Source organism: Capsicum annuum, chromosome 8 (genome assembly GCF_002878395.1).
Source record: "Capsicum annuum cultivar UCD-10X-F1 chromosome 8, UCD10Xv1.1, whole genome shotgun sequence".
In the NCBI taxonomy this organism is placed as follows: domain Eukaryota; kingdom Viridiplantae; phylum Streptophyta; class Magnoliopsida; order Solanales; family Solanaceae; genus Capsicum; species Capsicum annuum.
This window is the reverse complement of record NC_061118.1, coordinates 26,963,861-27,035,949: the sequence shown is the minus strand read 5'-3', so window position 1 is coordinate 27,035,949 and position 72,089 is coordinate 26,963,861. Positions and strand designations below refer to the sequence as shown.

The following is a 72,089-nucleotide window of genomic DNA, read 5'->3' as shown; positions in this document are numbered from 1 at the left end:
AACGTATTACCATTTGGATATAAAAATGCACCAGGTAGATATCAACATTTTATGGATAATTATTTTAAACAATTATCTAATTGTATAGTATACATAGATGATATATTATTATATACAAAAACCAAAGAAGAACATTTAAAATTATTGGAACAGTTTACAGATATAATAGAAAAATCGGGAATAAGTCTAAGCGAAAAGAAAGCTGAAATTATGAAAAACCAGATAGAATTTTTAGGAATACAAATAGATAAAAGTGGAGTAAAAATACAACAACATATAGTACAAAAAATAATAAATTCGAAAGAAGAATTAGATACAAAAAAGAAATTACAATCATTTTTAGGATTAATAAACCAAGTAAGAGAATATATTCCAAAATTAGCAGAAACTTTAAAACCACTACAGAAAAAATTAAAAAAGGATATAGAATATAACTACAATGAAGAAGATAAAAAACAAGTTAAAAAAATAAAATTACTTTGTAAAGAATTACCAAAATTACAATTTTCAGATGAAAATAGAAAATTTATATACATAGTAGAAGCAGATGCTAGTGAATATAGTTATAGAGGAGTACTTAAATATCGATATGAAGCAGAAAAAATAGAACACCATTGTAGATACTACTCAGGTACGTTCAATGAGACAGAAATAAAATGTAGGAAAGAATTATGTTCATTATATAAATGTTTGTTAGCATTTGAGCCATATATTGTGTATAACAAATTTATTGTACGAACAGATAATACACAGGTACGCTGGTGGTTAACAAAGAAAATACAAAATTCAGTTACAACAAAAGAGATTCGGAGACTAGTCTTGAATATATTAAATTTCACATTTACAATTGAAGTGATCAGTACTAACAAAAATATTATTGCAAATCACATATCAAGACAAAGCTACACAGACTGAAATAATAGAAGAAGATACTCTAGAAAAAATACTTAGCACCCTAACTACACTTTCAATGAAAGTGGACAGTATGGGTAATGAGATAGAAAAGCTAAAAACTAATGAAGATAAACTGAAGTCTATAGATACAAATCAGCTAACTCAGCAGTGTGCAGAGCTATGTCGATCGGAAGACATTAAAGTTCCAGAGCTAGAAGGAGACGTTGGGACACTCCATAAAACCCATAACATTTATCAATCTACTTCTGCAGGTACAAGCAAAGGAGTTAGTCGACCAAGATACCAGAACATGAATATGAATAAAATATTTGAAAAACCATTTACACCAAAAACACAAAAAGACCACTTGTTCATACCCCCACAAGTTACCACATACTGAGATAGTCTAAACTAAGATAAAAAAGTTTACAACTACATAGCCCAGAAATACATAGAAAATATCTACAGAGTACAAACTTTTCTAAACCTTAACCCTAGAGCTACAAACATCAAAGAACCAAACACCAACTATATAACCCAAAAATTACAAGGATATAACAAACTAATTGCACTACCCAAAACTAACCCAAGCCTAGTAAAAACCTGTTTTGACTATGGACTATTAAACACCATATACACCCAAGACGGAGAAGAATTAACAGCTATGGAAGAATTACACAAGATATTCACCACCTACAAAAGGATAACGAAAGAAAATCTATTTTACATAAAGTGTTATACTGCACCAGCAGAGATATTATATGACGAAATAAAACCAGTTATACAAGTTGTAAAAATAGGACTAACCAGAGATATGATCATACCAGAAGATATTACACAGCAACCGGAGATACCCAGAATTGAGATACCCGATTTCTACGCAAATAAACGACTTATTGGACTAGCTACGACTATCCAAGAACTAGCAAATAATTATACTAATAGAAACCCAATATGGAGCTATTATTCGAGAGATCATCAAATGATTTACTCAAATTCAAAAGAGCTATGACAAGCAGATATGGAAGATGTCAGACAATGGATAATGACAATACTCAACCCAGAAAAATAATCTACCGCAAGAGCAATTAAAAAAGGATTTATTTCAGATGGACTACTGACAAGATATTGTAAAATAATCGGACACAAATATCCAGATCACCAATGTTCAAGATGTAATGGAGAAGATAACATTATTCCAGAAGTACATCTAGAATAAAAATCAAGAAGACAAAATGCCAGCTGAAAAGATAAGATAAGAAGTAATAATAGAGATATAGCAGATACGACAACATCAATGGAGACAAGATATTGAATTCATTGTATAGATTTTTAGTCTTTATGAATTGTAATTATTGCCTATGTAGACTTTTCTAGACTTAACTTTTCTAGACTTGTAGAAATTTTTAAGGCTATGAAGACTTTAGACTTTTTAGGGTACTAGCCTAGGTACTAGCTTTTTTGACTTATAGGTTAGCATTTAAAAAACGTGTAAAGATGCTTGTAAAGTTTTTTCGTTCTATAAATAAAGGAAACTGAAGGCATTGCAAGGCAAGCCTTCATGTGTTGAAGCAATACTCTCTTCAATTCAAATATTTTGCTCAGTTAATTAAAAAACAGACATATTTCAATGGAAAAAGTTATGGAGGAACAAACTTCAGAAATATCGAAACTACCCGAACAGGTATATTTATTTATGATTATGAATAGCTAAATTCATAATTACCAACAATCATGATATGATAAAATAAATTCATATTAGTTACTTTATAGTAGAATTATTCGAAGAATAATATGTTAAGAAGTTTATTACCAAAGTGGAAACGGAGAAAAATCCCTAAGAACTATGTCATCCTAAAGGTGAAACCAATGAGGCAAGAAGCCGTGGCGGGGAGTAACCAGAGTAGAGGCGCTGTTTAAGGAAAAAAGTATCCAAATTACCATGCTAATAGTGACCGAAGAACATGTTATTTAAGAATAATCTAGTATATGGTAATCTAAGATGACCATATTTTGTTATGTACATGGTTGAAGGGAATATTTTGAAAAAAAGCAATTTTATGAAAATGAATAATTATTTATCTGATGTGATGGTAGATAAATTTAAAATACTTATTTTGTATGCACTTAAAGATATAAAAGTAGCAGATATAAGAAAAGTCATATTAGAAAAAGCATTTGGTGAATATTGCATGACTAGAGTAAATTATATACCATACCTACCTAACTACTCTTACAAATACCTATCATGATAAATTACATAAAATTTTTAGAAAATAAAATTTTTAGAAAAAGATATGAAAAACATACAATTACTAGAAAAACAGATAAAAATAAATATAGACAAATACATGAAAAATAAAGATATAAAATATATAGAATTTCTTAATAAAAATATGCAAGAAGTACTAAGACTAAAACAAACAACTACAAAATATTATAATAAAATCAATTTTAAAAGATAGATCATCTAGATTATCTTAAAGTTTTAATCTTATATATACTTAAAGATATAGAAATTATAGACATTATGAAAATAATATTAGTAAAAGTAATAGACTATGAAATTGAAACCATAGATTGGATAGAACAGTTATACCAAGAAATTTACCCAGAAGGATATTATTCAGATTAAGAGATGTTAGAATATATTAGAAAAATTAGAGAAAATCAAGATAACCTAAATAAAGAAATTAATTATAGAAACCGAATTAGAAAAATAATGGAAAATCTAAAAGAAAAGTTAATATGGATAGAAGAAACCTTAGAAAATTTAGAAAAAAGTACATGTGATAGTTTATATAATTTAAAAAACTCACTACGAGAAGAACAACGCAAGATAATAAATAACATAGAAAATCTAGAATTAGATATACATTACAGTACAGTTAGGATAAATTATTATACAGAAATTTGTAACTCTGCAATTACTACAGGATAAAATAATAAACCAAACAAATTAATGAATACATCTTACGAAAAGAATAAATCATTAAAAAATATTGAAACAAAATTTAAGAAATATCCACGCACAAAGAAAAATAGATTCATTATATATTAACTAAATCTATTTCATAAATTAGTTATCTGTCTATATCCGCACCCCTCTACAAATCTGCTCCTCTCATGATTAATACGAATTATTACATTTGGCTTAAGTATAAGGGGATGAGAATACTAACATAAGCATCAAGTTTAGAATATGAACATCCTTTGATGTACATCATTTTATATCTGTCTCTTTATCTCGAAAACTTGTAAACTTTTTCTCCCTGATATTATTCATTTATTTCTTTGATAAATTATTCATAAGCTCTGAAAGTTCTCTCTTCGTTTGAGAAGAAGGGGGTTAAGCTTATAGTACTCCCAAAATAGAATGACTATGGTTTGTTGGCTAGTCATTTTTTTAATGTCATTTTGGAGTGTTCTTTTGGTTTCACGTTTAGTACAAAAAGCGTCTTAAATCTGGAAAATGAAGCAAGGACAGAGGAAAATTTTGTTGAACTCCCTCTTATTCCATTTATTTAATTTTATTCTATCTTCATGTGCTTGATTAAAATCAAAACAAGTGTAATAAATTAGTATATACTCGAGAATTTTATTTTGTTTTCGTATTAATAGTTTTCTAATTATGGGCATGGCAAAAGTTTTCTGTGTACCTTGTTTTATAATTGCTTTTCTTTTAACTTGCTATGTACATCATTCTTGCTTAACATTAGCAAAGCAAGATAACCAATTATTTCTTATGAACTTTAAAGGGCATCCATTTCTCATATTGCTTACAGGCTTTGCATTTTCCAGTGAATATTTAAACTCAAATCTCTTTTTATTTTTTTCCCTGCCTACGTCCAAATGCTATACTTCTTGTTTTGAACAAATGCATGAATATCAAGTTCGTTTGTCTCTCTTTGTTAAATCATGCTTATTATTAGATGATATTATGGGCACTATAGATTCTTTTTTATTCTCTTTTCTCATATGATTCGTGATGACTTGGACTCCTTCCATTCTGTTCCCATTATTTTGTTGGGCTACGAAAGCCCGACATATATCATATTCTATTGAGTCAGCCTAACTCATTTTTCACGATCGACAGAAAAGAAAGAGAAATGGGTTCAAAAAGTATTTTCATAGCATTTGAAGATTCAAGTAAAAAAAAAAAATAACAAGTACTAATTTTGGGCGAAGGCCTGAAATCCTTTCTTATTCTTAGCTTTTATATTATATACTTTGTATTTCTAACATTTGTTTTAATTAAATATTTTACTAATTTAGATGAATCTGGTTATTTCATTTAAGAAGATTTGTTTATTATTTCATATATCTTCTTGGCTAAGTCACATAATTATACATTTAAATATACTAACTAAATTGATTAAATCAGTTTCGGTTCTGTCTAAAAATACCATTTTAGCTTAGTTGGGATTTCAAATTAATTTTATCATTTTTTTGGGTAGTCAAGATTGCTACTATATATAGTAAAATAGTACAGGGAGGTGCCTGAGGGCATTATTACAAACACAGTCGTTAAGAGGTACTAGGTGTAGAACTGACTACAGCAGAACACGTAGTGTGGCAAAAACATGGGGAATTGGGTCTATTAACACTAAACTGCTCCCTATCTGTGTCTTGTAGTTTCAGTACAAAAGGAGGAGTTGTGAACCAAAAAATTATGTCACTTCCCATGATTGATGCACCAAAATTTCCTAAACTATTTGCTAACATGTTGGACTCCCTATACATGTGGTAGATAGGTGGATCATGGAGTAGCTTCAGGAGGAACCTGCAATTGTCAATTATATATGAGTAGACTGGTAGTGGGTTGAATAGAATATCTATTATTTCTACTGAATCCACTATAATGCATAGAGAAAAATAATCATGTTGGTATGCAAGCTGGAGCCCTCGGAGTAGCGCTACAAGTTCTTGCATAACCATGGACGTGTCAGTAATACAACCTTCAAAACCTATTAACCAATCACCCAAGTTAGTTCTAAGGACCCCTTCATGCCTGCCAAATCAGACGTATTGGGTGTTACAGCATCAGTATTGAGGTAGATAGTACCTGGGTGGGTAATGGGTAGCCTTAGAGGAGCAGAGATGGATGTGGGATACAGGAGTCGAGACAGTAGAATGTAGAGCATGATAAAATTCACGGCTAATCGTTAGAAATACATGCAACAATGGTTGAGAGTTGGTGTTCTCGAATGTATTTTTATTTTGAGTTAACCAGAGATGCCAGAGTAAGAAGGGAAAGAAAATTATTTGCGGTACGGCAGAGACATGGACAGGATTATGGTGCCAATGAAGTAAACGTTGAAGCCAGGTATTCGGTACTGAAAGGGTAGAGCCTAGAATAGAGGGAATATGTTATAGTAGCTGGAGTTGGCACCAAAGAGGTTTGGCGGTGAAATAATGAAAGAAGATGTGGTCGATAGATTCGGGTAATGCATGGCAAGTAGAGCTGGGGGGGATTGGATGGCTCCAATATGATGAAGGTACGCAGAGGTAGGCAGGCGTTGATAAGATATTTCCAAATCCAGGTATAGAAGTATGAGGTTGAGGGAAACTGGGTAAGTGCATTATAGCAAGATTTGACAGTGAATCTACTTGTGGAGGTTAAACTCCAAATGATCTAATCATAGCCCTTATTGCTGATGGGAACCTATGATATGTAATAAGAGTAAATTAAACGTCGAATCTGGGGAGGTAGAGCGAAGAAAAATAACATTTGTCCATTTAGGTAGTCTTTAACGGTTCGCTTTTCATCATTAGGATTAAAGGTCTTGAAATCATATTTCGGAAGATGACTTTATGTATGATCTAGGGGTCCATCCAGAATCTGATGTTGAACCCAGTGTGGGTATGCCAAACAAAACCTTTCTGGCAGGTATTCTACCCCTTAAGGAGCGATTTCCAAGTTGTAGATGACTTTGTTGGTCCTAGAAAACTAGAAGAGGGGGATAGAGAGAGAATAAGGAAGAAGAAAAAAGTGAATTCGGATTTTGGAACAGTCGCCAAGAAGTAGAAGCTAGTAGATAATTGTTTTTTTGGGTGAAGACGTTGAATGCCTAAGCCTCCCCTAGCCTTGACTTGGGTGACTTGGTCCCGACTTAGAAGGTGAAGATTTTTGTGTTATGGGGTAGATACCCATAAGAACTAGCATTCACAGAGCTCAAAAGTGTTAATGATGCTGGCGGGAATGTTTATGAATTGCATCATATGATTCGATATTGCAATAGAGTGGTGCGGATAAGAGTGAGCCACTCTACCAGGGTCAGTTGGTTATCTTTCCAATCTGTAAGGCGTAGCCGAACAGAGTCCACAAAGAACTAAAAGTTTCTTATTTTAAGGTGACCCTGCATTTTAATAGGAAAACTGAAGTATTTTCCCAAGTTAGTGCCCTCCTAGATGTTGAAGTAATTAAAAACAAAGGCTTTATCAGTTGGTGAGGCTGAAGCTGATAAAAATATTTAAGATTTAAGATAATTTATGGACTGGCCTGAAATCGAAATGAAAAGGTTAAGGCGATCACAAATAACTTGGCAGCTAGAAGGGGTAATTTTGCTAGTAAGGATAATGTCAGTAGCAAAAAAAAAGGTGAGATATAGGAGGACGGCAAGCTCTAAATTTGATTGGGTTCCATAATTGATGGCTAACATCAAGATGTATACTCCAGGAGAGTATTTCTATACAGAGGATAAAAAGATAAGGCGGCAGTGGGTCCCCTTGTCTATTACCTCTTGTAGGGGTAAAGAATTATAATTCAGAGTCATTTAGGAGAATAGCTATTTTGGTTGTAGTAACGCAAGACATAATAAGACTGATGAGGTTGTCCGGGAAGTGGAAGAAGTATAATGTAAAATGGATAAACCCTCATTCAAGCTTATCAAAATCTTTTTCTAGATCAATTTTAATGAGCATACTGGAGCATCTGGGGCAAGATTTATGAATATGGTGAAAAATTTCTTGCACAATTATGGCATTATCTAAAGCTCGACGATTGGAATAGGTCGATGAGTTGATTTAAGAGAGATTTAGTAATGCCTCGGGAGTACACCCTAAACACCACACGATACTTATGATCACAAGTGACCATAAGCTAACCTATAAGATGGTACCTGTTGTGAGCTCTGAATAAGAATAACAAAATACACATGTGTGGAATAATTGAATTCACCATAAGGTTTTAAATAATAAAATATTTTTGAATCATAAGTCTGAAAATAACTAGAAGAAAATAACTATCTGAAAACTGATAAAAGTAATGAAAAATTGACTTATTGTCTGAAGTATCCGAAAGCCTCTAAAACTGACTGAATATGAGTTGATGTGACATGCCCTAACTAACTCCAACTGACTACAGAACTGAAAACACTAAAATAAACATAATCGATCCTTGAAATATAAGGACTCACCGTTGCTGTCTCTGATGCATTGGAATGTCAAAGTGTGGTTGGGAACTTGAGCGTTTGAACCTATGATATGAGACATCATAGCACAAGAAACGAGTATGCAGTTATTTCTTTAAATGTACTGGTATGCTAGATGAGGTAGGATAGTTATGCATGGGTTATGTTCATGAGTAATAACTGACTGAATGAGTAGCAAAAGGTAAATGAATAACTTATATACATGCGTGAATGCTGTAAAATTTGAGAATGCATGACCAAGAATGTAACATGATTCTAAAATAGTCTGTAAACTGAAATACTAAAATCTGATAACTCAATAACTGATAAACTGTATACTATGGTCGAGTAAAACTGAATTGAGTTCTAGACTGAATACTGAAACTGAAACTGTGGGAGGTATTATCTAATCTATATGCCCCAAATCTTAGCTGGTAGGGGTCCAACCTGTGACCCTAGTTGAAAGAAAACTAGTACCGTGACTCGGGTACTAACAATGGGTGTTTCAATCCTAAACTAGCAGGAAGACACCTTGTCAACCCTAAACTAACAAGAAGACATCTCAAACCTACGCTGGCTACGTAGTTCTGTAACTCAGGGATTGCTACTAAGGGTCAAACCCTATACTAACAAGATTGACCCCATCCCTAGATTCGCTCGATGCTGAATTATACTCCCAACTGAACTAACACTGATTATGGGACTGATCTAAGTTTAACTAAAGAAGAAATTGACTCACACGATAACTGACTGAACTGATAATCCTCATATGTGTCTAAAACCATTCTAAAAATACTAAGACTATGTAAACAACTAAATTTTGGGTATTCATAACCCTCAGGACTCGATAACAATAATGACAGGGACACATGAAAGCTTTGAAACCATAGGAGGAAATCATTGTTCACAATTTTTCACTTAAGCATTTCATCAAACACATAGGGTGTCAAGACTTTAACATGGGGATGCTTTTAAACATAATAAAATAGTACGACGCATGACCCAATCGTAAAATGGTGGTTTTATTCTGAATTTGCATGAACATGATATGGAAACCACAATATTTAAAACATACTACAATGCATTCCACGTTAAAACAATTGAAATCATAACTTGAAACCAAATTATGAAGGTATAGATAAAACATACTTCAACTTTCAAACGTGTAAGGAATCTTTCTATCAAACTTTTGGAAACGTAATACATGATCGAAATTCATAAGAATTTCATGGAGGTAATTCATTGTAAACTTGTAATTTTATTGTAAACATGTAATAAGCAGTCATCGTTCAAAACCCAATCATTTAGGTATTTCATCAAACACATGGGGTTTAGGAGTTAAAGCATGGGAATAGTTCAACATGAGATAATAACATAATTTCACTACTAAAATTCATGGGTTAAGGGTATGACATACAAAAAATCACCCTTTGAATGTGTTATGAATAAATTCCATTAAAAACAATTTGTAAGCATGATATAGTGTCAAAATTCATGGATTAATTCTTAATAACATGTAAAGATCAAAACTTTAAACTTGAAAATGGATTCTTGGACTCCATGGGTGAAAAAGACATATGGATGAACATCTAACATACCTTAACGATGGAGAAATTGCAGAAAGATTGAACCTTTGAGCTTGATTGTGCAAACCCTAGTTGTTTTTCTCCTCTTATGTTTTAGATGAAAAACTGATGATGTTAATAGGGTTAAAACATATTTAAGATCTATAAATATCATGTATTTATGTTTAGGGATGTTTAAGAGGTGTCAAATGACTTAGTTTCCCTCAGAATAACTCAAAAACAAAATGTCTAGGTTGTTGTGCCATGGGGTTTGCATCGCACAAGCTATGGAAAACTTTAAGGCTTAAGTCGCACACCCTATGGAAAACTTTAAGGTTTGCATTGTACACCTTATGGCAAACCCTTTCCAGTGAACGTTTGCGATTGTTAGGCGACGCACACCCCTTTGCAAAGCCATAACTTTTCTCTCAATTGTCTGATTAAGGTAAAATTGGTATTGTTGGAAATCCAATTTGATTATGTAAAATTTGATGGGTTTTAATATGCCAAATTCCACATATACATAAAGTTATACTCATTCAAGATGACCCTTGTGAAATCGAACACCAAAAATTGGTTGAATCAAGGGCTCTTAGCTCACTTTGCTCTAAGTAACACTTACCAATATCTTTCCCACCTCATAATCTTTATTCACACTAGGTTAATGATCATGAAACATGGATCCAAGTATGAATCACGGGACTAGATTTTACACTCGTAGGAATGAAGGTCTAATTTCTGGCTTAAAAGCATACGAGGTATTACAATATCTCCCTCTTGGGAACATTTGTCCTCGAATGAGGTTGGTTATGCTGAGAATACCAAAGAATCTGAGATAATATACTGAACATGCATGAATGGGAACACAATAACATAATTAGGTCTGAAACATGATACATGAAATGAATATTATGAACTAAACTGATTTTCTTGGATACATGCCATGACATAAGAATGGCTATAAGCATAAGATTTGAACGGGAGAGTTAAATTATGAGTACCCATTACTTTAAGCTGGATCTTGCTATGTGAAGAAAAGATGGAAGGTTTAGGACATGAAAGCTCGGGGGATTATAGTGCATTTCCCCCTTGGAATATTATGTCACTCGAAAGATACTGATGTGAATGAAATACTTAGGAGAGACTGAGATGATGCACGAGAAACTTATGAACATGACTAAATATTTGGAATGTAAAACTGAGGTCTGAGCAATAGAGATTCAATGACATGAATTCATCAAAGAGTTTTGAGCTGAGGACTTGCATGCCATGAATCTAAATTTTGCTGATCATTAAGAGTGTAGCATGAGTATTGTAACTGAACATACTGTAAAGCATGAGTACATGAGTCATGAGTTGTATGACCTGAATTTGGAGTTCATAAATTTATGGAACATGATCCATACTGCTGAGTAAACTGGAACTCCTTATACTAGTAACTGAGAGAATACATGATTTTTGATAGGATGCACGAATATGAGCTATGATCATAGAGATGACATGTAAGGAATGATTAGATATCATAATAACTGAAGCATAAAGACTGAAATAAGAATAGATCAAGCATCTTCCGCCCTACATCTTTTTGACACATACTAGTATCGCTAGGATATGAGAGCCTGACTTGGTTACTCATTCAACCATCTCTCCTTTATCTTAAAGCCATCATTCTAAGTCAGTGGTAATAGATACTAAGAAGGGATCTACTAGAGTTTCGGGATTGAGATCGAATTTAACCACTATTTAGGGGGTTATAAAAAGGAATTGAAGCTTTGGGGTCTACCAGAACATACATAAAACTAGGAAAGTCTTATAACATACCCGAAACAGCATTAGGGGAACTTTCTTGATCGTGCCAGGACTGGAGTGCATAAAGTCTATCTTGACGTTGACCACTGATGGCACTGGAAGTGGTACCCTATTGAGTTGGGCGACCTACTGGAGCTGAGGAATAACTGTGCTGACTCCGTGGACCAACCTTAGGACATTATCTAACTCTATGGCCTGTCCCTGCACATCCAAAACAAAAATCACACCCAGCTCTACACACACCTTTATGATTCCTACCACATTCACCACAAAATGGATAGGTACGACCCTATTCCCTTTACCATGGTTCTTGGATCCTAGTGCCCCATCTCGACTGTCATTCCAAAACTTTGGTACTAGAGCACTAGCTGAAGATGAAGTTGGGGCTAAAAACTTCTGATAGATCAGAGAATGGTTACCACCCTCTAATCCTGGCTAAGAAAAACTAAAACTACCTGTCCTAGCCCTCTTACTCTCTCTCTCTTTCTCCTTAGCCTTCTCTTTCTCGATCTGCTGAGCATGGACCATAAGCCTAGACAAGTCTATCTCCTTAATCAACATAGCATTTCTACACTCCTAGACTACGCTATCAGCTACACCAAAAACAAACTTACTCATTCTAAACCTGTTATCAGACACTACATTAAGAGCACACCTCTCCAACTGAGTGAACTTAAGAGAATACTCCTTCACACTCATACTGCCCTATTTCAAATTAATAAACTCTAGCACCTTGGCTTCCCTCAACTCTAAAGGAAAGAACCTATCTAAAAAGGTTGTGGCAAACTTCTCCTACTCTATAGGCCCTACATCTGTGCCTCTATCCTCCTTCCACTACTTATACCAGGTTTGAGCTATATCCTACAACTGAAAAGTAGCTAACTCCACACTCTCACTAGAAGAGACACCCATAATATCAGTCACCTTCTGAATCATGTAAAGAAACTCCTGCAGATCCTCATCAGACTTGGATCCTAAAAATAAAAGAGGATTTATCCGAGTGAAATCCCAAATTCTAGCTGCAGTGATGTTACCAACTGGATTGGTTGGGATAGCAGTTTGCTGGTTGTTCTGATTTGCTACTGAATATGCTAAAGTGGTAAATACAGCTCTGAACTCGGCATGGAAAACATGCTCATTCAAGGGATCTTCCTAAATAGGAAGAGGTATGGGTTGGTTTCTATTTCTTCTTTCGTTAGTTTTTCTGGGAGACATATTTTGTAAATGGAAGAAGATTGAATAAGAAAGAGAGTTTAAATTGAGATCATTATCCTTCGCATAAAATTAACACTGAAAGAAGGGATACTTTTCCTAAAACATTTTATCACCTCTTGTCCATAAGTATGGTTAGCTTCACACCCATACACAAGATTCTAGTCAACGTAACTTTCAGACTCCCTAGGACACTTTAAAACCATAGGCTATGATACCAAGTTTATAATGCCTCGAAGTACACACTAGAAGACATACGGTACTTACGATCACGAGTGACCACAAGCAAACCCATGAGTTGATACTTGTTGTGAGCCCTAAATAATAATAACAAAATACATATATGTGGAATAACTGAATTTTCCATAAGGTTTTAAATACTAAAACATTTATAAATCATAAGTCTGAAAACAACTAGTAGAAAACAACTATCTGAAAACTGATAAAAGTAATGACAAACTGACTTACTATCTGAAGTGTTCAAAAGTCTCTAAAACTAACTTAATAAGAGTTGATGGGACAGGCTTCAAATAACTCCAACTGACTACTGAACTAAAAACACTGAAATAAACATAATCGCTCCTCGAAATATGAGGACTCACAACTGCTGTTGCTGCTGATGCACTGGAATATCTAAGTGCGGTCGAGAACCTGAGCATCCAAACCTATGATATGAGACATCATAGTGAAAAAAATGAGTATGCGGTTAGTACTTTGAATGTACTTGTTTGCTAGATGAGGTTAGGTGGTTATGCATAGGTTATGTGCATGAGTAATAACTTACTAAATGAGTATCATGAGGTAACTGAATAACTGATACCCATATGTGAATGTTGTAAAATCTGAGAATGCATCACCAAGCATTTAACATAATTCTGAAATAGTCTATAAACTGAAATCTGATAACTGATAAACTATATGCTATGGTCGAGCAAAACTAAACTAAGTTATGGATTGAATACTGAAATTGAAACTGTAGGAGGTATCATCTAACTGACATGCCCTAAATCTGAGCTGATAGGGGTCTTACCTGTGACCCCAATTAGAAGGGTGCTAGTCCCATGCCATGGATACTAACAATGGTTCTGTCAACCCTTAAGCTAGCAAGAAGACCCTTGTCAACCCTAAACTAATAGGAAGACTCCTGAGATACGTGCCAACCCTAAACTAGAAAGAAGACATCTCAAACCTATGTTGGCGATGTAGTTCTGTAACTGAGAGATTTCTACTAAGAGTCAAACCCTATACTAACAGGAATACCCCTATCCCTGGGTTTGATCAGTGCTGAATTCTACTCCCAACTAAACTGACACTGATTACAGGACTGAACTAAGTTTAATTAAAGAAGGAACTGACTCAGATTACTGAACTGGTCTAAGTTTGATTGACACAATAACTGACTGAAATGATAAAACTCATACGTGTCAGAACCCATTTTGAAAATACCGAGACTAACTAAACATCTAAATTTTGGGTATTCATAACCCCTAGTACTCGATAACAATAATGAAAGGGATACATGAAAGCTTTGAAACCATGAGAGGAAATCATTGTTTACAATTTTTCACTTAAGCATTTCATCAAACACATAGGGATCAAGACTTTAACATGGGGGTGTTTTTAAACTTGATAAGATAGCACGATCACCTGACCAAATCATAAACTGAGGGTTTTATTCTCAATTCACATGAACATGATATGGAAACCACAATATTTAAAATATACTATAATGCAATCCACATGAAAATAATTGAAATCATAACTTGGACCCAAATTACCAAGGTATAGATAAATATACTTCAACTTTCAAACGTGTAAGGGATTTTTTTTATCAAACTCTTGAAAATGTATTACATGATCAAAATTCATAAGAGTTTCATGGAGGTAATTCATTATAAGCATGTAATTTTATTGTAAACATGTAATAAGTAGTCATTGTTCAAACCCAATTATTTAGGTATTTCATCAAACACATGGGGTTCAAGAGTTAGAGCATGGGAATAGTTCAACATGAGATAATAACATAATTTCACTTCTAAAATTCATGGGTTAAGGATATGACATGGAAAAATCACCCTTCGAACGTGTTATGGACAAATTCTATTGAAAATAATTTGTAAGCATGATATAGTGTCGAGATTCATGGAAGTTCATAGATATAATTCTTCATAACATGCAAGGATCAAAACTTTAAACTTGGAAATAGATTCTTGGACTCCATCGGTGAAAAAGACCCATGGATGAACATCTAACATACCTTAATGATGGAGAAATTATGGAAAGATTGAACCTTTGAACTTGATTGTGCAAACCCTAGTTGTTTTTCTCCTCTTGTATTTTAGATGATAAATTAATGATATTATTAGGGTTAAAATGTGTTTAGGATCTATAAATTTTGTGTAGTTATGTTTAGGAATGTGTAAAAGGGGTCATATGACTTAGCTACCCTTGGAATAACTCAAAAACAAAATGTCAAGGTCGTTGTGCCATGGGGTTTGCATCGCACAAGCTTGGCAAACTTTAAGCTTTGCATTGCACACCCTATGACAACCTTTAAGATTTGCGTTGCACACCCTATGGAAAACCCTTTCCATTTAACGTTTATAATTGTTAGGAGACTCATACCCCTTTGTAAAGCCATACTTTTCGCTCGGGTGTCAGATTAAGGAAAAATTGGTATTGTTGGAAAGATAATTCAATTATGTACAATTTGACGGGTTTTAATCTGTGAAATTCCATATATACATAAAGTTATACTCATTCAAAGATGACCCTTGTGAAATCGAACACCCAAAATTGGCCGAATTTAGGACTCTTAGATCATTTTTCTCTAAGTGACACTTATGAATATCTTTCCCACCTTATAATCTTTCTTTACACTAGGTTAATGATCATGAAACATGGATCTAAGTATGAATCACAGGAAAAGACTTTACACTCGTAGGAACGAAGGTCTGATTTCAAGGTTAGAAACATACGGGGTATTACAGGTTTAATACAGTTGACAATACATTTTGATACTAGTTTATAAATCATGTTGCACAGGCTGATAGATCAAAAATGGGATGGGGATAAAGGACTTTGGATTTTGTGGATACGACATAGGAAGGTGTCATTGATATCCTAAGGTATAAACCTATTGAAAAATCATGAATCATAAAAGTTAATGATCGAATTCTTTGTGATATAACAGAAGCGTTGAAAGAACATAGGGTGTATCCCATCGAGGCCAGGAGCTTTAGTCAGAAAGTAAAATTGAAGGGCAACATAAATCTTATGTTCAATTAGAGGGGCGTCCATTCGAATGCTTTCCTCATCTGAGACAAAGTTGTAATTTCTTTAGGATAGGATGTAGAGGTCATAAGTTGGCCAGTGGTATAGAGGTTGATGAAGTGGGAATAGATCATGGTTTCAATTTGATGATGGTCAGTTATTCAGTCACCATATTCTTCATTAAGGCTAGTGATGCGGTTACGACGAGGTCATTTAATAGTGGAAAATAGAAGAAGCGAGTATTAGAATCTCCCTCATGTAACCATTGAATCCTAGATTTTAAACGCCAAAATTCTTCTTCCAAATAAAGTACTTGATTAAATTCTACAATAAGATCAATTTTGAGTTTTTGCAGAAAAGTACTGGTAGGATAATACATGGAAGATTAGAGTCCTGCGATACAAGAAAGCAAGTGCTTTATTTTGGTGAAAAATATTTCCAAAAGTAACCCTATTCCAGACTGTTAAGGCATTGGTTAAGTCAAGATTGCACGTGCAATCGGCACAGAGTTATTCCAAAATTGTTGGATTAGTACCGTAAAATCAAGGTAAGTTTCCAAATGGTTTCAAAGCAAAAAATAGAGTTATGGGGATGATAAGGTCTTTTGTTGAAAGATAGGAAAAGGGGACAATGGTAAAAAAAGGTACGAGGGAGATATTGTACTTTGGCTTTGGGGTAAAGTGTAAGCCAATCAGAGTTTGCCACTAGTCGGTCAAGGAATTCCAGGATAAGTGACCATTTTTTATGTTTGTTGGTCCAAGTAAAACGACTACCATGAAAACTAAGGTCAATGAGGTTGCACATATTGAAATAGTTAAGCATGCGGGAAGAACGAGCGTGATTTATAGGTTAGCCTCCAAAATTTTTAGAGGAGTGGGTGATGTCATTAAAGTCCCCATGACCAACCAAGGGCCCATCCAAGTGTCAGATATTTTAACAAGGTTATCCCAGAGTATTTGACGAGAATTAAAGAAATTTTAGCATAAATAGCTAAAAACATAAAGGTAGGGGAGAAAGGTGATACCTGAACTACGCAGTGGACCTTTTGATGTGTGATAAAAATTTTAGTAACAATAATAGTAGAGTCATACCAAAGAAGTACTATGCCTCCGGATAGACCCTCAGCTGGGGCCTCGATGAAGGCATTGAAATCAAAGTTCAAGCAAAGGTTGCTATGATTAGTAATATGAGTTTTGATAAGTACTACTATAGTGGGTCTGTAGTAGTTGAGCATATTGCGGAAGTTATGATGAAAGTCCAAAGATTGAGCCCCGCGATAATTCCAGATAACGAAACTCATAGATCTTTCAAAGTGAATGGGAGAGTCAGTTATTTTTATCCCTTCGTTACTGGCGTTTGACACAGCGTCGGAGTGATTAAAACTATAAATTTTCCCTCTTGAGGATTGGATGTAGGATGCAAATCGATGCAACATTATTTCTATTCAGGTGGTGTATTAAAAAGAAGTTTTTTTAATTTCTCTTTGAGCATGGAGATCTAGCATTCGCCCAGCCAAATTGGGGTTATCTGCATCTCTCTTATTTGTTCCATGATTATTGAGATTTCCTGAGGTATAAGATATTCTTGGTCTTAAGGATAGAGATGGATTGGGAAAGGAAGATATGGTTCCAAAGTCAGGGTGGTTACCAAAGTAGGGGTGAGTTTGGTGTCGATAGAGGAGTTGGAGGGGAGTCAGAGGGAGATAGTAGAGGTTCCACTCTGAGTGTATCCAGGGGATCAAAGAGAAATATAAAGGATAAAATATAAGGTCCGCAAGAGAAGTGGACATCAGGAAAGGCATTGGGGTGTATGGGTCCGTCCAGTGGGGAGAAAAGATGATTGGTATCAAAAGTGGACCCATCTAAACATGAGCAGGAGCTAGTGCTATTTGGTATTGAGCATAGAGGTCGATGGCAGTTCACATACCTTCTGTCGTTATTTGAGAAATATCCAAAGGATTTTGGATATAGACCACCTCTTTCTCGTTATCGATGGTCATCGTGAATAGCAGAAAGTGATTCTGGAGACTCATCTCCATCCATGATCATGGGTTTGTATTGTTCATAAGAGATTAAGTCGTGTAGACTAGCCTCTCATCCACAATCTAAAAAAAGAAATATTATTCATTAGCATAAGGTGATAAAAGAAGATATGACGTGTCGGCAAAATCGTTGGGTTAGGCATGATGTATGGAGAATAATTTGGAATAACGTCTTATTCTTGCATGGTTGTAAGTAGTAGTAATATTATGGTTATGTATAGTAGTACTGTGTAGGAAAGAGGTAATTATAGGAGTAGAATTTGAAATAAGTGACGTAGAAGGTGGAATTGGTGACATGCCATTAGGCGAAGGAGTTGGCATAATAGTAAAAGAATCATCACATGCATTATGGACTTTCTTGTGGACAAAGGATGGGTTTAAAGTCAGGTCAACTAACAGGGGTTCATCATTACTCGTAGGTTGAAATGGTGTAGTGCATGCTGTAAAAGTGGAAAGTTGGGAACTTGACTTGTGGGTATCTGCATGACATGTATTCACCAAAATTATTTTGTCTAAAATTAAAAGTTGGTGAATAATCCTATTATTATTTTGAGATAAAGAAGGAATGAGATGTTAGGGATTATTTAGTGATGGATTATTTGAATTGGGGCAGTGGGATTTTAATTTATCTGTAGAGAAATTTATTTGGGCTTCTTGTAAAGAAGTAGTAGTATGGGATGGACATGGGTCAGGGCCCAATAACGGGGTATCAAGGTCCATGGAATTAAGATGAGAGTTTATTTCAAGAGCCGACATGGTTTTTTGTTGTTTTTGCTCTGGTAAGGCGGTGGAAGAGGGCGTGACCTGCATAGGAGTGGGGATGAAGGGGCTTACCTCACTTACTTAATGGCACAACTATCTCCTCTTGGACCACGTATAAAACACATGTAGGTGGATAAGAGTTGATGTAAAAAGGTGTCGAGTATAGTTGTTGTTGCCGATTTATGGTAGATCTAGGATGGTGGTCGAATTTTACGGTATGTCATTCATCTTGCACTGCTACTATTGGTATGGGAGGGGATATTAAAGTTTGGTGAGGAGATTCTCGGGTCATCTCAGCATTCCCAACGGCTCTGCCAAGGGTGGTATTTAGCTCTTTGTTGTTGGAACTAGTGGTGGTTAGTTTGTTCATATAGGGGCATGCTTTCCTTTTATGTCCGATGCGACCACAGGAGAGGCATAGAAGAGGGACACTTTCTTAGAGATTCAGCTGACGATGGTTTTTGATATAGTTGTGAGATAATAGCAGTTTTTCCAATGGTACTTCAATGCATATTCGAGCGTATCTTCCCCTTATTGTGGTGGAGGTACATGTGTCAACACTGAGGAGTTTGCCAATTTTTTATCCCACGCGTTAAAGGATTTTAGGATAAAATTTTGTTTGAGGTTCTGGTAGTCTTAGCTAGACTACTGTGTAGTTGAGTGTCATTGTGGATACGCAAAATTTAGGTTCCCATCGTCTAAAGGAGAGAAAGTGGTTGAATATGAACCATAGTCCACAATGTAGTGGTCGGTTCATAGAATCTACATTGCTGAATTTAATTAGGGAGAAATCATTGCCTAAGTCTATTTGTGATAATGGTTGAGGGGGGTTCCAAAGTAGTTGGAGTTTGTGGGTGAGTGTCTGATGATTAATTTTGTAGCCAAGGATTTTGATAATAACGGATTGCATCCATTGTGGATAGATTCATTTTTATCAAAAGCAAATATGGGAATAAAGTTGTCGGTGCATTGAGTTGTCATTGTTATTTCATCGTTCATGTTGAACTGTTGGTCGAAGCATTGTGTTGTCGAAGCGTATGAGTTAATAAGTAATGTATGTGCATAGGTAGGTTTGCAGGTGGCCAGAGACGGTTGGATTGTCAAAGGGTCTCCTTTGGAAGTATCAGGCGTGGATATTTTTTCAATTTTTTTTGTACATCAAAAAGTTGGTTGATTTTCTTAGTTTATTTTGATAGTTACTATTTCAAAACTCGAAAATATGAAGTTATCATATTTCATTAAAATATTTTCTTTAAATGTTAAACCAAATTTTCAATATTCTAAGATATAAGAATGATAAAAATCATACTCTTTCAAGTTTAAAGTTCTAAAAATTAATAAAGTTATTATAAATTTAAAGTTATAAATTGATAAAATGATCTATAAATCTTCTTTGGCCACAAAAACTTTGTCCATCGGTCAACCGTGTTTTTTCGAATATGCCTAACCCCTTCTTCAAAAAGTTATTTGAATCCTTACCTTAAGCTATGATTTTAAATTAAAAGATTTTCTTAATTTTTCAAAAAATATGTAGCGACTCTTTTTTCATTCCACTTTATTTAAGTTTTCAAAATATAAATTGTCAAATTTATGATGTTTTGGTTGAGAACATTTTCTTTAAACGTTGAACCAAATTTTTAATTTTCTAAAATATAAGAATGATAAAATCAAACTCTTTCAAATTTAAAGTTCTAAAAATTGATAAAGTTATTATAAATTAAAAGTTATAGATTGATAAAATGATCTATAAATCTTCTTTGGCCACAAAAACTTTACTCGTTGGTCATTTGTGTTTTTGCGAATATACCTAATGTAATGCCCCAAGTTTGGTATCCGGAATGTCACACGCTGCTCATGATCCTGAAGGACCATAAGCTAACCCATGACTAATATCTGTACCTATACACTACATAATATACTGTATAAATGCGGAAATAAAGGCTGAAAGGCCATAAGGTTCAATGATCTAATTATCATGGTTGCATAAATAAATTTGTAAATTTGAAGGGTTTATTATGATTATCATGCAAATCTTCATATACTAGGGTCAATAATTGGAATATGTAATTTAAAAACATGAATCAAAACTCCAAAACATCATGAACATGAATTTCAATTCAATTTACATCATGAATATTCATAAATACACAAATCTTGGATTTTGAAGAGAGATTCTTGAGCTTCATGGGTGAAAGAGACCCATGAATCAACACGTGACATACCTTGATTATGAGTTTCTTGAAGTCCTTGGACTTGAAGAACTTGTATCTCTTAGTTTCTTGAAAAAGGATTGGATCTTGTTCTTGGGCATTATATTTTAGAGAAAATCCTAATTTGATGTTATAGATGGATAATGAACTTATGAGCCTTGATCTGATATTATTAGGTATTAGAAAGGGTGGTAAAAGACCAAAAAGCCCCTTTTAAAAAAAATAACTTAAAATAACTAAACAAAATATGCGACGGTGGGTGTGACGGTCCATCGCTGGGTCGGCGGTTCATCGATCCTGACCGTCACACCTGGGCAGAATAGGGGTTCACTGCCACTCCTATAACGGCTTACGCGATGGTCCGTCGCTAGCTCGATGGTCCGTTGTCCTGAGTCTCCGCTCTTAGGCAGAATGTGGTTTCACTGTCTCCGCTGCAACAGCTTGACGATGGTCCGTGGCTAGCTCGACGGTCCGTTAGCTCTCACCGTCGCACCTAGGCAGTTTTGACTGCTTTCTATATTTCGGTCATAACTTTCTACCCCGATACCGAATTTTGACGAAATGGGTATGATGGAAAGCTTATTCAATTTTTCACTCAACAAAAAGTAAAAATCTTAGAAATTTCACGTGTATAAAAGTGGATTTATCTTTAAAACAAATATTTGATATTTTTAGGATGAATTTAAGCTAGGTAGAAGTACGGGGTATTACACCTAACCCCTTTTTCAAAAAGTTATTTGAATCTTTACCTTGAACTATGATTTTAAAATAAAAGATTTTCTTAATTTTTCAAAAATTAAGTAGCGACTCTTTTTTTCATTCCACTTTATTTAATTTTTCAAAAATAAATTGTCAAAATTATTATGTTTTGGTTGAGTAGAAAATACATCATAATAAGGTAAACAACAGTAAGAACACAACGTCTCCAATATCTAATAGGTATATTTTCTTGAAATCTCAATGCTCTTATGACTTCTAAAATGTGTCCATGCTTCCTTTCAGTAACACTATTTTACTGGGGGGAATAAACACATTCTCTGGTGGACAATTCCTAATTTCTTGAACATGTTACAATAAACAGAATTGAAAAACTCATTTTCATTATCAGACCTAATTGTTTTACTACACTTATCAAATTGATTCTATATATATGATAGAAATTGTTGCAGATATATACTAGCTTCTGGCTTATGTTTGAGCAAGAAAATCCAAGTAAATCTTGTGTGATCATCCATAATAGTTAAGAAGAACTTGTTTTTATCAAAAGTAGGTGTTTTATAAGGCCCTCATACATCTACATAAATAAGATCCAAATAAGCTTTGTTATGTACACTTCTTGATATAAAAGGCAACTTAGTTTGTTTAGCACATGGATATATAGTACATCTGTCTTCATGTTCTTTAGTATTCTGTAAACTACAAGAAAAAAGTTTATTCAAGACCATAGAGGAACTATGTCTAAGCCCCATATATCACAAAGTGATAACTGAATGTCTAGTGTCATATTGAACTGCTACGCTGATATTTCTTCTATTAATGTCATGATGGTTTTGGTAAAAGTATAGAGTTCATCTTCTTCTTTAGCAATCTTCTTCACTCTGCCATTGAATAGATCTTGAAGAAGGCAAAAGTAAAAAAAAAATACAAAATATTGTAAATCCTTGGTTATAACTGAATTGAGGAATATAGTGAACATTAGATATGTTACTTCTTTCAGAGATATTACTAGTGCATGTGTGTAACTTGGGACATATCACCATTAGGTAAGTATAATTTTCTTGGAACTTCATGTCTGAATATAGAACATTTGTTGAGTAAGTCCAGGACCGATGAAATGTAGTTTGTAGTAAAGATGGTTACAGTTAGAATCATTTTTTAGTAGCTGCAACCTTTAAGTGGCATATACATCAGATGGATATTTACAATGTCTTTCTTCAAGGTAACTTATTTGATAAGATCTAAATGAATTATCCTTAGGGATTTAACAGTCAAGGGGAGTCTAAGAAGGTCCGCAGATTGGTTAAATCCCTTTATGGGATAAAACAGGATCCAAGATAGTGAAACATAAAGTTGTATGAGTCTTTGGTCAAGTTAGAATTAAATAAATTCATCATCATCACTCTTTGTTTTTTAAGAGGTCAGAAAAAAGGTATAACTATCATCTTAGTCTATGTAGATAACATGTTGATTACTGATGAAAACTTAGAACTGATAGAAGAAACAAAGTCTACATTTAAGCAATCTTTTAAAATGAAGAATCTTGGTGAGTTACGATACTTTCTAGGCATTGAATTTTCCATATCAACACAAGAAATCACAATGCATCAGAGAAAGTATTCTCTAGAGCCTATGGCTGAGAATAGCTTACAATTTATACAAATGAAAAACTTACTTCTAAGAAATATGATGAAAGTATCAGAGAAACCAAAGAAGATTCCTTGGTTTATCAAACTACCTATCAAAGACTTATTCGAAAACCATTCAACTTAATAGTTACAAGGAAGGATATTTCTTTTGTTGTCCAAACTCTAAGTCAATTTCTATAACAACCAAAAAGCTTTCACATAAAAGTTGCACTAAGGGTTGTGAGATACATCAAACATCAGTCAGGTCAAGGTTTGTTGTTGTCTAGCAACTGTAAAAACATAGTCACTGCATATTGTGATGCAGACAGGGTTGCATGTCCTTTGACAAGAAGGTCTGTAATAGGGTTCTTAATCAAGATTGGTGATTCACTTATTTCATATAAATAAAAGAAACAACAATAGTGTCTAGAAGTTTAGATGAAGCAAAATACAGAAGATTGCCTACTACTTTGGCAGAGCTTACTTGGTTGCTTGGTTTGCTATTGGAATGGAAATTACAAAACCTGAAACAATCTATAGTGATAGAAAAGATGCAATTATAGCTAACTATGTCTTTCATAAAAGGAAAAAAGTATATAAAAATAGACTGTCATTTTGTGAGAGCAAAAAATCAACAATGCTTGCTTCAGACATAGTATATTACTACTAAAGAGCAACCAACTGATGTACTTTCAAAAAGATTGACAAAAGTTCAAAATGAATACTTAATGTCTAAGCTAGTAGTTCTTGATATATTTCTGCCTTTAAAAGAATGAGTCCATTTATGAAATCTCTTGAAGTTTAAGACCTCCAAGCTTGAGGGGGAGTTAAACAATAAGGGTAGATTAGTCTATACTAGTTAGTTATTTAACTAATCTAAATGTTTAAAAGTTAGTCATGATAGTTAAAACAGTTACTAATCAATTTAGTATTTTTTTCTAGTTATTGATCATCACATTAGCTACAGATAATGCTAATCTTTGTACTATTGACTCAAGTTTATTGGTTAGTCAATAATACAGAATTCTCTTTTTTCTCTTCCCCTTATTCTTCTCTATTACTGCATTTATTGTCTTTCTCATGATTAATGTATGATTTTTGTTAGATAATTTAAGATATTGATTACTCAATTTTAGTTTACAATATCAGAAACTAGTATAACCACAGAGTCATGAGATTTATCTACCTAAATACCTGTTGTATTTGTAGATACACTTGTGATAGGCTTTATGTTGGTCTGTGGTAACAACTTGATGATTTGTTCATATTGATCCCTTAAGAAGATATTGCCTCCTAGTTGAGTCATCTAAGGAATTATCAAGTTTAATTTCATGATCCTTCACCCATGCAACTTTGTGAACCCACAATTGGTATATAGCCATTTGTATAAGCCAATGAAATCTTTCCATAGCCATATATTACAGAGGATTTCAAATCACAATTATTATATTTGTTACTCTCTGTAGTGCATACATCTGATGTAGATTCTCTTATCACATTATAAGCACCATAATGTGAACCAGTAGAATTCTTACCTCTACCCGATAACCTCTTTTTCTTTCACTTAATTCAAATTTGTAGGATACCTTACCACCTTATAGCAGTTTTGCTTAACATGACCCTTACACTTGAAAAAATCATAGAACACAGAATAGTTGTTTTAACTTTTCTTAAACTTCTGAGGATCATAATGACTATTATTGTTAGATATTGTATACATAGCCATGTCAAAATTTCCAGTTCTAGACCTTGGGTTTGTACCAAGAACTCCAACTGCAGATGTAGCTAATTTTTTTCCTTCATCACTAACCACCAAGGCATAAGCTTGATTCATAGATGGTAGAGAACTCAACGTGAGTATCTGTCCTCTAGCCTGAAGGTAGCTGTCATTCAACCCCATTAAAAATTGAAACAACTTTATTTTTTGCAAATGTACAATGTAACTTCTTGAGTATTCATAATCACAACTAGGGACATGAACCAATGCCTTATACTCCTCCCAAAGGCTTTTCAATTTTGATAAACAAACAGAAACAGAAGATATACCCTGACTAAGAGTTGCAATCTCTTTATACAAATTATATGTCTGGGCCTATCAATTTTACTAAATCTTTCAAACTTGTCTTGCCAAACAACTTGAGCAACAGATGCATATATTACCCCTCCTAGTAGATTTTTGGCTATTGAATTCGATAATCAAGAAAGTACAATATCATTGACTCTTTCCCAATAGTTCCACATTGACTTCAATAACTTATCTTTACTGCAACTCCCATCAACTAAACCAAGCTTATTTCTTCCTAGGAGAGAAATGTGCATAGATCTAAACCAAATGGAGAAGTTTTCAATGCCTGATAGTTAAAATGAGATTATTTGAATACCACTAACTTCATAAAGAGAAAGAAATAGCAAATGATTATAAACAATTTCAGAAGTTGTTCCAAGATTTGTAGAACGTTGACTCTTGTAGTGTTTGATGTATGTATTGAGTTGTTTCCAAATTCTTGTGGAACACCATTCAAATATGAAGAGTCCCTAATCGATCAATTTAGCAGAAGTAGAACAAATAAACAATGTCTAAAGCCTGAGGAGAATTCAGTGAGAATAAAACAATTTCAGAAAAATTATTCAAGAAGAGAAAAGTGAATTCAAGAACAAGGTGATTGAAGATAAGCTCTTGAATTGATTGATGTACGTGATCCTTTAATTGATGGTAGGCTCTGATACCATGTTGTAAACTAAAATTGAGTAATCAAAATCTTAAACCATCTAACGAGGATCATACATTGATCATGAGAAAGAAGAAGAAATGCAGTAATAGAGAAGAAGGGGAGGAAGAAGAAGAGAGAATTCCTGTGTTATTGATTAACTGAAAAGTTTGAGTCAAATGTGCAAAGATCAGTATTATATATAGCTGATGTGATGATCAATTACCAAAGAAAACAGTGAAGCGTCTAGTCTCTGTTTTAACTACCATAACTAGCTTTTAAACTCATTGATTAGTTAACTAACTATAGACTAATATACCCTTTTTGTTTAACAAATATGAACAATCCTAAAGCTATATGTTGTGGGCTGCCCTTTGATACAAAAGTGATGAAGAGAAGTGAATTTGGCTTAACTAGGTTATACTAACTGACAATAATATTTCATGAATCATGGCGCATGATCATGAGCTTACATTAGATGCACTAATATATACTCGTTTTGGTACATGACCCAGTATTGAGTACTAATAATAATGTCAGCAATGAACGTTCTTATTAGACATTGCTGAGCTCAATCAACAATTTTAAGAGCATTAATATCTTTTGTAATGGCAGGTAATAATATTAAATTTGCTTAGAGAGTAGTGAAGATGTCAAATTTTAATCCTTAAAAAATACGGCAACGTAGGAGCCTGGGAAATATAAACAGCATAGCATAGTGTATGATATCGCAAACGAAACAGTAGTATTGGTAAAGAAATATCACCAATTATTTTTTCAACTGAAATAAATGAACAAAATATGAAATTAAACATAGACCATTAGGATTAGTTTCAGAACTTCATGAAGAAGTACATACAAGAATCCAAGTGGTTAGAATGATTATTACAACAAGCAAGAAAAAAGCAGTTATTTATATATGAAGCAGCAGCTAACTAAGACACTAACTTTGTTGGTCTACAATATGAACAATCCTAACGCTATATGATTAGAGCTGCCCTTTGATACCATAGTGATCATGAAGAGATAAGAACGTTAATTAGACTAAGTTATAATACTCACTACAATAATAAATAACGCTTCGTGAATCATGGCTCATGAGCTCACTTTAGGTGCACTATCAATAGTTACTTGTGTTGATACATGACCCAGTATCGAGTACTGACAAAAATATCAGAAAACGAACATTCTCGTGAGGCATGGCTGAGCTCAATCAACAATTTTAATAGGATCAATATCTTTGGTAATTGCCGGAATACAACTTGAACTCCTAGTAATCCCACCTTTCTTGTGTGTATCTCTAGGGCTAAGAGACTTGGCTCTACTTTTTCTCAAGATTTCCCTCATGGCCTCAGCCTGGAAAAGAACAGGATATGCCCTACCAAGCCTATTAAACTTAGAACATGCATTCATGTGTTCATATAAAGCCTCTTCTAGCCTTTTACCTCCATTCTTCTCCATCTCTTCCTTCACAGCTTCAGAACACAAACCACAAATCAACTTCCCTGAGTATTTCTCCCTAACTCTCTTAACATATTCCGGTGTGCATTCTTCAGACATGCCACAACACTCACACTTTGCATCTTCAACTTCAGAAATAGGGGGAAGCTTCTTATCGTCGTTGTGATGATTATCGGATACTACTACTGATTCTTTGCTAAGTTCAAATGAGATATCGGAAATTGTTCTTTGGAGACCATCCATGGGAAGTTTTTGAGGCTTGTATGTGACCTTTTTGTTAGAACCAACGATGGTTTCTTCTCTATTCTGTCCCATGAGATAAAGAAATGTTAGCTTTTGGTTTTGCAAGAGTTTAAAGAGGGTTTTCTTGAAGATGATACTATAGATAAAAATTGTATATTAAGCTTCCAATTTATACTCGAGTTTAATATTCATCTCTCTCGAAGGAAACCTATATATGACAAGTGTATGTAGACTATACGTCTCAAGTCAGCATTTAATATATGTGTGCCTTTGGGTGAGTTGGAGGAGAGACAAAGAAAAGGAGAGATGAATCTTGACTCAACTAGATTTTTCATGGATATATACACCAATAATCGGATAAAAATTATTATGTTCATTCTTGTTTTCAAAGTTGAAGTTCCAGTGTATTGATTATAATTATTTTGGTACACACTCACTATATAAATTTCGAAGCTAACATTTAAAAATACATTTTTTTTTCATCATATTAACATCAAAAAAAGATATAACATGTAATTTTTTTTATATATTTTATATATTAAAATTTTTTTTTTTAAATATTAAGTTGATTTAATCGATTTAGCTTCAACATCTAATCAAATTAATTCTCGAAAAATAAAAAATGCGCATAAATTGGAATGGAGAGTATCTACTTAAAGCACCCGAAATCATTAAGCTTACAATGCTTTGTTACTTTAGAGATACTGGGAAATATCATTATCATTGTTGCTGTGGGAAATTAATTTGACAATACTTATTCTCGAATACACAAGAGGGTCAGGTGAATATGCTTTTGCACCTATGAGATGTGAAAGGTTTGTGCCTGTGATCACGGGGACTACCACTCCGACCACCACTTTTTTTAATCTTGTTGGAAGAAAATGAAACCATGGAAAGTAGAAGATAAAGAAAAGAGTATAGCTACCTTTCTATGTCCTTTTTACCTAATAAGAATACATAAATTGAAAAAAAACAATAGTGAAGTTCACGAGAAATAAACAAAAGGCAAAGTCTTTTGCATTTTGGGAAAGATTTAGCTAATCAAGGGGGGAAAACAAGAAAAACAAACAAACTTTAATTGCTTCAGTTTGTGATAAATCACATGAATCTTGAAAATATCAAGAAGCAAAAAGGGTGTTCTGCTAGGCTCAGCTGCTTTAATCAGTGAGGGGTAAGTTTAACTTATTTGTTCTCAAATTAACAGTTTTTGGCTATCTTTTGTAAAGCTTTATTTCCTTACCATATGAGAATATTATACATCGGTTAAGGTGAATTTGTGCATCTAATTAGCTTATTAGTATAAATTATAAAATCATAGTATCTTTGTTTTGGTCTTTGTTTTCATCCTTTGGTTTTAAATAGCATGTTTAAATAAGTAAACTGATAAGAACCAATTTTGACATAGAGTAGAATTTGAAAAAAGAAATGCAGAATCATAAAATTTGAAATCTCTTGATGCAAACATTTGGTTGGAATGAAAATTCATATGTTTAATTATATTTCTTCTTTTCAAAAGGATATCCTAGGAAAACCTCTGGAACGGCTCTAGGATTTAGTTTATTTTTATCTTCAGTTAGAGTAGAGGTAAATCATAAACAAGCAAAATATCTTGGATAAAAATAATTTTTTTTTTTCAAATAAAATTGGACAGGGAGTCTTATTGTTTAAAATTCTTCAAGGAAATTTATTGATCAAGTATGTTGTTGATAGTACACACTCCGTCAATACCTCTTTGTCAAATGAGATTAAAAAGAAGCTGTAAAATGCATAGTCATTGAAATACCTATTTTACCTTTATATTAAAAAGCTGTAAAATACATAATCATTAAAAAAGCTGTTAAAATCAAAGACCCCTCGACTTTGAACAATAATCATTCTCCCTCCTTTTAACTATTTGATTTTTTAAAATACCTATTTTACCCTTATATTTATATCAACATTTGTATCTTTTTTTTATAAAAATATTTTTTTATTTTAAATCTATATAACATATTTTCAATAAAATTTAAAGATTATTTTTAAGATAAAAAATAAAAGTGGAAAATATTAATTGAGTATATAATTTAATGACAAATTATAATGAAATAAATTAGCAAAATAGTAAAAATTAATTTTATTAAAAGGCAAAACTCTAATATATATTTATACATGAAAATAATAGGTAATTATAATTTTATAAATATATTTCAATGTAGGTATACAAATTTTCAAGCCCACCTTTTAACATTATTAGTAAATTCTTTTATAATTAATTACAAACACTACAACAAAATTGTTATATAGCTATGAAATTATTAGCTACGGGATGAAATTCGTCGCTAATTGTTCACCTTTTATGACGAAAATTACATTTCGTATCTACATACATGAAGCACATACTTTTAATGACGAAATATAAAATTTCATAGCAAAGTTTTGTCCTCTAAAGTTTTCCACCAAAAAATATTTTGGCATCATTTATTAAGTATCATTAGTGACGAATTTTAAGTTTTTAGTGACATAGTTTTTTTTATCGCTAATAATGTATCCAATTCGTGACAAACTATATTTTGTCTTGAATTAGTTATAATTTTAGACACAAAAAAAGTTTGTCATAAAAAATAAGTTGTCGCAATAGAGACAAATTAGAGTTTGTTGTTAAATATTGTAAGTTTTAGCTACAAAATTTGATATTTAATTGTGACCTTAGTTTTTGTCACTAATATTATAAGAAATTAATGACGAGCATTTTATTGTCTCTAATCAATCTGTGATTCAGTGACGTCATAATTTTATCACAAAATATGCCATCGTTAAATAGTGACGATTTCAAATTTGTAGCTGAATAATTTAGCTATTTGTGATGAAATTTTTTTATAGCTAAATATAAATTAATCTTTTGCTATTCTTGTTTTATGATTATAGAAAATTCATTGTATATCGATATAGCTATAAAAAACAAGATTCGATCTAATTGTGTGAAGGTGAAGTTAAAGTGGACTTGTTGAATGAAATTTTCGAAATGGTACAAAGTCAATGTGTTAATCGTGTCCCATGTGAAAACATTCTAAGTAGACCGAGATTAAATATGATCAACTAGAGTTTGTAGATATTATTGTAAGTTTACCCACAAAATTAGAAAGAGAGAAGTATTTATTACCTCCTGAAATTGTCACGTTTTATTCATGGTACACCTGAACTTTGCCTAGTCCTAAGTACCCCCTCGATCTTGTTATTTTATTAATTTTGTAAAACTCCAGTTTATTAATTAGTTTATGAAATAAAAATTTCATTTGTTTATTAATTTTGTAAAATTTTTTTTTATTAATCTAAAACGAATTCATCCGTTTATTAATTCAATGTAAAACACCAGTTTCCATTTTTATGAAACTCCTTCAATTTTGTAATCTTAACTATATATATCATATGAGTTATTGTAACTAAAAAAATGTACTAAATATCAAAGCAGATATTTTAAAAAATAATAACAAAACAAATACTAAAGAAACTAAGACACATACTTATAATAAATGTAGTTATATTGGTTATCGATTTTTAGTCTCTAACGATTTGATTTTTGATTTAACTAATAATAAAATAATCATGAAATAAAAAAGTAGTAACTAATATGAAAAAAATCGAATCTTAGTCGCAACCAAAATTCTACTTATTGGGTGTAAAATATATATATATGTGTGTGTGTGGGGGGGGGGGGTGTAAAATAATAATATAGCATAAACTTATTGGGTTATCGGTTTACCCAATAACCCAATATAAAAATAAAAATAGAAAAAATGACCTAATAATTTTTTTCACAAAATCATTAAAAAAATCATTAACCTAATAACGATAAACCAATAACATTTTTATTGATTCAATTTTTGTAACCTCTAACTTAAATTGTTATTTCTTACTCCATTAATTATAATAAGAAACGTGTTTGTGAATGTGAGTCTCCTCAAAATTCTAATCGAAAACACTAATCGAAAACTACTATGAAACACTAACCGGAAAAAAAGTAATTTCATATTTTTAACACACACAAAAAAAATATAAATTTTGAGATAATAGCTTACTTGATTGACGAAAATTCAACCTTTCACTATTTTGGAGTAGAGGAAAACTGAAAAATATAATTTTTTTTAGAGAGAAATAGGATAATTAAAGGTAGAAGTGAGTTATTTTTTAATATATGATAAATATAAAGTAAGTGGACGGTATTTATCCACGTGGACAGCCACATCAACACTTTTTTTCACGTGTCCGCGCGTGTATTACTCGCTGTGGACAGTCAGCAAAAAAAGGTCATGTGATTTACTAAAAACAACAAGTTTGGGGATACTTAGCACAAGTCAAAGTTCAGGGGATAATGTATACTTCTCTCAATTATAAATTTATTTTTCACCATAGTTTTTGTAACTAATAATTCAAATAATTAGCGATGATTGTATTATCATCACTGCTTAAATTTTGTTTTCCAGGACAATATAATACGTATTATTTTAGTAATGTAGAACTTTGACAACCAATGTTTGCAGAACACGATAGGATCAAAAATCATGTGGGTGTCAAGTACCACAACACGAGCTAAAAAATAAAGCAATTTCATGGATTTGAAGTTTCACAAACAACATAAGCATTCACATAAATGTAAAATGTAAGCTTGTCTAATGATCTCAATGTTTTTCTCTCTTTTGTAGAAAGAACTAGATTCAACTCTTAGAAAAATTATGTGTATTCCCGCCTAAAACTCAAGAGTTTGTTACACTTATGTTTCTTATACCTATTATGCTTGCAAAAAGAATGAAGATCATTAGAAAATCAAATCAGTAGCCTGCAGTCAGCTCTGTAGAACCAACTGCATCCCTGTGTTGAAGATGTAAAGCACCCAAAAGGCCTTGCCATGTTTCTCCAGGTACTCCAGCCACTTGAAAATCAAGGAGCTTTCTCAGTTTCCTATAGTATTCTTCTAGTTGTTTGACCTGCTCTGCATGCATCTGCAGGTTCTTCCTTGAGACATGGTCCATGATACTTGAAGGCCTAAAATGACCACCCTCTAGCTGACAACGACTAGTATTAATTCTAGAAGTCATCATCACCTGCACCAACAGAGGGACACACATATCGAGGCTCATCATCATAACTAAAGCAAGTATACATAACTAAAATCATTATAGATCAGGAGAAAAACTTTGGTGCAAGGACTTAAAAGTCGTGTTATTCAGTTCATTTTTGGAATATTCACTTTGTTTTCTCTAGATTATTAAAAACGCTGTTTAACATTCAATATGATTATGTAAGTGTATGTTTATTGTTCACTAGCAACAACCTTTTCATTAAGTTTTTGTTTTCTAAAATTCAGATAATTTCTTCAGAAAACAACAATAGTTGTTGCGTATTCTAGCAAGACGAAACAACCAGGAATGTCTTGTCTTGAAAAACTTTCTGGTAAAATAGCTAAAATGGAGAACATATCAAAATCATCTCGTTATGGCTAAAGTACAATGTTATCAATCTATATTGTGACAAATAATATTCTCTTTGAATGGAACTTTTTTCTATGACGCTATGAAAATACTTATTTCCTAGATTTATCTGAATCTCCAATAACGAAGAACACAAGGGTTGCTAGTCAATTCTAAAACTTCAACAATATCTACTAAATCTCCATTGGTGGAGGTAGAAAGCCCACGTGTAAAAAAGGTGTCTGCTCAAAGCATTTCAGAACCTATATAGCAGTTTCAATATATTTAAAAGTAGTAATCTCAATACCTTGACTATGGCACTATATAGGTTTGTGAAAGCTTCAACCTGAAAAAACTCAGGTAATACTATAGGAAAAAAATATTTAGAAACCAGAAGGTATTAACTTATTGCAAAGCAGTTTAATATTGGGCACTAACTTCTACACTTAAAACGGTATAGTTTGAAAGCCTATCCATCAGATGAGCAAGCACCATCTTGATATCAATAGATGGCTAAAAACACAAAGACATAAGTTTTTCATTATGACATATATTACATAGAAAATGATCTTAAAACACAAATGACAATGCAAATAGTAAGTTCTGATAAAAAAGAACCATCGATTGTTCAATATTTGGAATTGTCACGGAGATAGTTTATAAGTTGCAAGAATTCACTTCACTATGGATCCATAAGTGATGCAGATCCAGTCTTGGATTTTCTTTTGATTGGTATAAAAATACTGAACTTTTGCTTACCTAATATCTTAAGTTGTCAGCCAATCTTCTTGCATTAGAAACAATGTGCATTATTCATTGGCCTCCAAAACCAACATTTTTGTTTGATAACGCGAAGGTTATCATTTTCTTATTTTAACATTCTTACAGAAGGTATGTGTAACAACCTAAGACTACCCCTTAGTCGTCACACAGTGCTTGGAACCACAAGTGATCCCAAGCTAACCTATGAACTGGCATGCTGTTGAGCAACTGATTTATAATGTATAAAATAACTGAGTTTACTGTGTGAAAACATAATTATGTTATAATCTAAATAGTTACAATACTGATAAGGTTTACAATCTAATAAAATTGAGAAAAAAACTCAAATTACATGACTGACTCTGACTTACATCTATAAAAGCTCTACTATACTATCTATAGATAGCTAGGACATCCTCCAACTACCACTAATCAATACATATAAAAATAAATAAATTGTACATGAGCTAAAACTGTCTGGAGTTTTCGAAACAAGAGAACTCATCACCTGCTGGCTGAAAACTACAACTGTCTGATCATGATGTGTGGACTACAAATGGCATCTACATTATGAAAAAATGTAGCCACACAGACGTATATATGGATCAACACTTCTGGAATGTATTGAGTATGCAGGGGTGAATGCACCAAGTAAAACTGTTTTCACACGTTATCTTAAAACATGCATGTTAAGTATAAGTAGACTCACCAATAGGATGGAACAAATAGAAATATAAAAATATCTTAAAGCATGAGTAACAAACATACTTTGATAAGATGGTGAATATCTACCCTTAGTTTCTATAAAACTTAACTTTAATGATATAAGTAGAACTGAAGTTGGGATATAGAAAAATATGAATATTGTATGAATAGTGAGTCTGGAACTACATGACGAAAACTGACATAACATCATAGATCTAAATATACAATTATATTAAGCATGAATACCTAAACATACAGAACCAAACGTAACATATACTAAGCTTATATGATTAACTAAATGACTGATAGATGAATACTGGCCATGTAAGACTAGACTGTACTTAGTTTGAATAACTGGACTGAAACTGTGGAGCACTATGCATATGAGATAAGGACTAATTGAACAACATGAGATGACCAAACATAAATGCCTGTAAATTGTATTATCTGAGAATGCAAAACCAAGCATATAACATGATTCTAAATTAGTCTATAAACTGAAATACCGATAACTGAATAACTGATAATTGTATGCTATGGTCAGAAAAACCTGAAATTGAACTCTGAACTGAATACTGAACTGAGATTGTAACTGAGACTGTGGGAGGTCTCATCTAACCAACATGCCTCAATCTGAGCTAATCGGGGTCCAAACTGTAACCCTAGTTTGAAGAGCATCAGTACCGTGCCACGGGTACTAATGCTGGCTGTGTGGATCCATTAAACTGGTTTCCCGAATGACTAAGGAGTAACCCTATACTATCAGAAAACTCATGAGATATGTGTCAACTCTAACCTGGTAGAAAGACATCTCAAACCTAAGATAGCTACGTAGTTCTGTAACTTAGGGATTGCTACTAAGGGTCAAACCATAAACTGGCAGGAATTCCCCTAACCCTGGGTTCACTCGATGCTGAATCCTACTCCTAACTGAATGAAACTGGAATACTAACTGGTGTATGCACTTTTAACTGATAATTGATAAGCTCAGGTCATGGTATTCTAAAAATAACAGTGCATACAGATTTTGAGGTAATTATTATCGTATAAACTAATACTGGGACTGAAATCGGACTAAGCTAGCTTCGGACTCACAATTGATCATATTACTGACTGAATGATATTTCCTATGGTATAACTGAAATCATTCTGTAGATACTGAAAACTAGGTAACCAGCTAAATTTTTTTGGTATTAATAACCCCCAGCACTCGATAGCTATAATACTAAGACCATACTAAGTCTCTGAGGACGTGATAAATAGTCATTATTTAAAGAAACCCATCACTTGGGTATTTCATCAAACACTTGCAATTCATGGTTTAAGCTAAGTAAGAGATAGTTTTAGGCATGTAGCAATAACATGAATTCAATATTAAAAATCATCAACTAAGTCTTTAATATGGGACAATTCATCAAACACATAGGGACCATAAACTTGTTCATGGGAATGAGCAAGCATGAAAAAATATTATGGTTACACAAATAATTCACAACTTCGGGATATGATATGAAGATCATAACGTTCAAAATATGTATTGGCTCATTCTACTTGAAAACGCATATGCTCTTAATTAGAAATCAAACACATGGGGATCATGAGTTAAACATGGGAGTAGTTAAACCATGAAAATCACATAACTTTCAATATTAGAAACATGGGTTAAGGCTTTAGCATGTGAAAATCATCATTCGAAAATACAAGGCAATTTCAATGAAAACCAATTGTAAACATGATACATAATCTCAAGAAATTTCATGGATATAATACATATTAACATATAAAGATGATAACTTTGAACTTGAAAACGAGCTTTTAGGCTCCATAGGTGAAAGGGAATCCATGGATAAACTCTCACATACCTTAATTAGATGGATTTCTGAAGAACTCATGAATTTAATGTAGAAAGCTTGACTTTGAAATTGAAAGCTTGACTTGGAAACCTTGGAAATGTTAATGAAAGCTTTTTATTGAAATTCTTGGATTAGGAATCTTAATTTCTTGATTGTATTGAAGAAACTTTGATGAAGTTCTTGGTTTTCTTAAGGGAGCTAGGGTTTTCCTGAAGAGAAAAAGATGAGAAATCATGTATGTAATGCTTTTAGAGGCTGAAATTAAGTGTTATGGTCGGATTTGAGTAAGGGAAAGTGACCAAAAACTTAGACCCTTTAGGAACTGAAATAGCATGTGAAATAGTTCATTGACATGGTTGCCATAGTGTCGTATTGCTAATTGCGTCTATGACCGACATGCCGCATCTCAATCACGTCGTCTTACTACCTCTCACAAAAAATACCATAAGTTTTTGCATATCGAATTAAGGCAAAATTGGTATCGTTGAAAAGCTAATTTAATTATCTACAATTTGGTGGGTATTGAGCTATAAAATTCCATGTATGTAAAAAGTTATACACGTTCAAAGTAAACCCTTGTAGAATCAAATACCAAACTTTGGACGAATCAAAAGCTCTAAGCTCAACTTTGTTCTAAGTGATTCTTATGAACATTTCTCACCTCAAAAGAACATCAAACACGAGGATAAATATCATGAAACTTATTTTCACACGAGAATCATTTAGATTATATCCTATACACGTAGGAACGATGGTTCAAAGACTAGCCCAAAAATGCGAGGTATTACATTATCTCCCCCTTGGGAACATTCGTCCTCAAATGAGACTGGTTAGACTGAAAGTACTGTGCAAAGATAACTAAGATCATATTCTAAAATAAATGATGTGTAACATGATTGCATAATTGATTCTGAAATATAATACATGGACTAAATATCATAAACTAAACTGATTTCTTAAATACATGCAATGACATGAGAGTGATTATAAGGTTGAGATAGAAACGAAAGAGTCAACTAATAAGTAACTATTACTTCAAGCTGGATCCTATTTCATGAAGAAAAATAAAAGGTTTAGGAAATGAATGCTCGGGGTATTATAACACATCTCCCCCTTTGGATACTTCGTCCCCCGAATAATACTGACTTAGCTGAAATACTAAGAAAAGACTGAGATAATGCATAGGAAACTTGCAAACTGAATCATGACTAAATATTTGGGATCTGAAACTAATGCATGATGCATGAACTGAGCCGAATTCATAAATTACATGGATGCGAATGAATTACCTCTCGAAATATCCATAGTTATGAGAATTTTGAATTGTATGACTAGATGGAAAGATGGAAAGCCATAGGAACTTATTCGTTTGACTACTAGAGTAGATTGCTGGCTATACAAACTTAATTATACTAAAAGCTTATACTCAACTATACATACCACTTGTTCATTAACATGACATTCAAGCCTATCTTCATAACCACACATGAACTTGTAGGAAAATAACCACAAAAGCATCTTTCTCATTTTCTCTAAACCTCTATCCTAAAAACTTTCATGCATTAGCCCAAGAAAACACACATAGAATTTCAATTAATCATGACATAAGGAGAGGTCACTGAAACTTAGAACATAAGGACCTGAAACATGAAAGGATAACTTTGACACTTAAATGAGGCTTGAGGAATAGAGTATCAAAAGCATGAATTCATCAAAGAGAGCTAAACTGATGACATACATGACATAATCTGAATTTTGCTAATCATTAGGAGTGTAGAATGAGCACCTAGATCTGAACATACTGTGAAACATGAGTACATGAGTCATGACCTGCTTGACCTGGGTTTGGAGTTCATGATATCATGGAATATGATTCGTACTGCTGAGTGAACTGGAACTCCTTATACTAGGAACTGGAAGCATATATGATTTTCTATTAAGTGCATGAATATGAGCTGTGATGATGGAGCGACATATAAGACATGAGTAGATGTTGTGAAGATCGAAAATCTTTGCACTGAGATAAGAATGGGTTGGGAATCATCCTCCCTTACTGCTTTTCTACACATACTGGCACTACTACTAGAATCTGAGAGCCTGACTTGGTTACTTGTTCTATCATCTCCCCTTTAGACTAAAGCTATCATCTTAAGTCTGTGGACCCCTTTAATAATTCTAAACTAAACTGCAACCACTGTACTCTTAGTTCACACCATCTAGAGCTTCAACTCTTCTTTTTATTAGCTCAATTATCAAAGATTTAAACTTAGCTTTTAACACTTAACATGGATATCCCAAACCTTCAATGAACCATACTAACTTCCTTCATAGCCTACTAACATCATATCTAAACCATGAGAATTACCATCACACCTGAACATCAACAACATATACTTTCGACTTAATAAACTTAAATTCTTACATACACTATTTTCAAGCCTACTGATTTACCTTTCGTACAACTATCCCCATGACTATATAATCTTCTCAATCTGGATAACGCTATTCCAACTCTACTACTGCTAAATTCTAGGTTCATGCTTTTAACTCTAGATCACATACAGTCATAGGTTTCTGAGGAGGAATTTGAAAGCACGTCTGACTTTGCCTTAGTGCATGATTTTTCCAAAACATGAATAAAGTCCTTCAAACTTTGGAACTTAAAAGAATTGAGGGGATATATTCGAGTCTACATACAATCCCATAACTGTCTGTAGAGACTGTCTGAGAAAACTCTGTCTGTAGGAATTTGAGCTTACCAATTTTTGTTACCTAAAAAAGAAGGCAGCAATAGCATGAATAGAGCATGATGAGAATCTATATAAGTTTCTTAGAGAACCTTTCTATAGCACAATCTGAGACATAAAAGAAGGGAAATATTTCCTAAATGCCATGTAGCCTCTTAAAGAAAAGTACAGACGTCTCCATACTATTCCGCAAGACTCTATAGACACAACTTCGTAGACACCCTAGCACACTTGAACTCTGTGCTCTGATACCAAGTTTGTAATGACCCAAGACTACCCCTTAGTCATCATACGATGCTTAAAACTACAAGTGATCCCAAGCTAACCCATGTACTAACATATTATTGAGCAACTAATTTATAATGTATAAAATAACTGAGTTTACTATGCGGAAACATAATCATGTCATAATCTGAATAGTTACAATACTGATAAGGTTTACAATCTGATAAAATTGAGAAAAGAACTCAAATTACATGACTGACATCTATGAAGCCTCTACTATACTAACTATATATAGCTGGGATATACTTCCAACTACCACTAATCAATATATATGAAAATAAATGAACTGTACATAAACTAAAACTATCTGGAGTTCCCAAAATAAGAGAACTCATCACCTGTTGTCTAGAAACTGCAATTGTCTGATCATGATATGCGGGCTACAAATGGTACCTACATTACGAAATAATGTATCCACACAGACATATATGTGGATCAGTACTTCTGGAGTGTACTAAGTATGCATAGGTAAATGCAACAAGTAAAATTGATTTCACACATAATTTTAAAATATGAATGCTAAGTGTAAGTAGACTCGCCAATAGGCTGGAATAAACTGAAAGCTGAAAATATCTTAAAGCATAAGTGACAAACATACTCTGATAAGATACTGAATATCTACACTTAGTTTCTGTAAAACTTTACTTGAATAATATAGGTAGAACTGAAGCTGGAATATGGTAAAATATGAATACTATATGAATACGGAGTCTAGAACTATGTGATCAAAATTGACATAACATTGGGAATATGAATATACAATTATATTGAGCACGAATGCCTAAACATATAGAACCAAATGTAATATATACTAAGCTTATCTTATTAATTGAATGAATGATAGCTGAATACTACTCATGTAAGTCTGAACTGTACTTAGTCTAAATAACTGGACTAAAACTGTAGAGTACTATGCATATGAGATAAGGACTAACTGAACAACATAAGATAACCAAACATGAGTGCCTGTAAACTGTATTATCTGATAATACAAGACCAAGTGTATAACATGATTCTAAAATAGTTTGTAAACTGAAATACTGAAACACTAATAACTGATAACTATATGCTATGGTGAAGCAAACCTAAAACTAAACTCTAAAATGAATATTGAACCTAGACTATAACTGAGACCGTGGGAGGTATCATCTAACTGACATGCCCCAATCTGAGCTAATCAGAGTCAAACCTGTAACCCTAGTTGGAAGGGTGTTAGTACCATGCCACGGGTACTAACGTTGGCTGTGTGGATGCACTAAATTGGTGTTCTGAAGGACTAAAGAGTAACCTTATACTGGTAGGAAACTCATAAGATATGTGTCAATCCTAACCTGGTAGGAAGACATCTCAAACCTATGCTGGCTACTTAGTTCTGTAACTCAGGGATTGCTACTAAGGGTCAAACCCTAAACTAGCAGAAATGCCCCTATCCCCGGGTTTTCTTTGTCTTGAATCCTACTCTTATCTGAATGACACTGTAATACTAACTGGTGCATGTACTATTAACTGATAACTTATAAGCTTAGGTCATGGTATTCTAAAAATAACAGTGCATACAAATTCTGAGGTAACTATTAACATATGAACTGATACTGGGACTAAAATCAAATTGAGCTAACTTAATCGGACTCATAACTGACCATATTGCTGACTAAATGATATTTCCTATGGTATAACTGTAATCATTCTGTAGATACTAAAAACTAGGTAACCAGTTAAATTTTGGGTATTCATAACCCCCAGGACTCGATAGCAACAATTATAAAACCGTACTAAGGCTCTGAGGACATGATAAATAGTCATTATTTAAAGAAACTCATCACTTGGGAATTACATCAAACACTTGTAATTCATGGTTTAAGCTAAGCGTGGGATAGTTTTAGGCATGTAGCAACAACATGAATTCAATATTAAAAATCACCAATTAAGTCTTTAACATGGGACAATTCATAAAACACATAGGGACCATAAACTTGTTCATGGGAATGAGCAAGCATGCAAAAATATCATGGTTACACGAATCAATTCACAACTTCGGGATTTTGATATGAAGAACATAACATTCAAAATATTTATTGGCTCATTCTACTTGAAAACACATATGCTCTTAATTTGAAATCAAACACATGGGGATCATGAGTTAAACATGGGAGTAGTTAAACCATGAAAATCACATAACTTTCAATATTAGAAACATATGTTAAGGCTTTAGCATGTGAAAATCATCATTCAACATATCAAGGCAATTTCAACGAAAACCAATTGTAAGCATGATACATAATAGAATTTCAAGAAATTTCATGGATATAATTTGTAATAACATATAAAGGTCATAAGTTTGTACTTGAAAAAGAGCTTTTGGGCTCTATGGGTGAAAGAAAACCCATGGATGAACTACGACATACCTTAATTAGATGGATTCTTGAAGAAATCATGAATTTGATGTAGAAAGCTTGACTTTGAAATTGAAAGCTTGACTTGGAAGCCTTGGGAATGTTATTGAAAGCTTTTTCTTGAACTTCTTGGATTAGGAACCTTAATTTCTTGATTGTATTGAAGAAACTTTGGTGAATTTCTTGGTGTTCTTGAGGGGGATAGGGTTTTCTTGGAGAGGAAAAGATGAGAAATCATGTATCTAATGCTTTTGGGGGCTGAAATTAAGTGTTATGGGTAGATTTGGGTAAGAGAAAGTGACCAAAGTGCCCCTAGACCCTTTAGGAACTGAAATAGCATGTGAATAGTTTAGTGATGTGGTTTTCATCGTGTCGCGATGCTAATCAAGTTGATGACTGATATGTCGCGTCCCAATCGCGTCGTCTTACTGTCTCTTATGAAAAATGCCATAATTTTTTGCTCGGGTATTGAATTAAGGTAAAATTGGTATCGTTCGAAAGATAATTCAAATATATACAATTTGATGGGTCTTGAGCTACAAAATTCAAAGTATATAAAAAGTTATACACATTCAAAGTGGACCCTTGTAGAATAAAATACCAAACTCTGGATGAATCAAAGGCTTTAAGCTCAACTTTGTTCTAAGTGATTTTTATGAAAATTTTTCACCTCGAAAGCACATCAAACACGAGGATTAATTTCATGAAACATATTTTCACATGGTAATAATTTATATTATAGCTTATACATGTAGGAATGACAGTTCAAAGACTAGCCCCAAAATGCAGGGTATTACAGTATTTGTTTAAAAGGCTTCAACTTAGAGAATTCAATAATAGATGTAGTGGCTGAGGTTCTCTGTGACAAATGTGGAGATTTTCAGGCCTTGGAATACTTGAGAGCTATAATAAAGAAACACGACATCACACCAAGGAAGACAACGTATGAACTTTTGATACAGAATATATTAGGTATGTTGATGTTGTTGTTGCAGATAGTAATGTAAGATCATAACCTTGGGATCCCACCAATCATGGCATTTTTACTTCTACTTTTTGATATTACAGTTAAAGGAAATCCAATTTTATGATTGAACAATCTTACAAAACTGAAATTATGGGCAAGTACCTAGTAATGTTTCAAGAGTTTGTAAATGGTACTCATCAGGGAAGACTTGAATAATGTAATCCATCAAATATCCCTGTGCAATCTCATCTTTACAATTGATAACCTAAACATAACATGAGGTAACCATGAGTAAGAATATTGTAAAAATTTTAGGTTAACTAAGTAACATAAACTGGATGGCACAGAGGTAGAAACCTGCTCAAAAACTCTTAGAAGCACCATGTCTTGTTCAAATCAAGGTCAATTCCCTCAATTTGACTTAGAACATGCAGGTTCTTCCCCATCTACTAAATATTAGAGAAAAATAAAAATCCTGACATAAGTGCACACATCTGTTGCTTATTTTAGTTGCTAGTAATCATGCCTAAAATAATAGCTCATTACAAGATCACGAAGCTCGTTTCTTTTTTTTCACATTTTTTTCCCGTGCAAGTCCCTGTAGACCAGAAAGCCCGATGCAACCCTCAACTCATGATCAGCAAAAAAATATGTATCATTTAGAAGCATTAAAACACCTGCATGACCATAAAGTTTTCCCTCATGATTTTCTTTTACCTTCATGACATGCAGGCATTGTAGCATTATTCATGTCAAAGTATGAGCGCAGTTGCAACATTCACAGATATTTTAATCAACCTGATGTTGTATTCGTATCCAAAGTTTGTTTATTTTTGTGAAATATTAGAGCACGAATTCTTCTGCATCCATGATAGTGTCGGCATCCCTGTGGTCAGGGGTATCTAATTAAACGTTCATTTTTGGGAATTTTCTTCCATAGCACGTAAACTTTGCAACTCAACCATTGCTAGGTGACTTACCTAATTCGAGCTTCTGAGGAAGTTAACCCTTCAGCTTCTTGGCACCTGAAAAGCAAACAACCCAAAAACCTATGTATTATTGGTGCACCAGTCAATTTCAAAAATCTTGATCTTAATTCTATTCTAGGAAGTGAACAACAATGATCAATGACAGACGAAAAATGCTGATGAAAGGCACTGGCAATTGCTGGAGACTTATTGTCTTCTTGGGTAGATAGAAAAAAACCACTCCATAAAATTCTATTGAACAACTTCTTTCATTCTTAATATCAGGCTTTAATTTATCAAATACATCAGTAAGATCTTTATCAGCCCACAAGTTGAGCCAACCATGCGTGTCAATGAATACAAAAATTGATGAAAGTTTCTCTGGTTTTCCATCTTCATACAAAGTAAGCAAGATACCAGAGTGTGAAGCAAGAGACTGTACAGGCTTATCAAATGCTATCATTAGATAATTAAGATGGTGCCAGGATATCCTAGCCTACGAGTGTGCTCCTCTCTGCTTGTGCTTTCTGATCCAATTTTCTAGGACCTAATAAAGTTGGATCAAGTATATCAGGTCTACAAAATAATAGAATGGAGCTATAATTTGAGCAAGATGATAACAAGATGGTAGCAACATTTTACGCTACCAAACATGAATATATGGCTGACAAATAACTCCAAATTTTAATCACCAAAATTTGAAATAAAATAAGCAACTGAACAAGAAAAAGTAGATATGCATACTGATGGAAAAAATAACTGCAACATATAGGCAAACTATCCTATTAGTTTCCATGAAAATTAAAATATTCCCTCGAGCATCAAAACCATCTAGCTGGTTCACAATTTCAAACATGGTCCGTTGAACTTTATTGTCTCCCCATACTCTATCATCAAATCGTGCACCTCCAATGGCATCTACTTCTTTGAAAAATACAATGCAGATCTTCTTGGAGTTTTCCATTTGTTATATCAATTGAGTTAATGCTAAAGTTGAACCTAAATGATCAATTGAGTTAATGCTAAAGTTGAACCTAAATGAGTTCAACAAAAAGACTGTATTCTTTGAATAAGACGACTTTATTGTTGTTCCAAGGCTCTCTTTCATTATGAAGTATATGAATTATACGTATAAAATAAAAAACCATATCCAACTTTACACATAAATTCTATCTATCTAATGTGACAACAAGCTAGCCTTGAAGTTTAAGTTATCACCAAATGAAACAAAGGCAATTTCAACAGTTTCCAGTCTTGGTCTCTATGTTTTTTGAGTGTATGTCATGGAACCTTCTGTTATAATAAATATTCCACGATACAACTTCACATACAAATAAATAAAATTAGTCATACCTCAATCTATTTGGCTAGTTTTGGCCACCTAGATGTGATGTTGTAGTTAAACACCTCTTGCAGAAAAATTTGGAACCTTTCAATAAACAGAGCATATACTATGTCAACCTATAGCACATCAGAGATTCCATGTTAGTATATCACGTATGATGAAATTTCAAATTGTCAGAAAAAAATACAACGACAATACTCAATACTGGTTGTCGAGTATATATGTTTTATTTAAGAAAAGCTATCATCTCACCCTACACACAAGTCATTGGAAAGGAAAACAAAATAAACAAAAGTAATGAACTAACTGAATTGACCAAGAAAGAAATGTCCGTTGCCAAATTTGTGGAGAGATTTTTTGAGGTAAGCGAATTGTGCTCCTGGTACAAGTACTAATAAATTCATCAACTTACATGAGAAATATTTAACAAAGAATATATGATGAGTTTTAAACAAAAAAAGTTCTATTCTCACCAGTAAATATCTATACATTTTTTTGAATGATCCATACACTTCTGGGATAAATGTATCACTGTAAGCTATTAATTCTTTAGAAAATTTCTTCTTTTCAAGATCCTGCATCAATTTGCTGATGACATTTTATCAATTTATGACGTGATTTTACTAGACTGATATGTAAAAATAATGATAAGGTAAACAGTTTAGGCAACTTCTTTAGTATACGCATAGGGTCTTCTTCAAGTCCACGCTTAATTTCTCAAGGTTAACTTGGTAAGGCTTTGTGAAAAGAAATGGTATTTTGGTAGCTTACTTATATGTCCGATTAGATCTAACTTATGGATATTGTCACAATCTATGGTTGCTTTAAAAGGTTTAGATCTTTTTCGAATGAAACTTATAGTAAATGTAGAAGGATGTTTCCCTAAGTCTTCCCATTCTGTGCTTGAGGTGTGTGATGATCTTTTTAATCTCGTCAAACTCCAATTAAAGAATGGCTCCTAGTTTTTGTAGTTTTTCTAACTTGAAGAGATCTCTAAAAGGAGAAACTTACATACCGAAGTTCTTCAGTATTTCCAAGTTGCTTAAAGGACTCAACTCCAACTTATATGTGATCTGATGTATTGAAGGGAAAAAGATAAGCTCTGCAATTTTTTTAGCTCCTATATAGTACTTAGAAAAGTCAAGTACAAGAAGAAATTCACCCTCAAATCAAGTGTTTGAAAGAATATAGTTAGGGGATATATTATGCCTTCACATCCTGACATTCTTGAAAAGAACAAAGCTGATCTAACATACTGAAATGACTTATCATCAGTAGACAAATACTTCTGAACATCATTGTTGTCTATGATAATGATAGTTTGCATATTGTGTGTGTTGATGTTGCTTTAGCTAAAGAAGGGCAGCACATTGATTGATGCAAATACTGAGGATAAACTATCTTGAGAAAGTTTTCCTCCTTTGCTTTTGACAAACATATATCTCGCATGAGATCATAAAGTCGACAATATTTGATTCTTCCAGTTATTTCCTCTAGTTGCACCTGAACCATGTACCTTTGAGCTAACCCATGCAGATAACATTCCCCTATCTCCATCATTATTGTTTCCTCTTCTTGGTTATCTTCTAATGAGATAATATCTTCAACAACCCATAGATGATATAACCTTTATGCTGAAATCTTTTAATCCTTTGGAAAGTTGTCCAAGTACATAAAACTCAGCTTAAGCTGATATGCTAAATCATAATAACTTAAAGCCAGGACACTATGAATTCCTCCATCATGTTGAAAACTTTCACCACTCATGTGTACATTAAGGTTTTGACTCGTTCCTCTCCACTCATCTATTTTTGGTCTTCTAGACAAAAGTTCAGTAAGCACTTATGCAAGTTTTAATAATAAGTCCTTGATGACCTACAACCAAACGACAATTAAAATAATAGCACTTATGCATAATTTTTGCTGTAAATCATTAATACTCAGTTCTTATTGGCAACTAGTTCTAAGTATTGATCATATAGTTTTTCTACTGTTGTTATTGCTCCTGGATATATTTTTTACTATCTTGATTTGGACTCAATAATAAAGAAGAATGGATACACACGATTACTCATTTGGGGCAGAGATCTAGTTGATTAATTGATTAATTTACACAAAATAATTATTATCTCATTTAAGGCATCGTATGGCTCTGTTACGGGCTCTGTTATGAATGTACTATAATTACATATTGTGTTTGAGTAGAATTTTGCAAATCAATGGCACCAGGAGGAGGTGTCTTTAGGCAAACTACACTTACTAGGGGAACTATTCAAGAAACTCAATCACCGGAGGAATCAAAGAGTCGTACTTCCATTGTTAATACATGTAATACATTCAAATCAACTATATATATATATATATATATATATATATATATATATATATATATATATTTTGAAAAAGGTAATTTTTATTCTAAACAAAGGAATACACAAGAAGTATTTTAGTATGACTTACAACCAAAATTACAGAAGATCCTTCTATAGGATCTCATAAGTAATCTAAAATTATAGGAAATATCCTCTTCATCTTTAGGATATTCATGTGTAGACCAAAAAAAAGGACCAGACAATTCATTTTCAGATTCTGTATAGTGCAACTCTTATTTTCAAAGCATCTCTGGTTTCTCTCCATCCATATAGTCCACCAAATGCAGGCTGGCTGGGAAAAATTTTCATTTCTCCCTATATCTTGATTTCCTTCTCTATTCTAGCAAGATAGTGCTTCATTGATACTCCTTGGCATAGTCCACTTATGTCTCTTATATTAATGAAAATCTTCCATAACTTAGCAGTCTTTTTACATTGTAGAAAGAGATAATTTATTGTCTCCAACTCTCATTAACATAGAGAACACCTAGAACATATATATGGAAAGCTCTTTTCATAAGGTTGTCTTGAGTCAACGCAGCTTGTTTGTCTAGAATCCAAGTGAAGCATGCTACCTATAAAGGCACCTTAAATTTCCAAATCATCTTCCAAGGCTAACCATCGACATATGGACCTGCACTCAATAATATAAGCTGAGCCAACTGTAAACCTTCCTTGCTTGTCTAGTAACCAAAACAATAGATTATTATTACTTGAGTTTAGATCTTTGTGCTGCTCCAGAATGTTGAATAATTCAGTTACTCTGTTGACCTCCCAATCATTAAGATTTCTCCTGAACCTAAGCTCTTATCCCTGGCTGTCTATCATTTCTCTGATTTTGGACCTTTTTTGTAAATGTAAATTGAATAAATTAGGGAATATGATTTTCAGAGTCTTGTTCCCCACCCAAACATCTTCTCAGAACTGAGTCCTCCTTCCATTTTCCACCTTTATTTGGCAGTTCCAGCTTCTCTTGGCTTGTTCTGCTACACTCTTTGAGTTTTTTCTTTCACTTGTTTAAGCTTACTGGCTAAGATAAAATCATGCCTTCCCCTAAATGTTTTGCCCCTCGAATTGATTTTTCAAATTCAACCAAGGCTTTTTTTTGACAATTAGACATTCAGGGAAATACTAATCACACTTAGGTAATACACTACTAGCAACACCAATACACTTGGAATGAAATGCAGTAGGGCAGTTGTTGTTTACCAATATCGGTTCCCAGTTGCTTCCTTCTATTTGCCATATCCACTGTCCAGTCAAGTCTAATTACATAAACTCCGATTGTTTTCATTCATTCAAAAAGTCTACCATTTATTTTAATGTAAGTGATAAGAGGTGTTTGTGGGCACTTTATTTTGATTGTACTAACTATCTGCATACAAAAATCTGAGAGGTGTTCAAAAGCAAAATAGAATGAGAGAAAGTTTACATAACGATTAAGAAACGAATGACATTTCCACATGACCAACTATTATAGCACCCAAATAATCCTCCTTTAATCTAAACATCATTCATGATATGCAATACTTGTGATCGTAATCTATACATCTTATTTCCTGCCTAATCCATAAAATACTATAAAAACTCATAAGTTTTATATATGTATCAGATATCAAATATGATGTTACTCTTCCTAAAATCATATAATTTACTTACTGAATACCATATTATTGAACAACTCGGGCCTTCAGGGATGCTTCAACATAACAAAATTAGAAATCCAGTAAAATTTCACTATTGACCTCCACTCCAGCCTATACACCCAAAAGAATGTGATAAAAAGGTTTTCGGGAAGAAGGACAATTTATAGCTTCCTGACTAACAAAAAAAATCTAGCTTACCTCATCAATATAAGGCTTTGACTAGCTGTCCCACATATGAGGTGGGAGTTTCCCACCCCATGAATCAAATATGTGGATGCAATGAGCTCCAGACTCTACTTGATAAACAATATACTCAGCAATTGCTTTTGATTAATGAGATAAAAGAGCCCTCAAAATATGTGGAGCAGTATGACACATGTCCTTAATTTTTATCTATGTGAGAGTTGTACCTCCTTCAACTACATAGGTAGGAATTGTCTAAGAAGCTCCGACAAAACCCAAAATAGCAGCTTGCTGTCCAACATAACATTTTGTGGAAAGGGAATAAATACCTTAGTTTTTAACATTTTGTCCCATTTAACTTTTCATCAAGAGACATCACCATAAAAATCCTATTAGCACAAATAACATAGAACCAATAAAAATACCTTTTTTCGCAACATCATAACTTAGTCTCCCACAAATTAAAGTTTATCCAAGTTAATGGAGCGCAATGATTTCAATCCCTCTTCAAAACAAATGGGAGACTGAATGACTAGGCCTCTAACATCTTTAATGTCAAATTAGACACCAAATACAGGCTGGGGGGTAAGTGTGTTCGAAAAGATGGTTACTCCATTTGGATGAAAAGCTTCCAAAAGCTGTGAAAAAATTTCCATAATGATTTTGGTTGTCTCTGATCTCTCTCTGAAGGATGATGTTTCTCTGTAAGCTTTTGGTAAATAACCATATACCTTCCCACTTGACGCATCATCTATGCAGGCGGATGACTCACCCATTCTCTTCTTGCAGCCTTCACTAAAAATGGATCTAGAAAATAGTACATTTGGAAGTACAATATTTAATGTCCCACAAAGAATTCAAAAGATGAACTGAATTGAAGTGCCATAGAAACCTGGTAGTTTGACCGAGTCCCCTCACCTCCAGCGTATACGAAAGAAGGAGCTTATAGATATATAAACACCATGCATTCTTATAAAGAGAGAGATTTTGCATTTATAGAGGAAAAATAATCGTAACTTTGCAATTCTACTAATAGTGGTTGACACCAAGATTCAGGGATTAGAGCACCATTTTAAGTCAATCTTAGCATTTTCTTATTATGAAAGGGAGGGAATAATTGAGCTCTGGATTCACTTTCTTGAAGACTACGACATCAAAAAAAATTGATCTAATATACTACCAGAGGCACAATCATAAGCTAGTTACTAATATCCAGAGGGATAAAACAAGTTATACCATTGCCTTTTTGAAAGGATCTGAAAATATATTACATATCAATAACCTTCTTGAAAAAAAATATATTACATATTGATCCGAAAGTACTAAAATGAAATAAGTTGTACACACCATAGTGATCAAGACATAACTGTAAAGGTACTCTATTTTTTACACCAAATTTTTTTCGATCAAGTAAAACATATCATTGACATTTGATAGTAACAAGGCCAACTTGGAAACCAAGTTTTAAGAGTGATAAAGCATTTGAGCAAATGTAATGCTACATAGCAACAGATAATTGTTATGTGTGCTCATCAATCTTCTAATAGTTCAAAGAAATGTTATTAGCTCTCCTATATTCTCTTTGTTTTGTTAATGAATTTTTAACTTAGTTGGTTGTTAAGACACAACAAAAGAAAGAAAAACTTAAAGATTTCCATTCTTTATCCTGTGTATTATTACTATATGTGTAAATATATCTACATATATACTCTATTATTTTTAGATTTAGGTGGTATTTTGAACTGATATTTTTTTATTAGATGATTCCGCTAGACTCAGGAAAGGTCATGGCAAGACCCGAGGGAGAGGTCTTGAAAAAATAAAGAAGGATATGGGAAGAAAGATGAAAATAGAGATCCTATTTGGTAAAGGAAGGCCAACTAAGCCAATTAAATCAGCCAAACTATCCAATGAATTAGGGATAATTGATCAAAATTTTCTTCCACTTCCAAACAAGTGGAAGGAACTTATAAGAGATGACAAAGATGCAGCACTAATTAGATGCCACATAAGTATTCTGCATTTATGCTATTGTTAAATTAATTGATTATCACATTACCTATTTATTTTGTTAAACCAACTTCAGTTGGCATTCGTTTTAATTACAATATGTCAATAAACTAAAATTTACATAGTTCAAGTATGACAACTAAATATATACTAAGGTTTTTAAAATTAATGAACCATCTTAGGTGATCGGGGTCAGAGCCAGAGACAAAGGTATGGGTTTGGCCAATTTCAGTAACTTTGGTCCAAACTCTGTAAATCTATTTAAATGTAAAAATTATTAATTTGAAACCCAATTACTTTAAAAGGACTATAATCTGAACCTATAGATTTCAAATCATGGATACAGATTTATTGAACTATAATTTATGCTTTAAGGGCATTAGAGTTTTAAGGTACTAAGTATGTTAGCAAATATTATGATTATAATTTTAATCTACAAGAAATTTTGATTGTTTTATGTGTTTCTTCAATACTTATTTGTTTTTTAAGAGAGGTTTGACATTAATTTGGACGAGCATTATGTGAAAGGTAGTTATGAAGATATACTGAAAAATAGAAGCCGACAATGACGGTACAAGTTAAAACAAAATTTGAAAGTTCACGCTCCGTGGAAGAGGCTCGTAAAATGGAAATAAAAAAATTGACCTCAGATAACTGAAATAAGCTTTGTGACATATGGAATGATCCATAGCACAAGGTAATTTATGTTCATGTATTCTCATTGTTATTTAAGTTATGATGTTTATATTTTCTTTGTAGAAACGATCGAAATAAACAAGGCCAATCGAACTAAGCTTAAATCTAACTATTTCATGGGATTAAAAGCGTTTGTAGCATCTTGTGCTAAAATTGTAAGTTATACCATTTTTATTCTTTTTACTAGTGACACTTTGGTACTATTTAATATTGTGTTGTTTGGTAAATAAGAGAATAGGCATGTAAGTTGTAGCCCATTTTAGTCAAATATCTCTAAATACTATTTCATATTATTTTCTTATTATATACGGTGAAAAGGAATCAGAAGGTGTAGAGCCTGACAGAATTGAGTTATACAAGCATACTCATTACACGAGTGAAAAAAGGATGGTCATCTGAAGAAGATGAGACTATGTAAAAAATTAATATTTTAGTAACATACCATTGCATTTATTTGATTAATATTCTTCATGTATTCTCCTTTAAATGTGTTATAATTTTATGCAGAAGAACATGAACGATTTGAATTCTCTATATACTTCTGGAGAGTCTTCCATTACTATTGATGAAATTGTGGATGTTGTACTTGGTAATACTACAAGGGCAACACAAAAGAGAACGACAGAGTTAGAAGACTCCCTAAAAAAAGGCAAAACTGGAAGTTGACAGTACCCAAAATGAGTTACAGAAATGATTAAATACAGCTGAAACAGTGGTAAAAAGCCACCAATCATAGATACAAAATCAGCAGTCTCAGATCAAAGCATTAAATTCTCAATAGAATACTGTAGCGGCATGCCAAGAGAAAATGCTTAAGAAAATGCAACTTCTTATTAGCCCATCACCGTCAAGGTTAGAGATAATATAAATTTATATGATAATTTCTACTTAATTTCTCTTTATTAAATATATAAATTATGTGCATCAACATGTTCCAACATATTCTTGATGGGTTTGTTACTAGTAGAGTCGTTAAAATTGAAAAATTAAAGTTTTACATATAATTTTGTTGTAACAAATAAAGGTTTTGTTTTTATTTGTGGTTTTGTTTCTCTCAATGATAATTTTGTTATCAGTTGCTTTAACAATATTACCAATACAATTTGGTCTTATATTTATCATTTAAAGGAGTCTTTTTGATGTTTTATTGGATAGTTTTTATATAGTTTTTGACATTAAGGGTGTTTTATGTTGTATGTTTCCCATTACATGGTTATGATTATGCCACCTTATATTAGGAGAGAGTGTCTTCTTCTTTTTGCACTGTTTCCTACTTTCGTTTTATTGTTTCTCTCTTCTTCTAGCTCATTTGTTCTATGGGATTTTAGAAGTATCCACAGTGCCTTTTCTATTCTTACATGTCTAATTTGGGTAGCCAACTAAAGCTTCAGCAAAAGATGGTGCATCACCAATACCAAAGGCAGGTGTTTAACCTTCTAGTTTTCCACATAGCCAGTAACTTCATTATTAGCAAAAGTGTCAGGTGTAACCTATTTCTCTTGTACCTAATCAGTATTAGTTTTACCTTTTGATGGTTTGCCGCAGTGTATAAGACAGTTGCATCTCCAATTGAGAGAGACAAGCTTTTGATTTAAAATCAAGATAAGATGATTGAAAATCAAGATAAGATAAGATGGACTTTTTGAACAAACTGCTTGGGAAGTGAATTCAACCTGTCTTTCACACTTGTCCATTGAGTTCCTTTACTTAAGAAAATTAGTTGAATTTGAAACATGAATTTCCTTGGCTTACTGGGGGGGGGGGGGGGGGGTACTTGATTTGCTAATGTTTTCTTATGCTATTGGCTTTTTGTACTTCTCTGTACCATCTTAGTTTTTTTTTTAATAAAACTTGACCTTATCCAAAAAAAGGTATTGTTGAACCTGAATGTTGTTGATGTGTGACTGCTTGATGCTTTGGCTGAGAAGCATTTAGAACTATTTGACTCATAATGAACTCCAATCCTGAATTCAACCTGATTGTTCTTTCTTAACACAACATGCTACTGTACTTATTTAACTGGATGAAAATAGACTGAGTTGCCTTAAAGAAAAATATTTAAATGTCCTTTTGATGAGATAATGGCAAGCATATGTGGTAGTTTGACTCTGCTTTAACAATATGAATGAAACATGAAACTCTACTTAAGTGAAATAAAGCAAATTAATAGATGAATGTCATTTCCTCGAGCAAGTTTTGTGGATGGAATACTAACGGTTTATTTAGTGATTTATGTTGTTTTATTTAAAGAGGGAAATTAAAATTTCTGTAGAAAATTGAAAACTTCAAAGGGAAAGCGTCTAAATTAATTATACCAAATGCAAAAGCTACTTGATAACAACTGTGCTATTGTTAATTGGCCCTATTGGTTGTGAATCTTTTGAATTTAGGAATTTCAAAATTTACCCTAAGTTTTTCTTCTGTAAAGAAGTTTCCATGATACTTAAATCAATAAATTGTCCATCAAGCATGGATTTATTTCCACATGCCCAAAATAGAAGCATCTGGTATTTATCAAAAGGTATAGCAACATTTGGCATGTACCCTATAAGGTCCCTACCCAGATTGTATTTTTTTTTCATAGATGAGTCAATAGGTAAGTGATATGTGACAGATAGAGCAAGTTTACTTGAAGTTGTTTCTATTAAAGTTATCCACTTAGATACAACATTTTTCCTGCATTATTATGCTAGTTTATCCAGGAGTTGTGCTAACCAATCCTCAGAATATTTTGCAATAAAGTATGATTCGAGTGTTTTAGTGATGTCTATAATTTCGAATAGATAGTTTATAGTATTATATTGTGGTTTTATTTTTTTCTTGTATTAGCTAGCAGTGTGTTATACCATGCTATTGTGTGCTTTTATATTTGTTTTTGGCTACACTGTTATCTATCCTGAACCAGGGGTTTAGCGGAAATAACCTTTCTACTCCATCTGAGGTAGTGGTATGAACTGTGTACATATTACCCTCTCCAGACCTCACTATGTGGGAATACACTGGGTATGTTGTTGTATACTTCATTTAAGCTTGTGGTATGAACGACATACACTTTACCCTCTCCAAACCCCACTTTGTGGGAATAAATCAAGTATGTTATTATTGTTGTTATAGAAGTTTGATGTGTTTACTGGATAGTATTTATCTAGTTTTTGGGCAGCCTCGCTTTTCATAATTACATGTTTAATGGATTCTAGCTGTGTCTTGGAGCAGCAATACCATGTAGTGTCATTTTGACTATCAAATCTGAAAGCATCATCATCAATCTTAATTTTCTTCTCTTTTCCACAGGTGTAAATATGAGAGTTGAATGAAGACCAATTGCAAGCTCGACACATTATTGGTACTTTGAAAGAAACCTCTACATATCTACCTTAGTTTAGGGTAGGAGTAATATTTAGTATTATATTTCCGTTAGATTTTCTTTGTTTTGGACTTGTTTTACTTTTCTTTGCCCTGTAAGCTATTACCTTAGTAAAATTTTAGTTTTTTTTAATTGTATGATTGTGGATGAATTTTATCAATCATGTTTTATAATTTTTTTTTAATTTATTCAATTTTAATTTAAAAAATAATATCAATATGAAATAATTAAGTGTTTTCTTGTAATTGGTGACAAAAGATTTTATTATCAAAGATAAATTTTAGCAATGATTAAATTAGACTTTTCAAGACAATTATTTTCATCACAAAATAAACTAGTTCGTCATAAGTTTGACTATATTTAGTTACAAATGTATTTGTCTCAATATCTTATTTTTTATTTAATACAAATTAATTTTGTATTTTATGACAATCATAATAGTCGATAATCATTATAATTTAGTGACGATTCGACATCGCCGATAAAGAAATACTATTTTTAGTGAAAAAATGGTAAATTTTGCTACAAAATTATTAATCTTTATTATAATTATAAATTTGTCACTAATTCATACATTTAAGGACGAAAATTTTTGTTGGATACAAAAAGTTGTCAATAATGACAAAAATATATTTGTTCAACCACGAAATATATATAAATCTAGAGACAATTAATATTATCATTGATTGAACTAAATAATTAGGGACGATGAAATTTTGTCGGTATTGATAACTTTTTAGTGACAAAAGCATATCATCAACTACAAAAAAATTATAGTTTTATGACAAATAGATTCGTCATAAATGTTACACATTCGGGGGGTGATTTTTTTCGTAGCTAATTTAATTTTTGTAGCGTCGAAGCACTAAAGTGTCTTTGTTTATTGGAGATGATTGATTGAAGAAATTTTTTTCATCACGCTAAATCTTTTGCGGCTAAATATGACTTATAAGTGACAAAATTATGTATCTCAAATAATCAAATTTGTTGTAGTGTTAAAATCCAAAGGTACATTTTACATTCAAATTTTTTATATTATATGTATTAAGTATGTATGTGAGTACGTAATTATGTATATAGATGCATATTTTGATTTTCTCTTATTCTTTATTGTCTATATAGATAAGCGAGTTTTGGTTGTCAATATGAATTATTTTCTAAATTATAATTTAAAATTCATCAACAACAATCATTTGATTTGTAACAAATATACATCTACAACAACATCATATCTAGTGAAATTTTTTAAGTGAGGTCTGAGGTGAGTAGGGATACACAAACCTTACCACTACCTCGGAGAGGTAGAGAGAGTATTTCTGAAAGACCCTCGACTATTAATTATTTTTGTATACCTACTTTGAAATATATTTATAAGATTATAATTACCTATTATTTTCACGTATAAATATATATTAGAGTTTTGATTTTTAATAAAATTAATTTTTACTATTTTGCTCATCTATAATATTATAGTTTGTCATTAAATTATATACTCAATTAATATTTCTCACTTTTAATTTTTTATCTTAAAAATAATTTTTAACTTTTATAGAAAATATGTTATATAGATTAAAAAATAATTTTTTTTTATAAAAAAGTATTTTTTTTAAAAAAAAGATACAAATGTTGATATAAATATAAGGGAAAATAGGTATTTTAAAAAATCAAACAGGAAAAAGGAGGGAGAATGATTATTGTTCAAAGTTGAGGGGAGTGTTTGATTTTTACAGCAAAGTTCAGGGGTGTAAACGATTTTAAACCATTTTTTCAACTATCCCATTTTGATTTGGGATCCCAATGAAGTATGATAAATTATTTGTTTCGAAAACAAAAATTCTTCGTACCTTATTCTAATGTATTGTTTAACGAATGGTTTTAGTTTATCTTAAAATTATTTCGCAATATTTTTAAGCAAGACATTAAACTGCGTAGATAATAATAATAGGCTCACCTCTCAAGTAGGGCGGTGTAAAATATTGAAAATTGAATTATCGAATCGAATCAAAAAATTTGATATTTGGTATTTGATATGGTATTTGGATGTAAAATTTTAAAATTATGATATTTGGTACAAGATATTAGTACTGTTTGGTAATTGATATTTACCGCCCTCAAAGCTGAAAGATAAATTCTATAAAGTGACAGTCCATCCGACCATGCTATATGGAGTGGAGGATTGGCCAGTCAAGAACTCCCACATCCAAAAATTGAAGGCGGAGGAAATAAAAATGTTGTGTTGGGTGTGTGGACTTATTAGAGAGAATAGAGTTAGGAATGAGATTATCCAAGAGAAGGTAGGAGTGGCTTCGGTGGAGGACAAGATGCAGGAAATAAGGCTGAGATGGTTTGGGCATATGATGAGGAGGGGCACGGATGCCCCAGTTCATAGGCGTGAGAGGCTAGCTTTGAATAGTTTCAAGAGGGGTAGAGGTAGGCTGAAGAAATACTGGAGAGAGGTGATTAGACATGACATGGAGCAATTACAACTTACTGAGGACATGGCCTTAGACAGGAAAATGTGGAGGTCGCGAATAAGGGTAGAAGACTAATGTGTGCGGGTGAGTCGTAGCTAGTAGTTAGGAGAGCTTTTATGTAGCCGAGTTAGTAATCTTAGGACTGTGTCCATATATAGGAGCAACTGGTTAGGAGAGTTTGGGTGTGGTGGGTGTCTTTGATCTGTGAGTGTATGGTACTACTGTATGGGAGTCTTTGGTCTGTGAGTGTATGGTACTACTGTATGGGAGTCTTTGGTCTGTGAGTGTATGGTACTACTGTGTGGGTATCTTATTTCTCTTATCTCTTATTTCTCTTATTCTATTTTTATTATTTCTTATTTCTGTTATGTCATCCATCCTGTTTGATGTTTCATTGTGACTTTGTTTACTATTCTTTATCTTGATCCGGGGGTCTATCGAAAATAGCCTCTCTACTTTTTCGAAGGTAGCGTTATGGACTGCGTACATTTTATCCTCCCCAGACTCCATTTTGTGGGAATGCACTGGGTTTGTTGGTGGTGGTGGTGGTGATGGTATTTGATATTTACCGAATATCAAATTATTAGTTAAATAAAGATCCACCCTATATTTATATAGTATATCTAATTGACCCGTTGTCATCCCAAATCTCAAAGGTCGAAAGATGCACCCTCCGTTATTCAGTTCTGCTCTACAATAACATTAGTCAAAAGCTCCAACTGAACTAATCCTATTCACTTGAATACATTTGCAGTTGTCTTCACTATGAGTAGGTTGGCTTTCAAAAATTTAGTTAGATAAAATAGAAATATGGTATTAACAAATACTGCACCGAATCAAAATTAAATTTACGTATTACCAAATTATCGAACCAAAATCTAAAAATATAATATTTGATATATACTTTCAATTACCCATTCAAATTATCAAATCCAAATTTTTAAAATACCAAACCAAATACCAAACACTCACCCCTAGGCTAAGTGGCTCTTGAAAAGTCATCTATTATCTTTCACCTTTTTTATAAGAACATTATTTTAAGATCTCCAAGTGCCTATATGAAGCGATTCAAAACAATTCTCAGACGTAAAAGATCTCAATAAAAAAAGTAATTTGAATTGTCTTCTCATTTGATAGATCTCACGTAAAAAAATCTGCTTATGAATGGTGAAAATGATATAATCTTAATATTGTCCACTTGCACGGAAAGGTCCGGCCCCATCTTAAATTCATAGAATCAAAAACTGAAACTTAATGCAACTAATTTTAAATACAATGTCCGAAACTCTTAATGCAAAATTTAAAGCTAGACAAATGACCCAGAACTGGCTGCATAGTCTCTTCGCTTATTTTTACTCGTAACATTTTGATTTGGTACATCATTAAGAAAATAATTATTAATATAGTCATTTTACCATAGTATCCCAATTAATTGTAAGTTATTATTGTGTCTTGAAATTAGTTTGGAGAATAAACAATTAATATTAAGGGTAAAATAGAAAAAAATAATAATCTTTCCTTCATATATCAAAAATGACAAGTATAAGTGAAAATTCAATTAGGGAATAAGTGATAATTAATTTTGAACGGAGAAAGTAAGTCTTTATAGAACTTTTTGTAACAATCCTAGTTGTAGTTTTTAGTTTTTGGCATGTTTTGATCATTTTACCCCTACTCATGTTTTGATATTCGTGGTATATGAATGTAGGTGGCATGGTTCTCGAGGTGTTTGATTTGGAATTAAGTGAGTTTTTGTTTTGGAAATATTAAAGTTGGAATGGTCAATATCGTATGAGAATTATGTCAGTTTCGAAATATTGTTTTTGGTTTAGTAGCATGGTTAATTCGGATCTCGAGGTTTTCAATGTGATTTTAAGCATTTAAACGAGATGTTGGAAAGTTAAGGCCGAGATTTGACTTAGGTCAACATCCATTGATAATGATCGTCATTGAAAATTCTGACTGCTTCATTGACTCCATATTGTCAAATTCGATTTAGTAGCATAATGTGATTATTTTGAGTCCCGTAGTTATATTTTGGTATTTGTGCTCTGTGGGAGTGGGTGGCACGGAACCGAGGTGTTCGAGTGGAAATTAAGTGAGTATTTTTTTTTATTTTGAAAAGCTTTAGAGTTGGAATGGTTGACTTTGATCAATATTGGGAGATCAAAGTGTTGTATGAGAATTCAATAAAATCCAATTTTCATCAGCTTTGAAACATCAAGTTTGGGTTAGTAGCGTAGTTGTTTCGGATTCTGTAATTTTTGTTATGTTTTTAAGCATTTAGATAAGATGTTGGAAATTTAAAGCTTAGCGAGTTAACTTTATCAACATCCATTGATAACATTATTCATTGAAATTCTAATTATTTCGTTGGGTCTGAAATGTCAAATTTGACTAGTATCATAGTCCAGTTATTTTTGTGGAGCTTTAAATACATTTTGAGGGTTCATTGGAGATTATTGATCTTACCTAGTTCCAGTTGTTGTTGTTGTCAACTGGTGCAAGGAAACCTTTGTCATAAGCCTAGTCAAGATCAAGGAGGAGCAATGTATCCTTCATTTCGATCGTAATCGCGATAGAGGCCTAGTCTAGTCCAAGTCTAATTGGTTCTTCGTGAATGCAGCAGCACCCTTGCTATCGCGAAAGGTTCCAGATGGATCAGTCATGATCGGGACATGACCTTCGTGAACACGAAAAACAAATGTGACCTGGACAGTTTTTTCTTCTCATTTTTGAGTCAAAACCCTGTAACTCTATTTTTTTTATGTTTGAGAACTTGATTTGGAGTGTTTTCAAAGGTAATTTTTAAGATTTAAACACTGGGTAAGTTTCTAAATCAAGATTTTATCGTTCTTCGCTAATTATTTCATGTTGTTACCTTCAAATCTTAATATTTCAACTTGAAAATTTAAAGTTTTTTGGTAAAGTTAAAGTTTGATAAATTGATGATTTCAAAGTCAATGTCGACTCTATTTCTTTTTATGAAATTTTGGATTTGAACTCTTTGAATTATGCATAAGATGATTTTTCAATAAAATTACATTTTTGCTCATATGATCTCGAAATTGAACTTTGAATTGACTTTCTAAAATCAAATTCGAAGTATGGTAATATGAGTATATTTAGTTTTGTGTTCTTATGTAGAATTTATAGTTCACTAGATTGAACTCTTTCGGAAGAGATTAGAAGAAAAAAGCTTCTATTATTTTCTTGAACTTCTTTAAGACAAGTTGAGACTTTCTGTAACTTTTTTTAGGTGTTTTGAGATAGTTGCATGTGAGGAGAAATGGGGATGATATTGAGGGTCTTGAATAGATAGGATAACGATCATCTAGAACATCGGTGTATCTTTCAAGGAAGCAAAATCAACTAATTAGCTATTTAGACTGAATTTTTGAAATTTGTGATTGTTATGCTGTATTTTTTCAGAAACTGAATTGTTGGTACCTTATTTCACTTATTTGCATGGGTTGAAATAGGGTTTCGATTGAAAATTATAGAGGGATATATTATGACGTAAAGAGTTATTATTTATTGTTCTGGCTTGGACCGATACTACTATTCTGTTTATTCTATAATCTTTTTCCTACTTCATATACATGTATCATATTTCTATTGAATATTTCTCCTTGGCCTTCAGACGAATCATAAGTTTGAGATTTATTGAGCACCATGATATTTGCTAATTCTCTATGTAGTCCTATAGGTGGATACTGCTATTTTGGCTTGTACCGATACTGCTATTCTGTTTATTCTATAATCCTTTTCCTACTTCATATACATGTATCAGATTTCTATTGAATATTTCTCCTTGGCCTTCAGACGAATCATAAGTTTGAGATTGAGCACCATGATATTTACTAACATCGTGGGTATATACATGTAGGATAGACATGGAACAGATACATTATTATCATCTTTCCCATTTATTTGCATGGCATACATCATACTTATCATATGCATTTGGTTGATTGATTTGGTGTATGAGTGGATATTATACTCTGAAATTGATTATTGCTCTTTTGATGTGAATTGTCATCTTTATTAACTTGAATCTATGTGCCTGACTGGTTTAGTTATGTTGAACTAGACTCTCGCAATTATGAGTAATGATGACACCTACTTTATTCCATTTGTAGGTAAGTCAAACCATAGCTCAAAGCTACATGCATTCTATTAACTTGGTGGAAAATAGAGTAAAAGTTGAAAATTGACATTTAAAGACTTGAAACAAAAATAAAGCATCCATAACAATCTAATAGATAGATAGATAAAAAGCAACAATCATCCCAAGACTCAGTAATGTCGGTAAAAGAACTACTAAAATAAATCATAAGTACTCAGTAGGCAAATTCTACTTCAGATTAGGATAAGGTATCTAAATTCATTTGTAGATGTTAAATAAGTCCTAATTATCCCTAAGATATCAATTTATCCTAAAACATGAGAAACTAAGTCAATTTTACCTAAATTACGGTTTAAAGATAGCCGAAACAGTCCAACTAACTCCAATATTCTCAATCATACCTCCAACACCCAAATCCTACCCCATATCTAGAATAATATCATAATCATACTGCAAAATAGCTCAATCTATGAAGGGGGTAAATCTAGCCTATCTGAACACTGAAGAAAAACCCAAAGAATCTGCTAAACCGCTAATTTCCCTTTTTGAGAAGCTTTCGCAAGATGTCACACTATCATAATCATAATCTACTCATCGAAACGAGAATATTATTCCCATATTATACTATTGTACATCGGATTCAAAATTACGTAAAAATCTCATGTGGGTTCCGGTTATGAAATCGTACTTTTGAAACCAACACAAAGTCCCTCTATGCCTAAGAAATATTTATTCTAAAAAATAGGTGAATTTCGAGGCCTCTAAAATCAAACCACCAAGATTCTAGGGATTTTAAAAAAAGATGGAGAAATCAACAATAAAAATAATAAAATCTTAGCACAAATTCGAAGAGGAAATGAGTAAATTAACTTTACCCAAGATCCAAAATCATCCACAAATGATTCTCCTTTTTTCTCTTTTTAGGTTTCAATCATCTAGGGAGTGGATAAAAAGTGGTGAAAATTGGGTTAAGTGGGATATTTGTACCCTTCCTAGGCCTAGAGGTGCGCTTTAGAGGACATTGGGCCGCTTAGAGCGGTCACCACTTAAGAGACACAAAATTGCTTTAGCGATATCTGGTGTCAGCCTAGATACTGCTTAAGCGACCTTTAGCCACTTAAGTGAGATTTAGCCACTTAAGCGGCCATCGCTTAAGCACCAAAGGTATCGCTTAAGAGATACCTGTTGGGCGATACTAGGTTATTTTAAAGACAACCAGGCCGCTTTAGAGACAACCAGGCCGCTTTAGCTGCATTCACTTAAGTGACCTCATGGGCGCTTAAGCGATGCATCTGCATGAGCAGAGACTTGAAATTTTTCCATGTCTCTATCAACCCTTCGAAATTCATTCGAAATCTCGTATACGCAAATGAACTATACTAACCTATTAAATTCTATGCACCAGACTTAATGATGCAGTTAAAATTTCCATTCGAGGTTATTTTGATGAAAAGTAGGTCCCATACCCATGTGCCATTTTTCTTAACTTCCAACCAATAGCCCAAAATGAGTTCAGAAGCCCCCAGACCCAAGCAAAGGGTCCACCTAGCCTAAAATTGATGTTCCGAAGCCATTAGAACTGTTAGAATTGGCATAAGAGCTTATTTAGTTTAAGTTTTTTCCCTGCATTCAATTTGAACCAGCAAAGGTTTTAAAATAAAGAATTGACTCTTAAAATCAAATGAACTGCCTGGTAACCAAGCTGTCAGTTCCAAAAAGTAATCAATGACTTAGGATAGCTATAGGAAAGCTCAAAATGGTGAAAATAAGTAGAAGTACAGAAAATAACCTGGAGGGTCATTACAATAGCTACTATTATAAGAACTTTATTCGCAAAAGTAAAGGCTTAGGATGTATTTGAAGCCTCGAACAAGTGAGCATACTGGGCCCACATCTGGCTCTCGATCTCCCAAGTAGCCTACTCTACTGGGTGGTGCCTCCACTAAACCTTAACTACTGGAATCTCTCTAAAGCACAACCGCCTAACATCACTAGCTAAAATGAGCATAGGCTCCTCCACGAAGGTTAATATCTCACCCAACTGAATCGAGTTCCATCTAAGCACATGAGAAGGGTCCGGAATATATCGCCGTAACATAGAATCATAGAAGACCAGATTGAAAACAGAAAAATCTGGGGGTAATTCTAACTTATAAGAACCTCACCAACTATGCAAAGAATCTCAAAGGGTCCAATATATCTAGGGTTGAGCTTTCTGTTCCGCCCGAACCTCATCACACCTTTCAAGGAAAATATATGGAGGAATACCCAATCATCAACTCCATTTCTCAAGGAATGAAGTCTATAATCTGTATAAGCCTTGTACCTACTCTGAGCTGCCATCAATCCTTAATTACCCTGACTCTGTCCAACGACTCCTGAATCAACTTGATACCATGAGGTCTAATCTCAGAAGTCTCAAACCACCCAATTGGAGAATGAAATCGTCTATCATACAAATCTTCAGAAGACATCATCTCAATACTCAAATGATAGTTATCATTATAAGCAAACTTTGCCAAAGTTAAGTGTTGTTCCCACTGACCTTCAAAATTTATTACACAAGCTCAGAGCATATCTTCGAGAACCTGAATAGTCTGATCTAACTATCTGTCAGCCTAGAGATAGAAGGCTATACTAAGATATACTTGAGTATCCAACTCCTCCTGAAAAACTATCTAGAAGTAAGAAGTGAACACTGAACCTCGATCTGAAATGATAGATATACGCATACCATGCAAATAGACTATCTCACTAACATAGATACAGGATAACCTCTCGGCGCTAAAGGACATCTGAATAAGAATGAAATATGTCGACTTGGTTAGCCGATCCATAATGACCCAAATACCATTGAAACCATGGTAAGTACTAGGAAAACCCGTATCAAAATCCATAAAAATTCGTTCCTATTTTTACTAAGGAATGGGCAATCTCTAAATCAATCCACTAAGTCTCTGATGCTCAACCTTAACTAGTTGGCAACATAGGTAACGAGCTACAAATTTTGGTGACATCCCTATTTATACCACACCACTAATAATTGAAACATCCTGGATTTTGTCCCTTAGAAAATTTCTTGGAATTCTGTTCTTCAGACCCAATACGACTCGTGGGTACCAAATGTATGTTGGGGTAAGAGTGGTATGGTCCTATCGTATGCTGAGTAGTTTTAGTTTGTGGGATGTTCTTTGCACTGGAATAGTTGCGACTTAAGGGTATAAGTCATAGGTATTGGTATGAGTCATATCAAGGACTCATATGGTTGGCAGTGTTTGATCCTCCTGGTATTTTATTCTACCAGGGATATGGGTTATGAGTATGAATCGTATGCTGTGGTTATGACTTGGTGGATGAGTCATATACTAGACAGTTTTTGATCCAAAGGGGTGAGGTTTGGATACAAGTGGTGGAAACCAATCGTATAGGAGGGTACGACTCGTATGGGTCAGTCGTATCCTTGTGAAAGGATTTTGTGCAACCTAAGTTGGGGTATTCTGGACATTTCTCTACTTACCCTAATTAGTACCCACGACTTCAAATACACTTAGAAGGTTATTTACCCTATTATTCTATTCATTAACCTTTAAAAACTACTCCATAATTCTCTCAAGAGCTTTTTGGGGCAAGAAGGATAGGGTTTCATCTTGCGGATTGCTTTGGGGATTGTCTTAGTAATTTTCTTCCACCAATTCTTTGGTATAAGGAATGATTCACTTCTCTCATTGTAATTTCAACTAAAAACTTGGCTTATATGATTGATTTTATGGTTTTACTATTTCATGAGTATGGTTTTCAACTATTATTTGGGGATTTTGATATTAAATGCTTGGTTATGATTTCCTATAGTTTTAATCTGGTAGCAATTTGAACTAGCAAAAGCTTTAAAATAGAGAATTTGCTATAATAATAAACTACTCGATAATCGAGTCATCAGTTCCAGCAAGTCATAAATGACTTGAGACAGCTATAGGAAAGCTCTAAACAGCAAAACTGAATGAAAATACAGAATATAACCTGGAGGGTCATTACAATATCTCTGTTCTTGCTTATTTCAAAGTTCTTTTACAGTTTGAGAGTAAATTACACTTTCTAGTACGTATTTTTTTAAAGGAGTAACAAGAAAAAAAAAGTCATGTCATTGTAACTTCTTAATTTCTCAAATAAATGTGAGGTTTCTTATGATTTTCAACATATATCATTAAAAAAACTTAATTTATAGTTTTGGGTAGAACGTGCAATTAGAACCTCCTTTCCCAAAATTCATAACTTTTTTAAGAGAATTTTTTTTAATTCTTTCTAATATTTCAAGTGTCCAATTTTCATAACTAGTTTCATCAAAATTAACATTATTAAATTTTATCTATCAAATTTTTAGCTCTCCAACAGTATTAGTTTCAGTAGCAAGATTAGGAATACCTTTGTAATAACCTTATCAATAAAACATCAATGTTTATTGTTTTACTAAAGAAATCAAAAGAAAGAGAATAAGATTTTGAAAGAAAATTTTTATAATTAGCTCTGATACCGAAAAGACAATTGATTTTGAAAGAAAAACTTTTCTTCTATATTTCTATATCCTATTGTGGAGAAATTTGATTTTGTGAGTGACATAACTAACACTACTTATATGAAACTAGGGGAGTACATCGACCGATTTGATTTGACTCTATGTATCATCAATTTGATTTATTAATTTTTGATTTATAAATACACTAAACCAATAAGATATTTTCATTGATTTTCGATTGTCAGTTTTTTATCCTTAATGGTTCGGATTTAATCAATAAGAAAATGCTCATATAAAATCAAATTTCTTTCCCAATATGCAAATTAGTAACAAATTAACAAATGATATATCCTACAAAATAGTTCCACCATCTCAATGTTATCTTCAAACTTTGAAAACAAACCAAATTAAAGTAATATTAATAGGATCAACTATTCAAATGCAACTGCTAACATCATCACGAAACTTTAAGAATCAGAAAACTACATAAGTCTCTCTGAATCTACAGATTTGGGGGTGCGAATTCAAGTATGGATACAACTGTGGTGATTCGGCTAAAAATTAAATATTATAAATATAGAGTTATAAAGATATTCTAAAAATACATTATTTAACAAAAACGAGAAAGCATCTTAACTTAAAATATTAATTCATAACTAATAGAACAAAAAAATATTGTGAAGTATCAAGTTAATTAAATTAGCTACTCTTCTGCATCTTCTTCAACTTTTTCTAAATGTTTAAGTTCTTCCTCGAAAACCATACCTTACAATTAAGGTTCATTTATTGATAGCTCAGTTAAACTATTAGTTATTTAGTCAATATCAAATTGATCTCCACATAAAATAAATGTTAAAAATAGATATATTAAAAGGTTTTTATATAAAGCAAAAATATTATCATGCAAAATAAATAATTGAGGAAAATAATAAAGAAAATGTAGACTTACCTACATTCCAATGCTTGCTCAGTCCATTTATATATTTCACTTTCTTGTGAGATAGCAACCATAGATTATAATGTATAAACACTAAATCTTTAGCTCTTGAAGTTGCTAACTTATTTCTCTTGATGTTGTGAATCAAAGAATATGTCCTCCAACTTCTTTCACAACAAGAGAAACAAGTTGGTTGAGTAAGCAACTTATAAGCTAATTGTTGTAAAAGTGAAACTGAGACACCATGATTTGGCCAAAAGAGGATCTTCATACATCATAGCTTCATCCACATGAGACTCACCAAAATAATCACTCCCGATATTAAAATTTTCATACTCCAATGTGACGTATTTCATTTTATTAACATCTTTAAAGTACCTTTGAAAGCACTTGATTCTATTCGATAAAATTTCTACATCTTCATTAGGAGCTAGCCATCAAATCTTATTCTCTCCTTGTTCATGATTCATGATAGTATTTGAGAACCAAATAATATGCCATACAATATAAAAGGGTATTATTTTGTTCCACCTATCCATAAAAATACCATAAATAGAACCAAAAAAGTTTAATTAGTCAAATATGTGATATTTTCCCTCGCGCTCAAGGATTACTTCCTAACCTTCTCAATTATTGAGTCTCATATATCATAACTAGAATGTAATTTTAGACAATCTAGATCGACATTTCTAAGCATATCTTCAATTGGTTCCGTAAATTTCAAAAAGTAGTCAATAATATCTAACTTCTCATCATTCATTATAATGAATTCTATTTCATGGCTTTTGACTTCAATTCCCTTATAACCCTTACAATTCTTCCATTCATCATCCATAACCATCTTTTCAAAAGACTATTTCACTTTATATGAGTGAAAATATTGTTTCACTAACTTTCAATAAACACAAATTTGAATGTTTTAAAAAATCGCACGTCAGGTTATGATTCACAACAAAATTCTTCAAATATCTCATTTCACTAAGAAACTCTAAAATTCTTTTGCAATTAGAAAAGTGAGATGATTTATCAAATGGTTGTCACATACTTTTCAAAGATAAATTATCACGATTCAAATGGACTTGAGTGGAACCCTTACTATTCTCCAATGGGAGAACCAACTACCGTAAAAAAACATTAACCAACACTTCTACAAAATAAAGAAACCCAATCCATTAATAGTTGAAAAGATATTCAACATCTAAAGCAAAGCATAAGGATAATTTAGTTGTAGAATATTGTGCTTAACAAAATATCCATCCCTAGAATCCAAAATTCGTATGTACCAAAACTACTAAACATTGTCAAGAAGAGGATGCAATCCAAAAAGCTAAAAGAAAGTACATAAGTCCAAAATAAAGGACTATATCATCAAAGAGGGATCTATGGTAGCCCAAAAGATGTTCTTACCCTTGAATCTGAGTCACACACTAGAGTCACAACTAGGTGCTTCCATGAGTAGCTGGAATATGCACTACACTCAATAAAAGTAAGAACAGGTGTAGTATCAGTGCACAAGTAAAAAATAATGTATTGGTAGGGTAATTTGGCCAACCCAAGATGAAATATAGGAGCATCTAACCATAACATAGTATAACAAGTTAACACATACTCACATCTACTACACCTTCATACCACAAGTAACATTTAAAGTGGATTAAGAACCTTAACAACAAGTCAAAAGATGTCAATAAGATATGCCAGTCAAGACAAGTCAAATCACCAAGATATAATAACATATCTAATCCTCAGTTTACTCATGAAATAGTTAAACTCACTTGTACCTTGTACATACACAATAAGGGTCTTATGATTGGACACTAGTCATAACCTATGGGGAACAAGTTCTGTCCATGTACCAAATCCCAGACATAAGTACCTGCCAACCTTATTCTACCGATATCCCATTAGAATGTCCAAATACCAAAATATTCCAAAATCAACAATTAAATATAACAAAATCACATAGAACATTGATAACAACTAAACATTTGTAATATCCACAAGTTTTATATTTAAGTTAATTAAAATTTGATCTCACTTAACAACATCCATCAAAGGTCAATAATACTAAGAAATAGTTATATGCACATATAACACAAATTAGATTAAACTATGTAACCATCACCTACCTCAATTGAAGCTTACATAACTCAACTAAGCTTGAGCCTTGCCTTTCCGTGTAAACTCTGCTTGATTTCAGTTTAGAAATACATAAAAAACATATAATCAATACAATGACCTATCACATTGGGGATTATAACTCACTCTCAACCCGTAAGGATAATTAATGATCATTCCCTCCCCATTCTAGGTCTTTTCTACCACAACTCACTTAAAACTACCAATTTCAGGAATAATGTAGTGAATTAGCAACATGGAAGGGTTACTTAACAATCATTAATCAAAACTAATGATTTTGTACCTAAATTACTCATTTGCATTAGAAAACTAACTAAAAAAAGCCCTTAATATCCTCCAAAGTATGTAAACTAGCAATTTTAGGACTAGATTATCAATTCACTAGTTAAAGGAGATGAATTCCTTATCTTAACAAAAAACGATGATAGAAAACTAAGTATTTTACCCAATTTACCACTTTTGTAGTCCTAAATCATTCTTTAGAAGAATGAACCTTTTTGGGGGGGTTTCTGGGTAATTTAACAATTTAAGTCGCTATGGCAATTCGCTATAGCGACACGTGTCATTTTAACAACCCTTGGCTGCATTAATCGAGTGATGTAGCGGGATTTATTCTGCTTTTGAGCATGTCTCTATAGTAATATCAATATTCACATCACTATAGCGACACCGACAAGGTAGAAAGTCTAATTTCCTCTAAATTTTTTTTCACAATACACTTTAAATCCAAGACAGCTCAAATAATCTCTTTTATGTCAAGATCAATTCTGATAGTTTTGCTAACCCAAGTTCAATTTCAAAAAATTTATAGGTTCCTTGTTATCTTTGCTAACTAGAAATCAAGATAAACATTATCACATTTTCCCAATCCATTTTTAAATTGACTAAGACACACCTTGCTCAGATTTTATCTGAGACTAGGTTAGCTTGAAAATTATAACTTTAAAATATGGAGAAAATATTAACCTAAATTGTTTAAATGAGATATTTACTCATAACAATGAAAAAGATCACTACAACAGATACCAATTTACCCATCCTTCATCCCTAAATGATCAAACAAGAAAATAGGTTAAAATAAGGAAAGAAAAATGCACATGTTTCCTCAAACAAATAAGGTTACACTTCCCACATATTTTTTTTGATTTTCTAAATAGCTTCTTCAATCAGACAAATATTCCATTAAACCTTGACTAAATGAACTTCCTTTATCCTCAACTTTCAAACATCCTAATCTACAATCTACAATCTACAATGATTCCTCCTTATAAGTTAAATCCTTATCGAATAATACTCAATCACATTTAATAATGTAATACATATTCCCATGGTATCTTTTGAGCATAGATACATGGAACTCCAGATGAACTTCCAACAAACCGAGTAATAATACTTACCTGTACATAATTGGACCCATATCCTTAAGAATTTCAAAGGGATCAATATATTGAAGGCTGAGCTTGCCCTTATTACTATACCTTATGACACCTTTCATAGGTATACTTTGAGAAATACCTCCTCACCAACCTTGAAATCCATAACTCTTACCTTATGATCTACTTTAAGCAGTCAATAACTATGTTTGAATAAATCTTACTTTTTCTTGAGCCTTCTTTACCAGGTTAGTGCCCAAAAGTTTCACATCCTCAATCTCAAACCATCAAATAAGTGACCTATACCTTCTTCTATAGAGTGCCTCAAATAGTGCCATATAAATGTTAGAGTGAAAGTTATTGTTTTGTGAGAACTAACACAATGTTAGGAACTGGTCCCAATGACCACAAAACCAATCTCACAGGCTCTCAACATATCCTCTAGAACTTGTATTGTCCTCTCTAATTTCCTGTCAGTTTGATGATGGAAGTTTTTACTAAAGGTGAGCTTAGATCCAACTCCTCATACAACCAGCCCCAAAATTTAGAAGTATAAGTCATACCTCTATTAGAAATAATAGTAAGGATCACCCTATGTAGTTTTACTATGTCCTTATTGTAGATTTTATCTAGGTGTTTGGAGCTGTAGTCTACCCAACTAGGCAAGAGTGAGCTAATTTCATCAACCAATCCACTATTTCCTAAATGGAATAATGTTTTTCTAAGATCTTTGAAAGATACCATAAAATCCATAGCAATGTTCTCCCATTTACTTTGAGGTATATGCATTCTTTAAGGTAATCCCACAGGTCATTGATGTTCCTATTTTATCTGATGATAGTTGTGATACTT

At 32.9% G+C, this 72,089-nt stretch overlaps 1 protein-coding gene and 1 pseudogene across 1 annotated transcript; both read right to left on the bottom strand.

The window, feature by feature from the left end:
• Positions 1 to 27,033: 27,033 nt before the first annotated feature.
• LOC107857275 lies at positions 27,034 to 28,175 on the bottom strand. The gene has a single exon (XM_016702202.2). It carries the CDS (start codon positions 28,005 to 28,007, stop codon positions 27,441 to 27,443), a length of 567 nt encoding a protein of 188 aa, XP_016557688.1. The 5' UTR covers positions 28,008 to 28,175; the 3' UTR covers positions 27,034 to 27,440.
• Positions 28,176 to 48,932: 20,757 nt separating this feature from the next.
• On the bottom strand, positions 48,933 to 50,356 carry LOC107861643 (annotated as a pseudogene).
• Positions 50,357 to 72,089: the final 21,733 nt, after the last annotated feature.

Coding starts and splice junctions, on each gene's coding strand:
- LOC107857275 (XM_016702202.2), bottom strand. CDS start 28,007: ATGGGACAGAATAGAGAAGAAACCATCGTTGGTTCTAACAAAAAGGTC.